Genomic DNA, 72,089 nt, shown 5'->3' with positions numbered 1-72,089 from the left:
CATTTCCTCTTCAGAGAAGTTTCTTTTTAGCTCTTCTGCCCATTTTTTGACTGGATTATTTTCTTTGTTTGTGTTGAGGCTCATCAGCTCTTTGCAGATTTTTGTGATCAGTCCTTTATCATTAGTGTTGTGTGCAAAAATGTTCTCCCAGTTGGTGGGGTTTCTCTTTGTTTTGTCTTATTGCTGTGCAGAAGCTCTTTAATTTGATGTAGTCCCAGCTGTTTATCTTTGCCTTCACTATCACTGCTTTGGGTGATGTGTCTGTAAAGATGTCTTTGATGTGCATATCATGTAGTGTTTCGCCTGTATTTCCTTCTATGTATTTTATGGTTTCAGGTCTTATGTCTAGTTCTTTAATCCATTTTGAGTTGGTTTTTGTGCATGGTGTGAGGTAGTAGTCAAGCTTCATTCTTTTGCATGTAGCAACTCAGTTTTCCCAGCACCATTTATTGAACAAACTTTCTTTGTTCCAATGTATATTCTTTGCTCCTTTGTCAAAGATTAGTTGACCATAAATCTGTGTGTTTATTTCTGGATTTTCTATTCAATTCCGTTGGTCTGTGGAACTACCTTACTTCTTTCTGCTTCCCAATATCTAGCACAATTCTTAGTAGCTGTGAGATAGCCACTAGATAGATAAATAACAATGCTGCTACTCTTACTATTTTTTTTTACATTTGGCACCAAAAAGATTTGAAAAATTTGTAACTTATATAATTTAACTTGAATATTCATGAATTTATTTATTATGCATTAATGATTTATTGTTAATAAATTAACAATTAAATTGTTATTTTCAAGTTGTAGAATCTGTCATGAATATTTACTAATTTGTTAAGAAATAAACTATTAGAACTTAATCTTTATAACTTCACCTCAACATATTCATTTTAATTATTATTTGTATGTTTATGTCAGTAAAATAAAGTAAGTGAATCATACAACCTGTAAGTGTGAACACATGGTAAAATGATGTTCTGTCCCTCAACGTGTTGGTCTAGGGATCAAAAACTTTCTTTTTCCATGTGTCTACATCATGCATTCTTAATAGAGGTGGACAGTCTCACATATATATTTGTAGCATTAGACTCAAGTATGTAGAACATATATTTGTGGCATTAAAATTTCATGATTGGAAGCTATTGGGAAAGAATGTTTAATAATACTTTTTACAGGAACAACAATAAATGTTGAATAATATCGGTTTATATCTGAGTTGTCCCGTAAAACATTCTGTGGTGATGGGTCTGTTCTATTCTGAGCTGTATGTTACAGCAGTCACCAGCTACTGAGCAGTTGAAATATGACTAGTAAGACTGGAGAACGAATTTCAAATTATATTTACTTTTTCTTTTATTAAATTGAGTTATATTTGACATATACCATTACTTAGTTTCAGGTGTAAAACATAGTGATTTGATATTTGTGTACATTGCAAAATGACCCCCACAGTAAATCTTCACTCATAATCAAGTTTAAAGAGCTAATGAACATAATTACTGCAATTTTGGACAGCGAAGCTCTATATCTTAGTGGAAAAAAAATAACTGATTTAAAGAAATGTGTCAATTATGAAAAACTAATAATTTAAGCAGTTATCTAAAAGTTGCTCTCAAAATGATTCTGTTTTTCTTATAATACAACGTTTGATATCAGTTTCTTTATAATCCTAGTACTAGACACAAAAGGTTACTTTGAAACCCACAACAAATGAATCACAAATTTGGTCTAATCATTAGTTGGGAAGACTCTTGTCATCCTTCCCAGGGACACTGAAAATATTCTGGATATGAAAGAGACCAATTTGATTTCTCCTGTCAAGTGGCCTACATCATCTAGGAACCAAACCAGCAATAGAAAAGTAAAGAAGGGAAACTCCCCAAGTCCACTGTTATTATGTATGCTCATATCGTCCTCATTTAGAATCACAAAAAACTCAGAAACCAAAGCCTAGAAAGTACACATTAGTTGTTTTAATTCGTAATGGTTCGTCTGATTGCATATGTTTCAAAATGGGAGACCAATAACCTTTTCTAACCCAATTCACAGATAATAATATTTAATAACATCCTATAATAACATTAAGTGTGATCATTTTCAGCATCATATTAATTAATCTTACTGCATCAGTAGGTAGACATTATGATTGACTTACAGATGAGGCATAGCAAAATTAAGATCCCATATACTAACAAGTAGTAGAGGCAGGATTCATAGTCACACCCACTTGACACCATATCTGTGTTCCTGACTACAATTATGCAGTGTATTACTTTTACAAGTAAAACTAGAAGTACACTTTTTAATATACTATTAATTATATATGCATGTGAGTGCAAAAATAATTACAAACCACATGCTCCTAACTATGATGTACCTAATTCCCTAAGAGAGAAATTATTTTGACTCAATAACTTATTACTAGCAATTTTTAATGACAAGTTTACTTTCACTGTAAATTTTTACTATAAATGAGCATTGCTATATATAGTATATTATAGCCACATTGCACAAAACTTAAACCAATAAGATAATTCTGATATTTTTGCCATACTGAAATTTCTTAAAAATCATGTAACTGATTTGGTCTACAAAAATACATGTAGGATTGGTAATTATCTAATGACTAATGAAATTTATGTATCCAATCTAATTTTTCAAAAAAAGAAATAATGGGTTGTCATTGTATTTATAGTGAATTACTCAAGCAAAAATTAATTCAGTGTGAATTCTTTGGATCAATGCAGCAGAAATAAGGGCTGATCTACAAAGCATAGCAAATGTTTTTAATTGCAAGATGTTAATCATCTAGAATAATGACAGAATTTTCATTATGAAGAAAATATAGACTTGGTAAGATCTAGGAAGGAGGTAATATTAATCCTGGCATCTTAAATTATATGTATGTGTGTATAAATATGTATATATGTGCACATCTATGTACATATATTTATGTCATAGATTTTTCTAAGTTGTTTCTTAATACTGATGTTCTTCAAGAGCAAAATATAATTAACCATGGAGCTGTAGCTCCTCCTAGTCGCTTAGACTTTACATGTGAAATGCAAAGAAGTATATGCTGTGTAGAAAATTGAGACTAGTCCTTGCAAAAATTTAAGAAAAATATTATTAGTAGGGTATAAGGAAACAAAGTCATGAATGTCAGTTCTTTTCCCATATATATTCATAAAAAGTCTGAAGAGGGGGGCCTTCCTAGTGGCACAGGCAGTTGAGCGCCGCGCTGTCCGCAGCCTCTACAGCGCTGGTTTGATCCCGGCCACTGGCAAGGGTCCCACATGGTGCTGCAGACCTCTCCTGTCGCTCCCGCTGCTCCCCTCAGCAGTGTATTTCCTCAGTCTGCTGCTTTTGTTCCTGTCTCTGTCTCTGGTGAATCCTCTCACCCTCCCACGCATCTGGCCTGTACCCTGTTCTTGTATAAAAATAAATAAATCTTTGAAAAAAAAAAAAGAAGAAAGTAAGTCTAAAGAGGGCCTCCTGCTGGTAGTGCAGCAGGTTGAGCTCAGCGTTGTGAGGCTGTCCGCGGCCTCTGCAGCACCTATTCAATTCCTGGCCAGCCAGAAAGCAACCCACATCGCGAAGCAGACCTCTCCTGTCTCGCCCCCTGCTCCCCTCAGCAGTGTATTTTGGGCAATCTGCCTGTTCTCCTCCCCACTCTGTATCTGGTGAATCCTCTCACACTCCTGCACCTCTGGCCTGTACCCCAGCTATTGTATAAATAAAAAATAAATCTTTAAAAAAAAAAGTCTAAAGAAAGATGAAGTATACCTAATCTGATAGCTTTCATTTAATCAACTAAAGACATGTAAGCTGTCAGTTAACTTGTTCTAATACCCTTTAGCAAAAAGATGTGTGTGTGTGTGTGTATAGATAGATAGAGGCATAAATAGCAGTATCACAATCAGAAATCAGTATGTTACTTGAAAACAAATTGGTTTCATTGAACATGAAAATAGTCAACCTATATTTTTAAAACTATTTTGTTATGATTTTTTAAATTGTCATATTTTTATTAAAGTAATGTTGATTTACAACACTGTATATGATCTAGGGGTACAAGTTTACAACTCTTCAGATGTATGTCACAACTCCACACCCACCAACAAAGTACTCATAGTCCTCTACCACCATGTATTGGACACCCTCCCTACATGCAGAATATAAAGAAACAAGGAAACTCAGAAAAATAAACGAAATCAAACAAAATAAGCCAAATCAAACTCCAGAAATCATTCTGTATTTTTTTTAAGATTTATTTATCTATACATACAAGAACTGGGGTAAAGGCCAGAGACGTGGGGGGTGAGAGGATTCACCAGAGACAGAGTGGGGGTCAGAACAGGAAGACTGACTGAAATACACTGCTGAGGGGAGCAGCGGGTGAGTCAGGAGAGGTCTGCTGTGCCATGTGGATTGCTCCCTGACTGGGGATCCAACTCATGTTGCAGTGGCCATGGATAGCTTCATAGGTAGCATCTTAACCCCTTGTGCCAACAGAGAGGCCCATCATTCTGTATTTTTAATTGAGGAATCTAACCCATTGAAATATGATATTTATGATTAAATAGCATATATGAAAGCGAGACAGAGAAATCATAGAAAACTCAATAAAAAAATTACAAATTACCTATTACCAGAAATAAACAACAGTTGCAAATGCTATAACACTATTTGGATAATATATCAGAACTAATTTTATAATTTGTTTTATGCAGTACATAGTAATTGGTCACCTGAATTTTTAATTAACAATTTTAGGTTTTTAAAATTCCCTCATGTCATTAATTTTCCATAGCGCAGTTTTTAATAGCTGTCTAAAGTTTCATCATAAGAATGTAGTGTAATAAATGTGAAACTTAGATACCTATATATTTTTCCATATCTAGTTTTATAAAAAATATGAAATTATCATTCTAGGTGTATTTTGAAATATTTCTGATAGTTTCTTTTGGACAAATGTGTGAAATAGAAATTTGTAGAATGTATATGGGCATTTTTGTGGTTTACTGTATCTGAAGAAGTTTGCAACACATGGCTAAATTGCTTACTAAATTATACTGCTTTAAATGTGACACTTTTTTTAATTTACAGACTGACTGGGAATATAAGAGAGTTCTCATTTCACTGCATATCACCACTGTTGGTTATAGCTATTAAGAAATTTGAAAATAGGGCCTCCCCGGTGGCGTAGCAGTTGAGCGCTGGCTTGTGAAGCTGCCCGCAACCTCTGCAGCAACGGTGTGATCCCCGGCTGCTCCCCGGCCACAGGAGGAGGGTCCCACATGGCGCGCAGACCTCTCCTGCCGCCCGCTGCTCCCCTCAGCAGTGTACTTCGGTCCTTCTGCCTGCTCTGCTCCCCGCTCTGGCTCTGGTGAATTCTCTCACCCTCCTGAGCTTCTGACTGTACCCAGTGCTTGTATAAATAAATAAATAAATAAATCTTTAAAAAAAAATTTAAAAATAGGCATTTGTTTGGTGAAAAATTGTTATGTCTCACAATTTGTAATATGCATGCCAATGATTGTTCATAAGGTAAGCATTTGTGAAGTTAAATATTCATATATTTGGCATAACTTTTCCTAGGAGGGATATTTACCAGTAGAAATCATTGAGAGAAACAGTTTAACCCAAAAGAATCATGCATGTGTGCGCACATGCACACGAGCATGCGCACACATACATGTACATAGAAATCTTCATTAGTTATCTATATTAATAAACCATTGCAACACAATGATCATTATTATGAAAATGGCCAGCTTATAGTATGTATTGTTCATGGAATATTTTTCAATCATTGAATAATATGACTAAAGACCACATAGCAAAATGGACAAAAAATATTACTTGTTATAGTTGTGCAAATAATGTTAATCTTTTGCAGTGTGAAAGTACTAATATATGTAAGAATAGATGCACCTGAACTAACTTAAATAGAAGTAGATGTGAATAAAAGTAAAATGTAAGCAGGCATATACAATAAATATGGAAGGTTATGAGATAATAGTGTTTATTTTTAATTATCACGAGTTAAAAAACAGTAAGATTTGATAGTAAAAAGGAAGTAGAAGGAATATGATGATGAGCCTAAAAATTGTAGAGATGACTTTTATGTGTCACTTATTTTTATCATCACTGTCATCATCATAATTCAGATTTTATTTACTGACACTGTCACCTTTGTCTCCAGTTTTTGGTCCATGGTTTTCAGTGTTTTTTCTTACCTTTACAGGGTGTAGTTAAATTTTCCCTAATTTTTTTATACAAAAATATTTTAATGTTTAGAATGAAGATTCTCATATTTGACTCTCCAGATTTGAATCCCAGCTGTACCAGTTCATAAGCCTGATTTTCAAGAGTTTACATAGCATCTCTGTGGCTAAGTTTTGTTATCTATTAAAAAAGGTTACAAATAATGCCTAAATCAGGTGTTGTGTTGTTATCACAGTGCTTGCCTAGTATATAAGACTTAATATTAATAATAAAAATGATTTTTATTATCTTGGCACTCAATACTGTAAAAACCTGCTCCAAGTTACCTTTTAATTCTCAGCTCCATTATGCTGGTTAATGACTATGTTATCTTATAACTTGTTGAAGAGAACAGTCTTTGCCATACACACATATTACAAATATTTTTCTCACATCATTGCCACACCCAATTCCCACAACTGACCAGTTGAGCAGCTCCTTTACATCCCTGTGATGCACATATTCTGTTTGTCCTGATCAACCTCAAAATAATTGTCAAGGGAGTATCTTCCTTTTCCAGTAATGTGAAGGAGCCAGTTTGTACTGGCTCATGAGTATTGAAAATTAAAATTTTATGAACACTTTTGCTAGTTGATATAATTTTGGTACATTAAAATTGAAAAGGTGGGCAATTTGCACCAGGGGAATTAGAAAGTGCTGTAAGTAGGTCTTTTCCTTCCTACCTTTTCTCTTTCAGGAACCAATTGCTAAACATTTAACAGCACAGTGCTGTATCTTTATAATTTTAAACTTTTCTCTTTTCTACATAATATGCATTGGGCCACTCATTGTAAATCATAAGACAAAACTTTGAAACTTGATCTCAGACTATTTGATAAAGGACAAAATCAGTCAGCAGTATTCCACTCTCAGTGTGTCTTATCCATTTCCTGTAGATAACATCAACTTGACAGCTTGGTTAAAGGATAAATCAAATGAGCACAAGTAAAATTCATTTGTAAATCAAGCCACAATAAAAAGGAAAAGAGCTATAATTATCACTTAACATTTCACATTAAACATTTTAAAATTAAATATCTTAGAGGTTTTTTAATAATCCCTCCAGAAAATATATCTTATCAAAATATGAATTGATGTATAGCTCATAAACCATTGCCTGTACTTTTTCATAAATAAAGTGTTATGCTATTGATTTAAGCATTAAAACAAGAACTTCAAATAAGATATTCTTTTAATGTAATATTAACTCTAAAAGCATAGGTCACTAACTATTTTTAATCATGCATTTTCAGTTCTATGATGAAATTGAGTTAGTTTTGAAGTGTGCTTCTCACTTTAGTAAATTGTAGAATTAGGCATTTAAAGAATGGTATAAAGTGTATTAACTAGAAAAATGTTCATTTTTTCCATGCAGCTATGTAATAAGAAAAAATAATAAAGCTAACTAATTTAAACTTTATGGCATTTCAGTTAGAAGTGGTTCTTCTAAGATATGCCTAATTTTGCATTTGTAATTTTTTTTATTGTTTTTAATTCATAAAAGTTACCAAAATTGTGGAAGCTCTAGGTGGTCCCTTTTCATTCTTATCAAAAATGTTTGTTTTCTATTTTAAGTGTCTTGGCTTAGAGCTTGGGCTGAGTGATAGGTTGGTCTGCCTTGTTTTCTCGAAAGGTTTCTATTTGAAGTGCTTGATCAACTTACTGAACCTAAATCAGTCTTTATGTCAAAATGTGTCCGTATATAACCCTGAGATTGGAGCTAAACAAAATCTTTAAATTTTATCAAGACTCTAGATTTAGAGACTATTCAAATAAAGGATAAAAACACTGAGTTTTCCATTGAAATCTAGGTTCTTGGTGGAGTTGTCAGAAATCACAGAAACATACTTTCAGAAACTTCACACATTTTGTTCACAGCTCCAAGGCTCCCTAAAGTGCCTCCATTTGTCAGCTTCCAGTCACATAATTATAGGTCTTATAATTTTACTTTTTATGAGTTATTAAACAAAGATTTCAAATGCTAAGACATAATTCTCCTATATAGAAGTATAATTTGTACTACTAATGGCAATTAAAGAGCCTGACAGATTCTTTTCTGATTGTTACCAAATACAAAAAGTCATAATCTAATGAGATTTAAAAATAAAACAAATAAATGTGGCCTTATTGATATGAAAAACTTTTTTAAAAATATTGTTGCATAGGCCTCCTTGGTAGCCTTGGGGTTAAGTCTCAGAGCTATCCCCTTTACAGCCTGAGTTTAATCCCCACCAGGGAGCTGACCCACATGGCACAGCAGACCTCTGCTCCCCTCAGCAGTGTATTTCAGTAAATCTCTCTGCTCTGCTACCCACTCTGTCTTTGGTGAATCCTCTAATCCCCTGCCTACACCCAGCTCTATACCAAAAAAAAAAAAAAAAAATTGTTACCTTTATCTTCAGAGGTGACAATAATATTATGTAACTATGTGTTTGATTTAAGCATATCCTAATTTAAGAATATTCCTGTGCCCTGTGTCATCCCTTACTTGCTGGGAATAAAATCTGGAAAGTTGCAAGAGAGAGGATAGGCCAGGAAGAAAAGTTGAGTCATACTCAGTGGCTAGTTACATGAATATTTCAGTAGTTTGACATTACTCATACTGATATATCCAATTGAGTATCAGTCTTCATTATTAGTAAATTGAAATTGTCCTATATTTAAATTTTAAGCAAACCAAAATATTTTTTAAGTTTTATTATATATAAATGCAAGTTACCAAAACCCAACTTTTTACAAAATTACTTTGCTCTCCAAATTTGATTTATATAGCCATTTTATATTTGCTGTTGCCTACAGAAGTGCTTTCTTTGTTGTTTAAAGGTTCGGGCATGCATAGATGAAATAATATGATATTGATGTTGAAGCAGAATAAAATAAGTATGCATAAGAAACAGATGTGTATGCATTTATATTTGTATATAATAATGAAAAAATTAATTACAATCATCTTAGTTCTTAACCTTATGTGTGCAGCATTCTGATTGCTTCTGTTTCTTGGCTATTTTAAATAGTGCTGTAATGAATATAGGTGTCTAGATGTCTTTTCAGAATAGTTTATTTCTATTGACTGAGCTAATTAGCTAACCTTCCTAATCCTACATAACATCATTGTGTTAGATTTGAAAATTGGAAGATATTGGTGTCGAATGCTGGATTGCTGAAGCTTTGTCACCAGTCAGGATGACTGGAGCTCAAGAGCTAGTGATGGTTGGGTGCCCACAAGAACAGCCTGCAGGATTGGGACTGAGGAGGCAGGAAGAGAGGAGATACTGCTGTAAAGTGACAAGGGCTCAAGCTTCCCTGGTGCTGTAGCTACTTGCACTGAGGGAGGTTTCTGCATTTATTATTAGCTCAAGGCCAATTCCACCAGCAGAGCTTTCCAAACCTCAAGCTGAACTGACAACTCATTTGCAGTCTAGCTCTGATCTCATCAGGTTCTGCCAGCAGTTTTTCACCTGTGGCTCATGCATGAGCAGAGTGGCTGGGAGTATTGTGTGTTTGGGAACAAGCAAGAACATTGGTTGGTTGCAGTCTTGGTAGCAGAAAGACTGCCCAGAAGCTTATTAAGCCCTGGTTGGGAAAGAGTTGGTGTTTCATGGAACCTCAGAAAATACAGGCATAATTAATCCTCACAATAAGCCTATGAGAGATGAAACAAATTATTTTTTATATAGAGTTAACAAATGTTTGTTAGTTTGTTTTAGCAATAGCAGTTGAGTAATACTTAAGAGTAAATTAATTTTCTCTGTGACATTAGTAAGGGATCAAATAATCTGTTTGAAATAAATCTAAATTTATTAGTATTAATATGAGTCAATCAGTTATAACACACCGGCATTTTAGATATATGGAAATTATATGTTTTGAAAATATTTTAGCATATGATAGTCAAATCAAAGTTTCTGAGATAAGGGGAATGTCTATGTATTAAAACAGAACTTTGATTCATTTAATTATGAATATAATAGATATGATAGTAGTCTGTTATGGATGTTAATACTTTCTTATGTCTGGTATCTTCCAGTTTTAATGCGTCTTCATATGAGTGTACTTTTCGTATCTTCACCTTGAACAACTCACTTTTCCAATGTTCTCAACATGGTTGACTAAACACATGCCTCATTTCATGTGCCTTTCTTGGCTTGTTCATTTAGTGTGATCTAAAAACAATAAGGGGCAACACATATGAATTGCAGTGTCCTTTTTTGCTTGTCTTAGCAACTTTGTGAAGGGTACTTTGATTCTTCTCTTCAGAAGTACCTTCTAGTGGCATAGTAATTGTTTTTATGACTTTTCCAATGAACTATGAGGCACTCTAGTGTCACGTCACAATCCTATCATGAAGACTAAGAGAAAGAAGGTTTTATTAATCCTGGCCTGATATTGAAGAGTTATTCCCATTCTTTTCGTAAAATAGATATAAACAGATGAGGAGAGAGAAGATTCAAATGAACATCATTATCATTATCATCATTTTTACCATCAAATATTTATTGATACTTGTCCTTTGCCCAAATTGCTAAGGACGTTAGTAATGAATTATAGCCCCAGTCCAATCTTGGAACATGTCTAGACAGGACAATAAAGCATCAATAAATGTTCCTTGAAGAGCTTTTGAAAATGGACAGAACTTAAATGACCATTAGAACTTTTAAACAATGAGCATATTAGAAAAAAATGATTGTTGGGCCTCCTTGGTGGTGCAGCCGGTTGAGCACAGTGTTGTGAGGCTGTCCGCTGCCTCTGCAGCACAGGTTCGATTCCTGGCACATGGTGCTGCAGACCTCTCCTGCCTCACCTGCTGCTCCCCTCAGCAGTGTTTTCGATCTGTCTGCCTGTTCTTCTCCCCTCTCTGTTTCTGGTATATTCTCTCACCCTCCTGCATCTCTGGCCTGTACCCCAGTTCTTGTATAAGTAAATTTAAAAAAAAAAAAAAGATTGTTAATTTAAAACCTTTTCTATACTTATTTAGCTCAGTACTTGATACTTCCAGTACTTACGTACTGTCAATTCAACATTCAGTGTTCTTGGACACCTCTTGAGATCAATGTGTGTGATCTAGTTATGCTTGTTTTATGACATTTGAAATATAAAGTTAAGCTTTAATGCACGTTTTCTTTGTATTAATGATATGTGTTTTGCTAATAGCTACAATTTGCTTTCAACTTTTGTATTGTTTTAAAACCAATGTTAGAAATGATTCCTAAGAAAACTATTTATTTTTTGGAAAAAAAATTTAGAGGTGTGGTTTCCTAAAAAAGAGACTGAGATTTACATGAGGGTGCTAATTGAGAAGTGCTTCCAACAAAGCCTGTAAGCAAAAAAACAGAACTGAGTCTGAGGAGGAAGTTATTAAACTGAGATGTATATATATGACAGCGTCTCAGTTGCTGAAGGCGATCTGAAGAGATTGTTCATTCACAGTTGACCCGAATTGTGTCACACCCTCTAGCAAACACTGAGGGGACCAAACCTTGGGTGAGGCAGTGCCCTTTTAACAAGGATAATTCAATTGTGGGAATGAAATTGTCCTCAAAATGTTGGTGTGCAGCTCATCCGGCAGCAGGAGAAATGAGAGAAATGAGTTCCTCTCTTCTGAATGGAAATCTGGGATGCTCAACACTACCTTTACACAATAAATGCTTCATCCAGCTCAGATCCAATTGTTTTTAAATATAATTATATGTAGTAGAAACTGTTTCCTCTACATTCTTCGTTATCTCTCTGAATAAATATATGAGTGTGATTATTGGGAAGAACTACAACTTGTGTCAGTGAAACTGATCATGACACTGAAGCAATCTATTAAATAACTGTTAGCTTTGGCATACAGATATGCTGGTTATATTGAGTTACATGGTAAAGTAGTATAGAACCTTATTATTGAGAGTTCTAAACCCCATAAAAGCAGTGGCTGCTATGTTTGTGCATGTTCTTACAGTACTGACAAAGGAATACCAACACATGTTCTACAAAATTACCTTGAGACAGCTGTTTTTATCCTTCCCCCCAATTGATAATAGTACCCTACATCATTCTTATAATTAGCATTAGTAACTCCTATAAAGATGATGTGTCCTTTCCTTGCCTTTTTATCTTCTGATGCCATGAGCCTAAAACAACTAGTTAACTGAATCCAGAAAGGATGTTCCTCTTGCAAGAACCCTTCCTCTGGAAATCAAGACCTCTAGATCCAGGAAGCCTATATTTTTAGGAACACGAAGCACATTATGCTGTAGACCACAGAGAGTAGTGTAATGTGGTAGTTTCTTACTTCTACCCTTTGTTAACCTGTTTTCTATATTGCACCTATTTGGAACAAAACATTATATGATGATTATTGACTTAGAGAATATAAGCATTCTTTAAGGTGGTGTCCCAATCCTGAACATCTCATCTCCAAACAGTTGCCTCATTTGTACCTAACAAATATATAATTCTAATCTCACAATATTGAATGTATTTAATTATATTCTACTCTAATAAAAGCAGTGACCCACACAACTACCTGTGATATAGAATCATCGGAGAGACATTTTCTTTAATATAACTTGCACAAGTGATTCTATTATTAAATCAAGTTTGTAAACTAGGGTACTAGAGTAATTGATAATATGAGTACAATACTCAGCAAGGCAAGATTGGCCAAAAAGATTTAGTTTTCAGCTAAGAAGATGAAACTTTTCAGGTAACAATAAAGAGTTCATAAATTATTTTGTTAAGATGTCACATGTAAAATGAAAAATATTAGGAATCAAGAAAATACGATTTTTGAAAACCTTTTTCAGGATGTAAGACTACTACAGAGAGATCAGGTCAAGAAAACTTTGAGCAAATGTAACAAAGGAACACATGTTGGAGAAACTTTAGATTATAGATGGAGATTTATATTATTATGCCTGTAATGTTTATATATTGACACATAATATTTTACTGATCATGCTACTCAATTTATATACTTTAATGACTGGTTTCTGAAAATAATTCTTTAACTTCTAATGTGAAAATTTTCAACACAGAGGCAGATGTTGAAGCAATTTGATAAAGAGGGCTTTGAACAGGAAGAAGTAGGAGAAGTAAAAAAAAAAGGAATTGTCTATGTGATAAATAAATAAATAATTGTATTCTTAGAATAACAACTGAAAATTATTCCAAATATAAACTGTGCTGTGGCACCAAAGCAGGTGACAGGATAGCAGGAATGCATGATATGTTAGACATAACAAAAGGTAAGTATTTTGTCATGTTTCTTCTCAAATGAAATTCAGAATTCTCATTAAGGGGAATATCTGTTAAACTGTGATGAAGATGTGCTGTGATGGTATATCACAGAACTATGCAGGAGTCTAGAACTATGACTGACATATAATTAGGTGCTGAGTAAGCTGGATAAATAAGTGGTAGGAAGTATGTAACATATAAGATAGATCAGATATGAACTGTGATAGATTTTGACCAAGCCTTTGATAATGTACAAAAATATTAAATATCATTTCTTTTAGATTTGCTTGCATTCATGACAACATTGCATTTTGACCAACATCACAGCATTCTTATTTTAATCATATGTAGAAGAAAAATGATCATGGTGTTATATTAATATTATCGAGTTTGTATACTTTAACCAAACTCTCCCTACTTCCTCCACTTTACCAGGCCCTAATTACTTATCTGTTTCCATGAGTTTGACTTCTTTAAAGAGTCTATATATAAAAATCTCATGTCTCTCTCTGCCTTATCTCTCTTAGTTTAATCCCTTCAGAGTCCACCCATGTTGTTGCAAAGGACAGGATTTCCTGTTTCTTCAAGGTTGGTGATTATGTATGGGAGATCATTTTGAACCAAAGTACACAACTTTCCACACTTTTATTTATTTTTAAGTTGTCATGAAGTGCTCTGTTTGAAGGTGGGAAAAAGTGGAGGTTCCATTAAATAGTTTCCCTTGACTGCACAGACAAGACAAATCTCCCAGGCAAACACTTTAGAAGTATCTTCTCATTCCACACTCTGATTCTCACAGTTGAAGGACTGACAGTTTCATCAGATTCTCAAGATGGTTTTGCTGTTCTCTTTTTTTTTTTTTTAATTGAACTACCATTATTTCTTGGAAAGAAGCAGTGACTTATGAGGAAAAAAAAGAAAAAATATATATATATAAACATGCACACACACACACACACACACACATTTATTACTACAAAGATTTGAATGACTACAACATTGAATTATATAGACAAACCCCAGGCCTTCATATTGCTAAGCTTTAATCAGGAGTATAGACAAAAATAAGATGATAAATGAGTTAATGTTATAGGATGATAAATGATAACTTGCATGGGGGAAAATATAAAACAGGTTATATTTAACTGTTAAAGGAAAAACCCACTTTGCACATTATAAGAGTATGGCCATCCACACTCACAAAGGCAAATAAAGCAGGCTGTTAGGGAGCTCAAAAACATCTTTAATTGGTTTGAAAGTCCATTGGGCACAGAGGGAGGGAAGAGAAGAAAGGATTTCAAATAATAGACTCCTGATCAAACTACCTGATCAAATTACCCCTGCCCTTGTGGGCAAATCCACACAAACAGACTTGGTCCAAAGGAGGGCAGCTGAGACCCAAAAGCTTGCCATAGGCCTAAGGCACATTCCATTGGGATACAACAAGAAAGGGATTAGGCAGGTCCCAGAAAACTGGCATAGAATGAGATACCCAAGATTCAAATGTACCGTTTATAATCCACTTTGAGGTCAACTGTCTTCATTATCTCTGCCAAAACACTAAAGCCACCAGGACCACTGACCAGAAACAGCCTCCCCTTGTGTCTCATCCATGCATCTCTTCTACAAGTAACTCTCTTCCTCCTCCCTTCCACCTCCAAATATATATATCCCCTTTAGACCACCTTCTACCCAGCTGCCATGATTAAGAAAGTCCTGTTTGTGGCATGGTAAGAATATAGTCCAAGTTGGCTACATCTAAGTATGGATGGGAAAAATGGTGCCCCTGCACGAAGATGCAGTGCTCCTTCTGCTTTCGTGGAGATTCATTCTGTCACATAGTACATCAGAGTAAACAAGAATGAGGGTACAATAAGATACATTTTTAAAGGTAAAGAAGGAGATTTTAAAGGTAAAAAAGGAGTGGTGTCAAAAATAAAAAATATATATATAAAGGTTTGAAGGAACTAGATTATTCAAGTCAGCTATCATTATATTTGTATCCTCTCTGGAGGCTACTTAGGAAGTCAAATTATAATCACAGTTTAATTCATGAATAAAGCATTAAGGAAAAAAGAAAACTGAAGGTAACAATGATGTTTTCTCCAGCAAAACTGAGGCATAATTGTCCTTTATGAAGAGAACATTTCAGCAATATAGTATCTCTGTCAAATCTCCTGTCTATAACTAGTAGTGTATACATCCCATTCAATTCTCCAACATTTGCTTATTTGCTCCCACACTTTTATGGTAAATTGACCATCTCATTTTAACAGAAATTTTCATCACCATTTCCGCTAACATTCTATAGAGTTCTACAATTTTCATTCATCTTCTTAATTGGAATAATTAAGAAAAAACTAAATCATTAATGTAGTGGTGATATTTTTATAAGAAAAACTTTGATAATCAACTGATCAAATATATACCAACCCCTAAATTACTTTTTTTTAAAGATATTTATGCATACAAGAACTGGGGTATAGGCCAGAGGTGTCGGGGTGTGGTGAGAGGATTCACCAGAGAGAGTGGGGAACAGAACAGGCAGATTGACTGAAATACACTGCTGAGGGGAGTAGTGGGAGAGTCAGGAGAGATCTGTTGCACCATGTGGGTTGCCCCCGGGCCAGGGATTGAACTGGTGCTACTGTGGCTGCGGATAACTTCATAGGTTGCGTCTTAACCCCTTGCGCCACCAGGGAGGCCCCTAAATTCGTTGTTTTAAATAAATGGTTTTATTTTCTTGTCCCAGTAAACCTAGGATATACGAATACTCCTAATTTATAAATGAGAAGCTTGAATAATCACTGTACCTGCATTAAATATTGTAATTGTCACAAATATTGATCCTTCCCTGGTAGAGGATTATTCATTCCCATCTTACTTATGCTGTCCTTGATCATGTGACTTGGATTGGCAAGTAAGATATATGTGGAAGATTTAAAAACCATAACATATTTGTAAAATTTCCACTTCCCTTTTCATCAATGATACAATGTCCCATATAAAGGAGGTTCTAATAATCTGGATCCCAAAATGAAGCTAATATATATAGTCCCTGTAGCTTACCTTGGTCATGAAGTATGAGTGACAAATGTGGCATAAGTGACTGTGATTTAGGGAACAGGGTCCCTTTATTATTAATTATGACTACAGCCTAATATTAACTATTATGCTCACTTAATCCACCTTCTGAAAACTACATCTTGGTAGAAACTTTTAAATATTGCTGTAGATTTGACTGATTTATGGAAATTACTTTTTTTTTTTTTTACTATCATTAGTATATTAAGTCTACGGAAATACCAGTGTGTCCAGACATATTGACTATTATGAAATTTCTAAGAAGAATTTTCAAAATCATTTTTTATATTAGAAACTTCATTTACAAAAAAAAAATCATGGGCTGTCCTGGAATAATCAATTAAAAGAATTTACTTGGATAGTTCTGCTAAGATATGTAAATTAGTGAAGTTATGAGACCACTTTGTGAAATAGCTATTTATCTACCAAGAGCATTGCCCCCAGCCCTTTTCCTCATGTCTGGAAAAATGCTGATGTATCTAAATCACATACAATGACATTGTAATCAATCTTTCAAACTATTTGAAATATTTCAAATTCCTTTCATTGTAATAATCAATATCACATAGGGCATGGGTCCTGCCATTTACTAGCTGTTGAGTTGTTGTGTTTCCTCTATAAAGTGTCAAGAGTAATTCCATGTGAAAGAATTAATGTGAAGTTTAATTGATCCATAAAAAATTCTAAACAGCACCTGGCACATAGTCACATCTCCAAGTATCATTTATTTATATTACTATTATTATTGGTACTACTTTTTTATTGTAACATTTATTTGTTCATAAGCTCATCTCTAATACCAATTAAACATTATGTTCTTGACTACATGGGTTATGTTTTCCAATAGATATCTGCTGTATTACTTAGCAAGACAGCTTACACATATATCATAGTAGTTGCAGAAGTGTATGTTTAATATTTATTTTTTTTTAAGATTTATTTCTTTATGCATACAAGAACTGGGTACTGGCCAGAGGTACAGGTGGGTGAGAGGATTCATCAGAGACAAAGTGGGGAACAGAACAGGCAGATCTACTGAAATACACTACTGAGGGGAACAATGAGCTAGGCAGGAGAGGTCTGCTGTGCCATGTAGGTTAGCTTCCTGGCCGGCCGGGGGTCAAACTTGTGCCACACTGCAATGGTTATGGATAGCTTCATAGTGCTAGAACTTAACCCCTTGCCCCACCATGGAGGCTCGTATGTTTAATATTTAGAAGCATGTTTTGAATCCTGACTGCTGCTCTGGTCTATGTGATCTGAAAGTATTACTTAAACTCTACGAACTCTTGTTTGCTCACCAGTGGGTTGGAATTAATGATGTCTGCCTCTGGATTAGGTGGGCATTAACTAAGATAATGTATGTAAAGTTTTTCACATGGGGTGTGACACACCATAAGTGCTCAAATTAGTGGTAGATTTTGTTAGTAGATTCTCAATACAAATGGACACAATGGACTAAATGATCTTTTTAAACATTTTATACTTATTTCCAACTTCTCCCTAATATCTCCACCATGTAATCTAAAATTCAATCTAGCTTTCTGTTAAGCTTTGATTTGGTTGTTCTTTATGTATGTTTGATAAGTAAATAATGTTTCCTTGACATATTTCTGGATTATCAGGTTCACTTTTTTGATACCCCAGTTGCGCACAAAGGTAAACTTGGTAGGTGCCTCATAAATATTCAGAATTTGGCCTTTGAAAACACCAGTTATTTTGACAAAGTAATATTATACTTAGACTTCTCAGACAGCCCTTTAATAGATTCACCAAGAGCAAATGTAGAAAAATTCATACTTTCTTAATTCCTATCATTAAGAAATTATGACTAAACAAATATAGACAGAAATTTTGACTATCAAGGATCGTTAACAACACAAAACAAAAAAAAAACTATGAATTAGTATTCACAGTGATAACTTGATATAATTCATTACTTCTCTAATATTCTCAATAAACAACCCTACACACTAAAACCAAATCTCTTAAGTAGATTAAGTTTGTGCTGGGCGTTGTTCATTCTCAATAAATTAGTAGTCTGAGTTCACAGACCTAAACATGTTTAACCTTGAAAAATGTTTTCATTTACCACAGATGTCAAATTATCATTATAGGGATGGAGTCTTGCTTTCTTGTTGACATTGACCATAATTAAACTTCTGAGTTATGCATTTAAGTAATATATTTTTTGTCTTGTCTTGTCTATCCTAGGCATTGACTGTGAAATTTATATAGATGGATGTCTGTCAAATCCCTGTCTCCATGATGGAGTTGTATTGATAGTATTAATCATTATACATGTGACTGCACAAGTGGCTTTTTTGGAATACACTTTGAAACAAATGCAAATGATTGCCTTTCAAATCCTTGCTTAAATGGAAGGTAGCTCTTTTTATTTTTCTATTATTAAATCTAAGAAAGTATATTTAATTCACTATATTTAAGACTTAATGTCAAGGGAAAGTTGATAAAGATCATTTCAATTATGTTCTTTCATAAAACAAAAGCTAAGTGTGGTTAAGATGACAGATGCTGCCTGTTTAAGTTAATATAATGTACTGATACATTATCTTTGTCCCTCTTTTATTTCTGTTCATTAGCATAAAGTAATTTTCAATAAATGTGGATTAATTGGGCATTAATATACTGTTCAAGGTAGTACAACTAGCAGGCAGGATGATGAGACATATTGTTATTTGCTTTTTGAAGGGCTAATACCATACATTTAGTATTAAAAAATGTTCTTATGTCGACTGGTTCTTTTTTTCCTATGTGTATGTAAAATATTGTGTGGCTCTCTTTATGGAATTGTGCAATAACATTCCTGCTTATGAATAGAATATGTGTTTATGAAATTGAGAACCCAGGTATTTTTAGGAGATGCAGGTGGCAGTGAAGAATGGCTTGCAGATGTACCCTGCTGCTTTGTGCAGTGTCATTTTTCTCTTCCATTTCTGCCACTCTTACTACAAGCCAGAAAAGGAGGCTGACCATGTGGAGCTCTTTGCAATGCAGTTTGACTGACTACAGCTGACTTAAGTTCCTACATAAGCCCTAGACTTACTTTTTCTCTTTTGTAACAATTCTTTCTTTCCATAGCAATGGGGAAGATTGTAAAAATGAAAATTGATCCTTTTTTTCCAGTCAATTCACCTTGGAGGATAGAAATCAGAAACATACGCTGCTTTCTATTGCTCATGTGAATATGTATTTTTTACCTGGATTGAACACAAGATATTTTTATGGTGAAATTCTATTGAAATTATGCTTTGTATCTTATTTAAAATTTTAATTCTGTGTTTCAGATGTAGATAGCTCATTCATGAGTATCAATGTTCATCTGAAACAGAATGGACTGGCTCAAGATGTGAAATCAGGATTAATGTAAGTTTTTATCATTTTTATTACTTCTAAGTAATTTAAAAGAAAACCCAAACTATTTCAGAGTCATTATCTATATTTATTGGTAATTTAGCAGTTCTGTTATTTTCCCTTTTGAACTTTTTCAGTTGCTCCAAAAAAACTTAAAGTCATGGCTTCTTTTCACCTTTTCCCCCTCTTTCACTTGTTATCATAAACTTCTACAATCTGGAGCCCTCATTAAACTAAATCCTGGAAATGGCCATTGTCAACAGGAGGCCAGAAGGCTTATGATTTTCCCATCTGCCTCACTGTCTCTGGTCGTAGGACACACAGGTGCATGTGGATGTGTAGGAAGAGAGATTAAATTGATCCAGACACAGCAAGTTGAAAATTATTTCTAGATGAGTGTGCCAAGAAGTTGGTACATGTGGAGAATTCCAATACCTATAATACTCTTGGATGTGTCTTCTAATCTGCAATAGTCTGACATGTTGCGATTGGCATATGGTATTTTGTGTGGTCTGCTTCATCCATAGAGAAATTTTGGTTACCTAATGTTTGAGATCACTCTTGTTGGATGAGAACCTCTTGATCCTTCCTGGATAATGAGGAATTCTTCCAAATCCTTCCTGGCCTCCTGGCTGACAGTAACATAGTAAAGGAAGGAAACATATGAACTAAAAACAGCTTTTGGAACTATGAGACTTTGTGTCTTTCTGTCTCATCAGTAAAATAATAGCTTTAATAATTTCTAGGTCCTAGAATCGCTATGTGGTCATACACATAAGACATAGTAGATACTTAGTAAATGGCCCTTTGAAGAGGCATAGTTAGTAATGGCCCTTTGAAGAATATAGGAATTAAAGGATCTTATGTTAAACTGGTTACTCTGTGAATATGTGAGAGCTTATTAGATAGTTAAGTGAGGATCTGAACCCAGCCAGGAAGCAGCCCAATACAATTTCCTCTGTGAGAGCAGTTAAATAAAAGTTTAAATTATAGTGTTATGGAAATAGGTAGTGTTTATTAGATAGAGTGAGGATCTATACAATTTCCTCTGTGAGAGCAGTTCCAATAAACACAAGTTTAAATTTAGTTTATATAGGTAGTGTTGTAGAAATAAATTCTAGCCTTTTTCCCAGGCAGAGGAAGAACAAGCAGAATCTCAGGAATGGTGAGGTCAGGAGAAGCTTTATTACTCATGCATGAGGTCCCAGACCTGGGTAGCCCCATAAGGTCTGAGCACCGGTTTAAAGACCAAGGGTTCCTTTTATACACAACTGTCTCCATATCTGTTACATTGATAGCATCATTTTTCAGCAGACACAACCATTTGTGGCAAAGTCCCCAGACAAGGGGGGGAAGGCAAGGGAGGAAAAATGCAGGAATTCAGGGATGGCCTTGGAGAGAGACCAGCTGGTTGGCTGCCTAACCTTGTAGATAAGAGTGTTGAGGCCTGGGCCATGAATCTTCAAAGGGAAGGAGCTGTAAGCAAGCAAACTTGTTGATTATGCCTGCATTGGAATGTTCATTGCACCTGGGCTGAAAGTTCTGCTGGAATCTTTTTTATATTCATTTGCTCAATAATATATTTTCACTTCAGTAGGAATGGTGAATATTGGCATTAAGTATGTAATTATTCTTTTTTAAAAAGATTTATTTATTTATGCATACAAGAGTGGGGGTGCAGACCAGAAATGCGGGAGGTGAGAGGATTCACCAGAGACAGTGGGGAATAGAACTGGCAGATTGACTGACGTACACTGCTGAGGGGAGTAGCGGGCGAGCCAGGAGAGGTTTGCTGTGCCATGTGGGTTGCTCCCTGGCCTGCTGAGGATCAAACTCATGCTGCAGTGGCTGCAGATTGCTTCATAGTGTGGTGCTTGACCCCTTGCGCCACCAAGGAGGCCCCCAGTATGTAATTATTCTTGACGAGAGAGAGTAGCTTCTATTTCTATGTTGACCAGACCTGACGATATGATTTTAGAGGAAGGCAGTTCAGGAGTTAATTTCATTTCTAACGAATGTTGCTACAAGAGAAACCAAAGCTGAATAACTATTTTTAAATTTTCTTTATCTGGCACCTTGGTCATCAGTGGGTGTGAAAAGACTGACTTACTTACCTTCAGGCAACAGAATTCCTGATTAGGCTATAGGATGGAGTCTGTTCACACTTTAAGTTTATAAATACAGTTTGGCTCTCTTGCCTGCTAGACCAGGGTGATCAGGAGGCAGGTGTTCCCCAGAAATTTTTAGGATGTGTTCACACTTGCCTATTGTGTTCTTGGGCAAATTACTTCTATTCTGAAACCATGCTTTAGTTATTCAATTGTAACAGCAGTTACCCAGCATCCTCTAATCATTAGGAGGTACACATTTTTAAAAGGGATCAGACATCCGTGCACACAAAGGGAAAGAAAGCAGTGTGAGAGACTTTTAATTGGTATTCATAGAGAGAAAGAAGAAGAAAGGATTTTTAAATAACAGATTTCCAATAAATCAAAAAATTACCCATCCTCTCATGGTTAAATACCCAACTAAGCAGGCTTAGCCCATAACAGGCAGCTTAGGCCTGAAATCCTTAAAATCTAAGGTACCTTCGGGCAGAGAACCCCAGAAATGTGTCAGGCAGGTCCCAGAGAGCTGGGACAAAAGGAGACACTTGAAATTCAACAAGTACCATATCATGTATTGTTACAGGGCAGGGCAGGGAGAGGGGCAGCCCAAACCCCGCAAACCTGCCTATTCTAAATGGGTTCTGCCATCCACTGCATCAACACAAAACATATGAGACTTTAATGGGAAGGAACTTTAATACAATTAGGAAACAATACAGGAAAGGCAAAGAATCTAGTTTCTAAATCAAGCACCCAAAGTTACCCATCCCCTTGTGGGTAAAAGTCCACCCAAGCAGGATTGGCCCAGGGCAAGGCCCCAAAGCCTGCCACAAGTCTAAAGCATCTTCTAGTGCGGACCCACAGAAAAGGGTCAGAAACAACCAGACAAGCCTGGAAGGAAAAGAGCAAAATCAAAATCAAGATAAAAGCTGCCATTGTCACCTCCCCACGGGTCTCACCCACATCTGTGTCACCCAGTCCACGACCAAAAGACAAGCGCACTTTCTTCATGTGTCTCTAGGCTCCATGTGCCTCCTCCAGGTCTCCTTCTGGTTCCATCCTGCTTCCTTCCTCAGTCTCCTCTTCAGCTTCTTCTCTCCCTGCTCAGCTCCACCCTCCATTTGGGTGGGGCAGGAAACCTGGAACTTCCCCCTTTCCTGGAAACCACCCTGTTACAGTATGACAAGGTGAAAATAACTGCTGCCAGAGTGTCCCAAGTACCAGGAGCAGCCTCCCTATACGCCTGTCACCCATGTGTCTGCTGGTCTTACCCTCCTTCCACCTCAATTTATATATTCACCTCACTCCTTCCCCACTGTCCCCCCACTGAGGAATTCATGTTCATAACATGCTGAGAGTTGCAGTTCAAGGCAGCTGCATGGGGGTGGGGCCGGAAAAATAACTACCATTCTCTGAGCCACAGTGCTTCTCCCCTTTTCACAGAGATGCATTCTGTAGCACAGTGAGGTGAAACATGGTAACTACCTCTGAGGTTGTTTTGAGAATTAAGTTAGATAATCCCTGTAAATCAATTAGCACATTTTCTGAAACACATTATTTTAAAATTCATCTATGTATTTAAACTTTGTTAACTTGGTTCTTATGGAAGATAAGGATAGAAAAACTGAAAAGGAGCTGCCACAGATCAGAAACCTGGCTCACACAATGCCAAGAGCTGGAGGTGGGGGTCGAAGGGATTAACATAGCCATTAACCCAGCTTTAGGAACTAAGATCCTTAGGCGCCAATGCCAAGATCACAAAACATAGACCCAAGCAGGTATCAGATTGCTGTAGGGCATGTCAGGAGTTCAGACCTGAAGGGGAAGACATGGAGATTGAGCCATTGTAGAAATCTGGCCCCTTTCAAATTCTACATAGTTTTAAAAATCAACAGCAAACAAACCACTCCACAAAGGAATGAGCCCCAAGAGAAGATGACTGTATCTGGGCAATCTCTGCAGGCACTGGGTAGCAAGCCTTCTGCTCACCTGTGACTATGCAGGTGCATCTTTTCACCATCTTTCTATCCCTCTGCAGGGCAGCAGCCTCCTGCTTGCCCATGGCCTGCACCATGCTGGGGCTTCACCTCACTGACCTCCCTCAGCAGAGGCAGCTCCTCAAGGCTGCCCACCTGTGACCATGCAGGCTCTCTCTTAGCAAACCTGCCCCTTTCTTGGCAGCCCTTTCTGTCTGTTTGTGTCTGCGCAGGTGTCTTTTAGTCTCTCCCTTTTATCATAAACTTGCCCTTTTGGATATAACTAACATCATGGAGAAACTTGCTTGGGAACAATCAGGGAACAAACAATGAAAGGGGAGCTGTGGTGAAACTGTAACAGGGTGGGGGCTCAGGAAAAGGGGAAGTTCCAGGTTCCCTACCCCACCCAGAGGAGAGTAAAGCTGAGGGGGGAGGAGAAGAAGCTAGAGAGGAGACTAGAGAAGGTAGGAAGCTGGATGAAGAGCCAGAAGGAGACCTGGAAGAGGCACATGGAGCAGAGAGACAGGTGAAGAAACTGTACTTGCCTTCTTGGTGTTGTAGAGTCCCCCTCTAGACACAGACCAGAGCCTGAGTCAAATTTAAAAGAGATTTTATTAGCTGTCTGGTTACTCTCCCTCTCATAGGGAGCAGTCCTGAGCAGGGGGTGATAAGGGTTTTTAAAGCCAAAAACTGTACCTGGGAGTTGACAATTGCCACAGCAAGCAGAAGTACAAAAGCCAAACTGTACTATTATAAGCAGTGGAGCGTTTCACCACATCCCATGTTTCAGGTACAAAGGGTACATATATCTTTTTTTTTTAAGATTTATTTATGCATGCAAGAGCTGGGGTACAGGCCAGAGGTGTGTGGGGGGAGGATGAGAGGATTCACCAGAGACAGAGTGGGGAACAGAACAGGTAGATTGACTGAAGTACACTGCTGAGGGTGTAACAGGGTGGTCCCCAGGAAAGGGGGAGGTTCCAGGTTCCCTGCCCCACCCAAGGAAGGGTGGAGCTGAGCAGGAAGAGGAGAAGCTGCAGAAGAGACTGAGGAAGGAAGCAGGATGGAGCCAGGAGACCCGGAGGAGGCGCATGGAGCCTAGAGACACGTGAAGAAACTGCGCTTGTCTTTTGGTCGTAGACTGGGTGACACAGATGTGGGTGAGACCCATGGGGAGGTGACAATGGCAGTTTTTATCTTGATGTTGATTTTGCTCTTTTCCTTCCGGGCTTGTCTGGTAGTTTCTGATCCTTTGCTGTGGGTCCCCACTGGAAGATGCTTTAGACTTGTGGCAGGCTTTGGGGCTTTGCTCTGGGCCAATCCCATTTGGATGGACTTTTACCCACGAGGGGACGGGTAACTCTGGATGCTTCATTTAGAAACTAGACTCTTTGCCTTACCTGTATTGTTTCCTAGTTATATTAAAGTTCCTTCCCATTAAAGTCTCCTATGTTTTGTGTTGATGCGGCGGATGGCAGAACCCATGTAGAACAGGCAGGTTTGCGGGGTTTGGGCTGCCCCTCTCCCTGTCCTATAACAAGGGGAGCAGAGGGCAAGTCAGGAGAGGTCTGCTGCACCATGTGGGCTTCTCCCTGGCTGGGAATTAAACTTGTGCTGCAGTGGCTGCGGATAGCTTCATAGATTGCATCTTAACCCTTGCACCACCAGGGGTGCCCATTACATCTTATTTTTTACGGGAACCCAGTCTCTATTGTGTTGGCGTGAAATTTTCCCTAAATTATCCTCCTGAGATGGCTCAAGCTTAGGCCTTGCATGGTGTGCTACATTTCACATTGCCCCCATTTCATATTGGTCCTGGACTGGTTGAAACAGATGTGGGTGAGAGACCCGTGGGTAGGTTAACAATGGCAGCTTTTATCTTGGTTTTGATTTTGCTCTTGTCTTCCCAAACTTGTCTGGCTGTTTCTGACCCTTTTTTGTGGGTGCCCCTGCCTCACCTCCTGCTGGAGGGTGCTTTAGACTTGTGGCAGGCTTTCAGGTCTTGCTCTGGACCAATTACGTTTGGGTGGACCTTTACCCAGGAGGGGATGGGTAACTTTAGGTGCTTCATCTAGAAACTATATTCTTTGACTTTTCTGTATTGTTTACTAATTGTATTAGAGTTCCTTTCCTTTAAAGGTCTTATATGTTTTGTCTTGATGCAATGGATGGTGTTGTGCCCAAGATCAGCAGACTTGGTGAGCATAGCCTCCAAGAACCCAAAGACAGCCAGTGCAAACACAAAAGGGAGTTTATTACAGACTCGAGTCTGGGCTCACAGCACCTACCAACGCAGCAGCAGATATCGAGATCCCTGAACAAAGGAAGCAGGTTTTTTTTTTTTATAGGGTTAAATCATGCTGGCAGTTACTCATTGGCTACAAGGATGTGTTCTCCAGCTTTGCCCGGCTATAATTCTAAGCTGACTGGCTCGGCTGAGATGCAGCCTTTGCATCTCTAGCCTGTAGCTCCAATTACAGCAAGTTCAACCTTATTGGTTACAGCAAGGCGAGGGTAGAGTGAGGGTTGAAACTGTTGAAACTATCTCTGGAATGAAGTCATCATTCCCGGGACAGCAAAACCTAAAATTCTAAAATGGCAGTTATACACAAAATGACAAAGCAATGACTAAGAATACTTATGCTTGGTTCCACAGATGGCAGAACCTATTTAGAGCAGGCAGGTTTAGGGGCTCTGGGGTGCCCCTCTCCCTGACATGTAAGAGATTCTTTCCCAAAGTGAACATAAGGACCCTACTCTCCAACCCAACAACTCCAAAAACAACATAAGTTCTACATAGTGAAAGATACTTGTGGAAAAGGCAATGTTCTAATTAATAAATTCCCTGGTAGAAAAAGGATGTAACAATCAATGTCTTTTGTTGATCTGTTGCATCTCTCTCTGTAAAACCATATCTCTTGCTGATATAAACATGGCATTCTTCTTGACAATAAGATAAATATGTCCTTTTATATATGGGCTTATACACACATATCCAATATTTATGAAAACGACTGGCATAATTCTAGTAGCTTACTCGTCTATATGTTTTTTTCTAATATTTTTATTTTAAAATAAAACTTGTAAACATAACCTATAATTTTCTGGGGACCCCACCCTTTGTCTGGCAGGCTAATAAACAGGCCAACTTCAAAGGCTCCATCTTGTACACAGGAATCTGCTGCCTGAAGCTATGTCAGTCTTTTCAGATAAGAAGATTTTACACTGAGCCCCCAGCCTTTGCATCTCTGCAGGGCATTCTTCTAGAAAGGAAGATATTAAATCCTGCATTACCTTCCTTTAGCATTAGAATATCTTTAGATCAGGACAATTTAGAACCGGAATCCTCTCCTATCAAAAATGATTACATTCTTAAAGTCAATTGCTCACCATTTCTAGCTGTATAACTAACTCAAACTTTAGTTTGGAGGAACAGCTCTCACAGAGTAAGATCGGTTGGACTGCTTCCTAGGTTTGAATTCTCATTTTGATCATCTATAAACTGTATCTTCCTATTCTTGAGACTTTTTTTTTAAATTATTGTTCTCTTTATGCATACAAGAATGGGGGTACAGGCCACAGGTGTGGAGGGTGAGAAGTTCACCAGAGACAGAGCGGGGGTCAGAACAGGAAGACTGACTGAAACACACTACTGAGGGGAGCAGTGGGCAAGACAGGAGAGGTCTGCTGTGCCATATGGGTGGCTCCCTGGCTGGCCAGGGATCAAAACTCTTGCTGCAGAAGCTGCAGACTGCCTCACAGTGCTGTGCTTAACCCTTTGCACCACTAGGGAGGCCATAAGGCCATTTTTAAAGGCAAGTAGAAGAGGACAAGAGAGGGGTTAGATTAAGATCTCATATTTGCAATTCATTGGCTCTCTTAAGAAACCTGAGGTTTGGAATTAGTTTTCAAAAAGCTGTGTTTCCTCTTCATTGTTCGCTTTTACCAAATTTTTAATAAGAAACTTAGATTTGAATAATATCTAAAATTTTTGGCACAATAAGCAATTTAGAAGTTTTTCTAGCCAACCAATAAGAATCCTCCATCGCTTACTAGTTAATACAAAGTAGTTTGACAATTTTTTAACCTTAAACAATCTAAACTTTCCAGGACTGGGAAGACACAAGGGAAATGAAATTTTCTACCCATGGAACAGACTAGAATAGTATATTTTAAATTTTCAATTCCAAATTAAGGGAAGATTTCTATTACAATTTATTTTTTATTTTTTTTAAGATTTATTTATTCATTTACACAAGCACTGGGTACAGTCAGAAGCGCAGGAGGGTGAGAGAATTCACCAGAGCCAGAGCAGGAAGCAGAACAGGCAGAAGGACCGAAGTACACTGCTGAGAGGAGCAGCGGGTGCGCAGGAGAGGTCTGCATGCCATGTGGGACCCTTGCTTGTGGCCGGGGATCGAACCAATGCTGCAGAGGCTGCTGGCAGCTTTGCAGCCCAGCACTCAACCGCTGCGCCACCAGGGGAGGCCCTACAATTTATTTTTTAAAAAAGATTTATATTTATTTATTATGCACACAAGAATTTGGGGTGTAGTCCCGAGATGCCAAGGGTGAGAAGATTTACCTGAGACAGAATGGAGAGCAAAACAGGCAGATCTGCTAAAATAAATACACTGCTGAGGGGAGCAGCGGTTGAGACAGGAGAAGTCTGCTGTGCCATGTGGTTTAGCTGCTTGACAAGGATCTAACTCATGCCACAGTGGCTAGTGATAGCTTGGTAGTGCTGAGACTTTAACCCCTGGGTCACAAGTGAGACCCTATCACGTTTATTCAAGCATGAACCCAAATCTTGACGAAAGAGAAAAACAGTTGGAGGGGAAGTAACCTATGTATGAATAAGGATAACACTGAGGACTCCTGGAGGCCGGGAGAAGGATTTAGGCTAGTACCATAGCCTAAGAAGTTTTAGAAACTTATATAGCAACACATAACTGAAGAAGAGGCAAGAAAAAAGAAACCGCTAGAGAAGAAAAAGAATAATGCCCCCAAAACTGAAAACAAAGAGACTAGCAGAAGCTTTTGCAGACCTCAGTAAGCTCCGTATAAAGTTTTAAAACATGGCCCCCAACAACAGAAGTTTTTTTTATCAATATGGGTGAATGCACTTGGTACATTTATTGCTATCAGCCTATCTATGATGAACAAAAGAAACAAAACAAGAAAACAATATTTTTGAAATGTAATTTTGAAAATAGTGATACTTGCTGCAGAAAAGCCTCAGGCAGGTCCTTTGGGAAATATTCCAGAATATGTAGCTATCATAAATAATAACAGTTCCATCCAAGTTACTGGCCTTTGACAAGAGGTAGAAGTGAAAGACAGTGCTTTTGATGATGCTGACCCATGTAAACCCAGGATAATGTGTGTGTGTCTTTGTTTTAACAAAAAAGTTTATAAAATTGGGCCTCCCCCTGTGGCACAGGCAGTTGACCACAGCGCTGTGAAGGTGTCTGCAGCCTCTGCAGCGCGGGTTTGATGCTGGTGGGCCAGGGTGATTCCCACATGTTGCTGCAGACCTCTCCTGTCTCACCCGCTGCTCCCCTCAGCAGTGTATTTCAGTCCATCTGCCTGTTCTGTTCCCCACTTTGTCTCTGATGAATCCTCTCACCCTCCCACGCATATGGCCTATACCCTGGTTCTTGTATGCATGAATAAATAAATCTTTAAGAATAAATGTTAATAGAAAAGAGTCAAAAAGTTTTTAAAAAGTTTATAAAATAAAAATTTCCATAAGTTATTCTAAAAAGGATTTTTTTTAACATTTATTTATTTATTTATACAAGCACTGGGTACAGTCAGAAGCACGGGAGGGTGAGAGAACTCACCAGAGCCAGAGTGGGGAGCAGAACAGACAGACTGATGAAGTACACTGCTGAGGCGAGCAGTGTGTGACAGGAGAGGTCTGCGCACCATGTGAGACCCTCACCCAGTGGCCAGGGATCAAACCAGAGCTGCAGAGGCTGCGGGTAGCTTTGCAACCCAGCGCTCAGCCACTGTGCCACCGGGGAGGCTCAAAAGGAAAAAAAATTTAAATAAATTTCATGTAACCTAATTGCACAGTTTTATAAAATGTACAGCAGTGTACACTGATGTACTCGGTCTTCACATTCTCCACTCACTGAGCAACTTCCCCTATTTTAAGCTCTACTCATGTTAAGTGCCGTATACATGTGTATAATTTTTTAATCTTTTATACTGTATTATGCTACACCTTTCTTTATGTAGATATGTTAGACACCTTGTACTGGAATTGCCTGCAGTATACAGCCGAGTAGGGTGCTGTGCAGGTTTGTACCCTAGGAACAGTAGCTTAGTCCCAGGGCCTCGGGGTATAGTATGCTTTCCCTGCTAGGTTTATTTAAATACACTCCTTGACATTAGCACAAAGACAAATTGCCTACCAATGCATTTTTCAGAGCATAGTAAGTTGTTAAATGATGAATGGCTGTAGTAGATTTTATTCAGAGCTAGACAAAAGTCAAATTCTTTGATGCTTAATAGGTCTTTACAGTGGGTAAGACAGGGCTCTAATGGGTACTATCTCATTTCTACACTTCAGTGATTATCTGTTTAATATATTCCGTTTCTTCAAGATTTTTTTTAAGATTTATCAATTTATGCATACAAGAACCAGGGTACAGGCCAGAGGCAAGGGGGTTGAGAGGACCCACCAGAGACAGAGTGGGGAACAGAACAGTCAGACCGACTGAAATGGGCTGCTAAGGGGAGCCCCAGGCGAGACAGGAGAGGTCTGCTGAGCCTTGTGGATCACCTCCCTGGGGAGGAAGGGGGCGGACAGGGATTGAACTTGAGCTGCATTGGGGCTGTGGATAACTCCACAGCACTGCATCTTAACCCCTTGTTGCCACCAGGGGGGCCCATCTTCAAGATGTTTATAAACAACTAATGCTAAAAAGAAAACATAATGCTATGAGAGAAATGCTAGGATAAAGGTGGTCTCAGATAACTTTCTGGGATCTTTGGCACAACTATGATATCAACCATAATCTTCATGTAGAACAAAACTGTGAAGGTGATTGCTGGCACAGCTGGTGGTTTGTCTAGCTAAGCAGTCCAGTGTGTTCATCTTTTACTTTACATGACTGCATGCTTCCTGGATTACCAGGTGATTGAATGGAATTCTGGGGTCTAGCTTAGTTGTCTAGAATATCCTGCCCTGCAGTGTTATTCCCAGCCTCCATCTTACTCTCTAAACATACTAGTCTCCTTCTTTCATTTTATGAAATTAAATTAGTGAATTCTTCTAGGGAAGCACTTTGTTATATTAAATAGAGTATAGCACAGTAATATAAATGATGATGAACAAACATCAAACATAAAGGCATCCCTCTTAATTTTTGAATCAGGGAAGATCAAGAACTTTAAATGACAATTGGATTTTTTTTTCCCTAAAAATAAATTGCTTTTGTATTTCCCATTAAGCTTTCTAATTAATTTAGTAAAAGATTGTTACAAACCCTAGAGACAGAACTTTTTGGCAGTCTAAAAACTATCCCTTTCTTCCTATGGGAGATATAATTCAATTAGTTTATGTAATGCTTTCTAATAAGTCATTCTATATATACTCAGCCATAGGGCTAAGAGGGTAACATGCTTCCATGCCGTTCCCTGTGGAAATTTGCATTTACATTCCATAAAAATAATTGCAGTACCTGTGTGAAAGGTACTAAGTTCCCTTGGTTATTCTTAAGGAATACACATTTTCAGTAAAAGTAGAACAAATACTAGAATTTGTCTCTATCATTTGGGTGAGTGTAAAAGATCACCCTCTGGGTTTCAGATATACTTGAGTTTCATACTCAAGGACATAATCCATTCATTATTGAAAAAGACAGTAATTAAATTCTCTAGTGATTCTGACAAACCTTTAATTTTCCATTTGATACATGATATGAATGCAATGGCTTCCAAATTAGCCTTGTCAGTGTGAGTTTTTATTGTTACATTAACACTTTTTATTTATTTTTTTTTTTATTTTTTTTTTTTTAAAACTTTTTTTTTTTTTTTTTAAGATTTATTTATTTATTTATACACGCTCTGGGTACAGTCAGAAGCGTGGGAGGGTGAGAGAATTCACCAGAGCCAGAGCGGGGAGCAGAGCAGGCAGAAGGACCGAAGTACGTTGCTGAGGGGAGCAGCGGGCGGCAGGAGAGGTCTGCGCGCCATGTGGGACCCTCCTCCGGTGGCCGGGGAGCAGCCGGGGATTGAACTGGCGCCCCAGAGGCTGTGGGCAGCTTCGCAACCCAGCGCTCAACCGCTGCGCCACCGGGGAGGCCCTACATTAACACTTTTTAAAAGTCACTAAGTGTATGTGTGACAACTAATGGCAATTCTAGAAAATTATCACTTTTCAGGCTAAAATGCTAAATAATTTTTCATATTTGTGTATGTGAGTTTCCTTGAAGATGTTATAAATTACTTGATATCTCAGAATGCAAAAGAATCATATTTGTAGATATTAATTAAATTCTGAGTAAACAAAATGTGAATAGATGAAAAAGTTTTGCTAATGACATCATAAAATTCCATACAGTGTTTCTCAGTTATAGTTGTAAATCTTTTCAGAGTTAACATTACAATGAAAAATGTGATACCATATTTAAGGTACCCTACTTTGTGCTTTTCAGAATATAAGTAATATATGGTATCTAAAATGTAAACTTAAGCACATGGTATGCTATAGTAGGCACTAAATATATTGACAAACTAATTTTTATTCAAGTCAAGTGCTAAATGCAAAAATAAAGCTTGACAAGGTATAAAGAGAAAGAGGGCCTCCCTTGGTGGCACAGCGGTTGAATGCTGGGCTGCGAAGCTGCCCACAGCCTCTGCAGCGCTGGTTCGATCCCTGGCTGCTCCCCGGCCACCGAAGGAGGGTCCCACATGGTGCGACAGACCTCTCCTGCTGCCTGCTGCTCCCCTCATCAGTATATTTCATCAGTCTGCCTGTTCTGTTCCCTGCTCTGGCTCTGGTGAATTCTCTCACCTTCCTGCACTTCTGACTGTACTTGTATAAATAAATAAATAATTAAAAAAAAAAAAAGAGAGAGGGAAAGAAGATAACCATTTAGTGAATAGCTATTATGTCCCAGGAACAGGGCAAAGTTTTTTATTCATTGTTTTACTTAATTATCATAGCAATGCATATAAGCCTGTTGAAATCATTGCCATTTTACACACAATTTTAACAATTAAAAATATGCTATTTGTTGACTAAGTAATGTACACATTTAAACAATATTTTAAAACTTGAAAAAATAAAGACAGATATTATCCAGATTTCTCTGACTCCACAGAACCATTATACTTCAGGAATTACAGGTATCAGAAATTTCAGACATAGAAAGAGTAGTACATTAAAAGATAATGATTAGCTACACATTAAAATTCTAGAACAAAATTGTAGTAGTTAGACTCCTGCATTTTTCACCAGATGTGAATGCCTTAAATGTGCATTCACTCAAGAAAAATCCAGAAACTGAGTTACTATTACACATCAGACAACTGAGAAATGCTACAATGAAACAGATAGGAAAGACTGAGACAATCTCTTGCCACAAAACCTAATCTCAAAAGATCATCATATAATAAGGAGAACCCAACTCCTACATTCTCCTTCAAGAATAAAGGGTGTGGCCCCCACTTCTAGCACCCCACATTTTATAAATGTAAGCATGTAGAATTTTTGTGTTCAATGTTGATTTTTATCAACTTGAAAGACAAAGTGTGGAAAATCAACTGCGTTTCTTTCTATATAATGATATTGCATGTTTAGAAAGAGAATTTAAGAAGACAAGTTTAATAACAGTATCATCAAAATAATTAAATAATTGGGAATATTAACCAAAAAGGGGAAAGATGTATATATACACTGAAAAAACAAAAACATTAATGAAATAAATTAAAGAAGACCCAAATAGTTATTTCAAATTCATGAATTCAAACAATATTTTTTAAGCAATGTTTAAGCAATGTTGTTTAAATGGCCATGCTATCCAAAGCCAGCTACAGATCGAATGCAATATTTATCAACATCTCAAGTATTTTTCACAGCAAGAGGAAACAAATCACAAAAGCTCACGAATAGCCAAAGCACCTTTCAGAAAAAAGAACAAAAGTGAAGCATCATGTTTCCTCATCTTGTTATATTTAAAAACTATGTTATTCAAAACATTATAGAATTTGGTATAAAAAATAGAAATACAGACCAAAGGAGCAGAGTATGGGGAGTCCAGAAATAAAACTATGCATATCTGGTCAATTAATTTTTGACAAAGAATCAAAGCTGTGTGTTGGGGGATGAAAAGACTTTTCAGTAAATGGTATTGGAAATTGGATAGCCACATGAAAATACCCTTTCCCCTATCTTACATTATCACAGATAATGTGATAAGTCAACTCGATCTGAGACCATAAAACTTATAGAAAAAGACAGAATGACTAAGTCCATTAACATTGATTTCAGCAAAGACTCTTTGGGTTATACACCAAAAACAAAGACAACAAAAGCAAAATTTAAAAAGTTGGATTACATCATCAAACAAAAGGGTTTCTACACAGCAAAGGAAACCATCAGCAAAAAGAGATGGCAAGATATGGATTAGGAGAAAATAACTTACAAACCACATATCCAATAAGGATATTTTAACCCCAAGATGGGGTTAATATCCAAAGTATATGAGGAACTCATACATCTCAAGAGAAAAAAAAAACAAACAAACATCCATTGGTGCCTAATGAAGAAATACAGGAAGACACAGAGGAAGCAGTCAACAAATAGGTAGAAAGTGCCCTAATCATGAATATCAGGAAATGCAAGTCCAAACCAGGATGAGATAGCAAATCACACATGGTAGGATGTCTGTTTTCAAAAGTAATAGACTACTGGGTCAGAAAATTTAAACAGGCACTGTACTGGGCAAACAGTTATCTATGGTAGAAACTTAGGTTCCTGGATTTATATACTTAGGAAATTTGCTTTAGCACCGTTACTGGGGGTGGGCAGGAGAAAAGGATTCTCTGATGTGACACATGTTTTAAAAAAGTTTAATAGATTTTTTCCCCCTGAAAAAAATAAGCAATGTAATATTTAACAGTTTTTTCTGGTAATAAAAGGTAAAAATTATTAGTATAAAATATATTTCAGATACTAGAGAAAAGATAACAAAACAGTTTGCATATTGGTTTCTTAAAATATGTTTAAATAAAAAGATAATTTTAATAAAATACTCTTGCCAATTATAATCAAATTTGATTGTCTATTCTTAATTTAGGCCTGGACTTAATTCCTTTGTACAAATGAAGGCTTCCATCAGGAGTCGGTCCATGGATTTACTTGCATTTGCCCAAGTGGATTCAATAATACATATTGTGAAATAGATATTGATAGTTGTGCTGAGACTGAACTGAATTTGGTCCACTCTCTTAATGGAGGAATCTGTGTTGACAGACCTGGACACCCATTTTACTGCAGGTCAGTATACATTTATCCATAAGTAAGTAAATATATATTTGGGAAAGCTTATAAGCATTCCACTAGTAATGCATTATTTGTAGATACTAAGTTTTTAATTAAGTTTTTTTCTTAAAACATAATCACAAACATGAAAACAGTAATTCCAAAAAGTAGTTTTAATTTTTTTTTTCCAAATGCCACTGATTTACATCAATTTCATGTAGGATTGCCAACTTAAATCATTATTCATTATAAAATTGGTTTATATCAGGTCTCTTTCATAGAACTCAGTTCATGTTCCTTTTCTTAGTATTATATCATATAGCTGATTTACAAATAGCTCATATTTATAGTGTACTTTTTGGCCAGATATTCATTTTTCTTACTCCTATACTTTATCTGATAAAAAAATTGTTAAGATTCATAAAAACAAGGTAACCTTTCATTGTACTTTTAAAACAATCTTTAAGGAATCTTAAAAATTTTTAGGAGGTGAATTTTCATTTTATTTGTTTTTTATGTGTGTGTATATATATATATATATATATATATATATTTCATTGGTCACTTGAGAATTTAAGCAGTATCTCACCTACTTATGAAAAGTTAATTTAAGGTATTAAAAAAAAAAACTTTGCCTTTTATTTTCTATTTCAGCCTGATTTATGTGAGGCTGCTAAGTTTAAATCTTTGAATCACCATGTTTCTGTCAAAATATCTTAAATTACTGAAAGAGTGACTATATATTATTTAACACTGAAGTCTATTATGTCTACATTTATCAATTATTTATCTTTAAGATAAATATATTCTGCATTACAATCTATGCTGCCCCACGATATTTTCTTTGTTCAGTATCTAGGGCATCTTTTTTGTACTTTGACTTATTTGATCCCTGCTATTTTTCTTTTATTTGGGGCATATCTCTAGTAAGGCACAAAGAGATGCTAATTTCTAATAAACCCCGAATTAATATCTTTTCATTTAGTATATACACATATTCATTATTTATTACATATGTAATAGCATGCTATTTTCATTTATGATGTGTGTGTGTATTATTTATCTTGCACTTTCTATTTTTGAATAAAAGTTTCTTTGTTTAATACAGTATAGAAAAGTAAACATGTTTCTCATAGGAATGGCCATTAGGTAAAATAAAATGATAAAAATGACCACTTGAGCACTGCAGTGACACTTAGGTTATAATGTAATCAGTGCCTGAAGTCAATGATAGTAAATTGAACATTTATTCCCAATGCATGAATGTTATAAATCAAGGTTCTGATTAGAAATAAGTGAAACCAAAGGTGAAATGTATGCTTTTACAGTCTGATAGTAGTTGTTAAATCAAGCACTATGAAAGCTACTCAGTAAATGTTATTTTCAGGGGATGTTATCAATGGGTTAGTTAGGTTGACCTTTTATTAAAAGATTTATTTATTTATTTATTTATTTGTTTATTTATTTATATAAGCACTGGGTACAGTCAGAAGCGCAGGAGGGTGAGAGAATTCACCAATGCCAGAGGGGAGGGCAGAGCAGGCAGAAGGACCAAAGTTCACTGCTGAGGGGAGCAGTGAGCTGCAGGAGAGGTCTGCGCACCATGTGGTACCCTCCCAGATGGCCAGAGGTTGAACCGGCTGCGCCATCGGGGAGGCCCTAGGTTAAGCAATTCATAGGGAAGAATCCCCTTCTTTTCCTGGCTTATCTCCAAGGGGTAAGCTTAGGCATTCATTACTGCTACAAGGTTATTCAAATTGCATTTAAAGAAGTGTCAGCTATCTTCAACATTTTCATTGCTGATTCAGGGTACCTGAAATCCCCTGAAAGTCTGAATGGTAAATGTGTTATGTGCAGTTACTAGGGCACTTACACAGTGTCAAGTCATGAGATTTAATGCCAAGTCAGCACAGTCTTTATTTACAAAGGAAAATTCATATTATGGGAAAGAGAGTTTTGTAAGTTAGATCATCAGATCTATGTGTAGGTTAAGGATTTACCTGTGATATGTTTCCTTAAACATTAATAGAATATTCATTTTTCTTTATGTAAAAAAGGATGGCAAACTTACAGTTTTGCTCCCTGGTTTGCATTCTTCGAATTTAATCAGAAAACTCTTAACTCTTAAAATCAACTTTTTTCAATTTTGTTTGACTTTATTTGGGTAAGTAAATATACAAACCTATAAATTTCTCTCTTACGTATCCTGATGTCTTTGTTTAAAATGAAAACTTCTGGGCCTCCCTGGTGGCTCAAGGGGTTAAGCACTGTACTATGAAACAATCCGCAGCGTCTGGAGTTCAATCCCCAGCAGGCCAGGGACAAACCCACAAGGCAAGGCAGACCTCTCTTGCCTTGCCCGCTGCTCCCCTCAGCAGTGTATTTCAGTCAGTCTGCCTGTTCTGTTCCCCGCTCTGTCTCTGGTAGATCCTCTCACCCCCTGTATCTCTGACCTGTACCCCAGCTCTTGTGTACATAAATAAATAAATCTTTAAAAATAATTACATACATAAATAAATAAATAAATAAATAAAATGAAAACTTCTTTAAAAGTTTTCAGCCCTCCGTAATCTGTGGAATACATTATACTATTGAGTTTCTAACGATATTATTAGGAAAACTAGTTTTCCTTGAATTGAGAAGTCATGACATATCTCATTAAAAAAGATTGAATTTAATCAAAAAGAAAACTCTTAACTCTTAAAATCAACTTTATTTTTTTAAATTGCTGGAATTTTGAACTACCATTATACATATTTAGTTGTGTTTTGGCTTTACATATTAATTATTACTTGGGGAGGTAAAAATTTCTTTTTTCATTGACTGAAAATTATGCAATAAATGCTGGGGTTTTTTGTTTTTGATTTGTTTCTTTGCTTTATCTCCATCATTGCTAAAAATAAGGCAAAGACTGGCCTATTTTCATGAAGATTATATTTTATAAATGCAGTTGGTTCACTTCCATTTTGGGGTTGATAAAGTTTTTAACTTGTTTAGAACAGTTAAAAAATATGTAGAATATGTGTATCATGTTATATTTCATTACAAATCTAATGCCAATTTAACAAACCATGTTCTTTCCTGTGTTCAAACTAATTTATTTCAAGAATTCAGTATTTCTCAAAGTCTGTATATTTTAAATTATCTTCTTTTTGTTACAGATTATTTAAGTTAACTCTGAGTCTCAGATGCTTATATACTCATGTTTGTTTTATTGATCTTTATTGGTGTTACTGAGAAGTCTTATGAAACTACTTTTAGTTGTTGAATATATACTCAGTGGGATATTACTTAGATATTTAAAAAGAGGAAATAGTGTCATTTGGGACAAAAATGAATGATCTTGAGTTCCTATTGATACCGGAATTGTCAGGCCTAGTCTCCCAGCCAGGAACGGATCCCAGGCTGCAGGGCAGCGCTGAGCCCCAGCCGCTAGACCCCCACGGGTTGGTGTCTCACGAAGCCGCAGCAGGAACTTCGCAGACGCTCAGGCAAGCAAGCGAGAAGAGGCAGGTTTGTTTAGAAAAAGAAAAAGTTTATTGAGGAGAAAAAGAGCAGAAATAAAGTGGGACTCCCAGGCCAGGGAACCAGGCCTGGGAGGGGCAAGGAAGCCAAAGTAGAGTCGTGTCTTAGGGAATATATACCTTTTTTCCCTCATTATTCTAAAGCTGCCCCAGTCTCTCTGTGATTGGTCAGTTCTCGGCTGTCTCACTCAATTTGTTACTGAGTGCGGGATCTTTACATTCCTTATCTAACAGCTTTCTCTTTTCCCATTTGTTGCATCTTTACATTTATGGCCCAGTCTTCTGGATGGGCATCCCTGCATTGAAGTTAAACAGCTGCCCTTCTAATGTGACCATAAATTAAACCACTCTCCATTTCTCCAATCTCCGCCTCCCTTTACCACCTGAAGGAAACCAGGACCAGCATTAACAATGTTGTCCTTGGTCCTGGCATGTTTGTTTTTCCTAATGGAATTGGTTATATTTCTTTGGTTGTCCTTATCTCTGAAGCCTCCCTAAATTCTTCAGAGGTCCCCTCCTGCACTGTCCCTAAAACTGCCTAATAACCCTAGCTTGCCCTGTCTCACTATGTGAAGTAAAATAAATTAGAAAGTGAAAGACAATTGCCAGATGGTTTCACTCAATTCTATACTATCAAAATTCGAAAGGAGACACACTGGCAAAGCACCGAAAAAACAATTCTTAGACACTATGGAAAATATACTGGCTACCATAAAGAATGGGAGGGCAAGGAGAAGGGTGGTAGTTGGGGGAAAGCAGGGTATAGGCACTAGAGTTTTGGTGGAGGGTGAGTGAAGTGTGAGCGCATATGGAGTTATGAATTTGTACCCTTAAGATTATGTAGTTAGGTAAGCTACTGACAAATAAATTTTTAAAAGATGACTTTATATCCCAGTTCAATTCACCAGACTCATCTTGATTGAATTCTTTCTATGTCCTGTAAACAGTTTTAAATAACAGGCCTGGTCAGTTAAAAGTCTAAGGACAGAGGCAGCAATTAATGAGAGATACCTGAGAAAGCCTGTTTTCTCTACATGTGCCAGGATCACTAAGATCTTGGGAGAAATTTTTGAGACTATATGAATTAATTTGAATATCTCTGCTATCATATTTATATTTTGAATATTAAGCTTCTTTTGGTCTGTAGTGTGTCATATTTATAGTTTGTTCATTGCTGATTTTTCTTATGAAAAATCATGATTGCTTTAGATTATTTTATGACTATAACAATGATATATATAATTATTCATCTCTTTGAAGAAGTAGCTAAATTTTGAAAGTCATGAGCAAAGTTTTAAGCAGACAAAAATAAAATAATGAGTTTACCTAAACCTAACTCTTTAGAATGTGATCCTTGAAGATGTTAAGATGAATAAAGAAGTGATATATAGTAAGTTCCCTGGTCCCCGTGGACAGATATAAAGGTAATACTACTTTGATGTGGAAATATATTGAAAAAGTTAAGTATTTCAAGCAAAATAAATTAGCATTAGTTTTACATAGGTTTATAGTAACATATAATGTTCAACTAAGTCTATAACTTTACTTTAGAACCATAATTGAACCGATATTTCAAAGACTTTGGCATTAGGACTATACTTGTAATTGAAAAGTGAAAATATATTTTATTTCAGAAAATACAATAACTATATATTGTATAAGTCACAATGTTAGTTCTGAAGAAGATTATGGGGATTACCTCTGGCATGTAGTTGTTGAGGTGTTGAAAAAGCAAACAGCCCAAGGAGGTTTGCACTCTCTCAGTAGCCTACAGAGTCATATCAGTGAGGAAGTCAACACTAAAAAGTCAATCCCTTTTTATTTTTAAAATTTTTATTACTATATTTTTATTTAAAATGCAAAGTAAAGGAACTATATGATGGAGGAGAAGAAGCATATAGTCAGATACCATGACTCTTCTCTAGATACAGTTAAATATCTATTTGTACTTTATATTCTGGTGCAAAGTTTAGAGACATTAATGACTTTGTTGAGTTTAATAATAGTAGCTTTCAGAAGTCCATAAGTATTATTAACCATGTGTAACAGTTTAATAGCATTTTAATGTGTGCAAGTTTTATTAAACCATAAAAACTGTGTAGAAATTACACTAAAATCCAAATTATATTCACATAGCAGTAGACTATAGAAATAAGTAAAAACATTATACATAACTTTTTCCTCTGGCACTATGTAGATTATAAGGAATATAGCAAATAATTTATAAAACAAAGCACTGAGACACAAACATATTTGTTTTTGTTTTTAATAATTGAAATCCTGTCCCAGGAATATTTTCTTTGGTGTGTTTTTTTTTTTTTTTAAGATTTAGTTATTTATTTATTCATTTATTCATTCATTTATTCATTCATTCAAGCACTGGGTATAGTCAGAAGTGCGGGAGAGTGAGAGAATTCACCAGAGCCAAAGCGGAGAACAAAATAGGCAGAGTGACCAAATACACTGCTGAGGGGAGCAGCGGGCACGGCAGGAGAGGTCTTTCGTGCCATGTGGGACCCTCGCTGGAGGCCAGGGATCGAACTGGCGCTGCAGAGGGTGCGGACAGCTTTGCAGCCCAGGGTTTAACCGCTGCGCCACCAGGAAAGGCCCTCTTTGGTGTGTTTTCCTTTGACTTTGCAGAGTCCCTTTTCATCCCCCACAGCTTTCGACCCTCCAGGTGTTAATGTCCCAAAACTCTCATAATTCCTTTCATATACAATTCTCCTTATCCACTGCTGTCACATTTTTTTTTTTTTAAAGATTTATTTATTTATGCATACAGGAGCTGGGGCATAGGCCAGAGGTATGGCAGATGAGAGGATTCACCAGAGACAGAGTGGGGAACAGAACAGGCAGACTGAATGAAATACACTGCTGAGGGGAACAGTGGGTGAGAGAAGAGGGGTCTTCTGCCCCTTATGTGGGTTAGCTCCCTGGCGGGGGATCGAACTCATGCTGTAGTAGCTGTGGACTGCTTCACATTGCTGACACTTAACCCTTGCGCTACGAGGGAGGCCCCTGCCTCCACATTCTTGAGGTATTTCACATCTTTTGCCTTCTTCTCCCAAGCTTCATGACACTTTCTTCTATGAATTGAGCACAATTAATTCATATTACTAAAAATGTACTATGCTAAAAGATAGGTAACCGTGATATTTGAGTGTTCCTAGTGGTATTCTGCTTTTAAAATATCAGTAAAAGTTAATGAATTTTTAATCATAGATCTCCACAATCATAATATAATGTTAAGTGAAGCATCTGAGAAAAGTGGGCCTTAAATGAATCCCTTTGTGTCATACCTGAGAAAAGAGATACATAGAACTCTCTCTCTTGGTCTACCTTTCTCTCTCTCTTTCTACACACATAAACACACACACAGAGAGAGAAATATCAGGAATGAAAGAATGAAAGCTCAGGGAAGGTAGGTAACTTATGTATGTTTTGTTTTGTTTTGTTTTTTTAAAGATTTATTTATTTATGCATACAAGAACTGGGGCACAGGCCAAAGGAGTAGGGGCGGGGGTGAGAGAATTTACCAGAGACAGAGTGGGGAACAGAACAGGCAGATTCACTGAAGTACATTGCTGAGTGGAGCAGCAGGCGGGCGAGACAGGAGAGGTCTGCTGCGCCACATGGGCACCCCCCCACCCCTGTCTGCACTGTAGTGGCTGCGGACAGCCTCTTAGGTTGTGACTCAACCCCTTGTGCCACCGGGGAGGCCCAACTTATGTATGTTTTAAAGTAAGTTTATCAGGGCTAAAATAACCAATTTTTAGCTGTCATCAATCACCATTGCTTCAAGTTAACTGGTTTTTTATCTTGGAATGTAACATCTGTATTTAGGAAGTAGAATTAGGTGACTTTCCATTACTTTGAGATTATGTTTACAAAAATGTCTGGTCTACTAATACTCTATTTGTTTTCACCCTATCCAAAAAAGTAAACCCTTTTTTATTTTTGGAAAACTATTGTGGCAACCTGAAGGAGAGTGCAAGGGGGGTAGTGTGACCAAAGAGTAGAAGGGTTAGTCTGATACTGAGAAAGGCCTTAGAAATTTGGTGGTAGGTGAGGTGACGCTTGTACACAGAGAGCTATAAAACTATACTCCTGCAATTTCTGTAGTACTGTACATCAAAAACACTTTGTTTAAAACTAAAATAAACCTTTGATCAGAAATCAAATAATAAGTTAATAATGTTCAACTAAATTTATAAGAAAAACAATGGTGATTTGGGGGACAGAGGGGAAAAGAGGCCCAGTGAACTGTGTTAGAGAATTATGAGTTCTCTGGTGGTAGCTGTGATGTGGTAACATACATCTGAAGAGTTGGGGACCTACACTTCTGTATCATATACTGAGTTGTAAACCAAAATTGCCTCAATAAAAAATGATACATGAAATAAGAAAGTAAAGCATGAAAAAAATATTGATAACCAATTTGCTACCTACAAAAGTAACTGTCATACCATTTTACTAATCCTTATAAGGATTATAAAAGTTATTCTTTAGTAACACTGAATGAGTTATTACTAAAGTGATATCCCTCTTCTAGGGGAAGAGGATAGATTTTTTTATTTCTATATCTATTTATTTTTTGTATTATTTTATATTAATTTGAGGTAACATTGATATACAACACTGTATATGATTCAGAGCTGTATAGGGTCATACCTCTTCAGATGTATGTTACCACACCACCCCCACCATCAAAGAACCCATAGTCTTTCATCATAGGCCATTGGGTCCCCTCCCACCTTTGCTCCTCTTGTTCACTGTAGCCCTTGTTCGGGTGAAAAAATCTGATATTTGTCTTTCTCCTTCTGATTTATTCTGGTTAGCATATTCCTCTCCAGTGCCATCCATGTAGTCACAAATGGCAAGAGGTTAAAATATTTTAAAATATCACATGGCTATCTCAATATAAAATATTTCCATTATTTGTTAACTTTAATAATTAATAAGAAAGATAAGATAAATTGATATACCTGGATACTTTAGTCAAATTGTTTTAGTGAATGATTTTGGTGAATCAGCCTAATCTCAGCAGCCCTTCACTATTAGACTGTATTTCAATGATTTTAGATAGATGATAGATACATAGATAGGTAGGTAGATAGGTAGATAGATAGATAGATAGATAGATAGATAGATAGATAGATACCATCTATCCACATATAACAAATTGGAACATAACTGAATCATACCAGGAAGCTCACTAAGGTAATGTTAAAAAAAAATACCTTCATATTTCAATTTTTAAGTAATAGCTTATATCATTAGTAGTATGAAAATAATAAAATATGAATAAGAAATAGCAATTCAAATAATTTTTTTCCAAGTGATTTATGAGTTTAATAAAAAAAAATCCCTTAAAATTTTTGTCAGTAGACTTCTGAAACATATTTTTTCTTTTTTTTTAAATAATAAATTTTATTTTTATATTCTCCATACAATTGCAACCCCCCCATTCTGACACCAATCCCTCCCCTCCTGCCCCCCACCCCCCAAAAAGTGTCTCTGGTTCATAGTTTTTTGTTGATTTTGATTTTCACTTTCTTATAGTTATTCATTTTCCTGGTCCCTTATTAAAGTTCTCTAGATTCCTGCTATGAGTGAGACCATCCAGTATTTTTCTTTTTCTTTCTGGCTTATTTCTCTGACCATGATTCCTTCCAGCGCCATCCATGTTGCTGCAAATTACATGTGTTTATCTTTTTTGAATGCTGAGTAATATTCCATGGTATATATGTACCACATCTTCTTGAGCCAGTCATCTATTTTTGGGCATTTGGGCTGTTTCCAAAGCTTAGCTATTGTAAATAGAGCTGCTATAAACATAGGGGTGCAGGTGCTCTTTGGAATTGATGTTTCTGTGTCCTTTGGGTAAATACCTAGGAGTGGAATTGCTGGATCATATGGAAGCTCTATGTTTAGTAGGTCCAGAAATCTCCACACAGCTCTCCATAGTGGTTGGACCAGTTTGCACTCCCACCAACAGTGCAGAAGAGTTCCTTTTTCTCCACAACCTCACCAACATTTGTTATTGCTAGTTTTTTTAATATGTGCCATTCTCACTGGTGTAAGATGGTATCTCATGGTAGTTTTGATTTGCATTTCCCTGATTACAAGTGATGTTGAACATTTTTTCATATGCCTGTTGGCCATTTGCATTTCCTCTTCAGAGAAGTTTCTTTTTAGCTCTTCTGCCCAGCAATTCAAAATAATTTTATGAATTAAGATAATAGAAAATTAGGTTTCTCTTCTTGTTTTTATTATTGTGGCTAGGTAATTGCTATCTCACAATATTTATATAGGATTTGCTGCATCTGATAAGAATATTATCTAAGGAAAGGCCAAGGGCTATAAGAAGAAAAAGAATTTCACTTGAAGTGTTTATTACTTTACTTCACTGTCTAGGTAACTTGGAACTTGTCAGTTAATCACTCTGAAATAGATTTCGCATTTATTAAATCATAATACGAAGTGATTCAGAGTACATGGCATGGACTTCATGGATAAAGATAATTTATATGGAAAACCTCTGCTCTCCTTCTCAGTCTGCATTATAAAATAATTAGAAATGGTGCAGTTATAAATTAATTATAATACAAATATTCTAATTATTATATCATGCTGTCTACTCTTTTGTGGGTTCTTTTCAATCTTTGATGTAAGTCTCCATAAATTTAAACTAGCAGCCTTATTTCAAACAAAAACAATTGTAATAGCACATATAAACACAGAATTGAAATGAAGAATGTACTAATGGCTACATTGATGTAGAATGTTCAACTAATCAAGAAAGGAAGACATTAATAGCTGTAACCCAGATGCATAGCCATTTCAACAGCCTGGTCTTTCTTTTTAAAATGACATATTTGTAGAAGAATATATTAAAATATGTGTAAGTAATTTTGAGTTTGAGGCATTCAACTCCTTCCATTATTTATTTAGGATATATTATGAGTGAATTGATAAAAAGGCATTCAATACATATAATGTAACAATTTCTCTTAGAATGATAGAATTTTAATATATATTTGAGCTATCATGAGCGTGACTTAAATAATTTAATACTCTTTCTTTAAAATATGTCTTTGTTAAGTTAATTTCAATGCTTCATGCTTTTCCCATACGACAATTTACTGTATGGAAATTTACCAAATAAAAATTTTAAGAATGTATGCACTTATTCAATACTTTCAAATAATGACTGGTTGAATAAAATCTTGATTTTAAAAAATATTCTGATGATTTCTGAAAGTAATGTCCAAAAAATAAGGTTGTATTTCTCAAAACTTTAAAGTCATAGTAAATGAGATAGATTAAAAAAAAAAAGTATACGGTGCCATTATATAAGGCAGATGGTTTATTCAGATGATATGGTATTAAAGAAAGTGTTTTTGAACACTAGTGAAAAGCTTATTGTGTTCTGTATCGACTATAGGAGGCTAATCTGACTTTTGCAATTGTAGGAGACAAAAGTTTACTTTTAGATTATTTACTTTGCTCTTTCAAAAATATAATCCATGTCTCCAACTTGATATTCAAACTTTAATTACAATTTATTGATTAAACTGTGCACATTGAAAAAGTTCCATAAATATTAATTTTATTGTATTAGTTAAGTGGACAAGATAAAAGAACTTTTAATGAATGGAATTACATGATGTATTATTTTTCTGTAAATGATGCACTAAATTTATATAATCACCTAATTATATAAGTTGTTTTGTAACATTATATAAAAGACTGGCCATGCATCTAAAGGATTACTAAGGAGGAAAGGTTATCTTTGTAGTAAAAGAAGGCGGCAATATTTGCTCTGAATAAAATGCAAAATAAACTATCCAATTAGACTTTACAGTATACTTACAGATATTTGAATAAGGAAGAAACAGTTAAAGCTGAAAACATCATCTTTTGGCTCTTAGAATATTTTTGATTTCCTTGAGATTTAAAAGAGTTTTCAGAAAGTTACCACTCTTTCATAATAAAAGCCAATATCAGAATTTCATCTCTGCCTATGTGATTGGAGAAAATTAAACTTTAATGCCACATTCTGAGGTCTGAGTTGATAGTACTTTTTCATCAAAGACATTGGGCAGTAAGGAAAGAAAAAAAAATGCTCATGATTCTTATTGTCAGTGGAATTATACTATCCCCGCAGGTCAGGGCAATAGTACATTTACAGCATATTTTAGTTCTTTATCGGTTCCTTTGTAGACCAATTTATATAGCGGAAAACTCTTCTTGCCTTCCGATGTTAAAAGAATGCATTTCATTTTTCTTTATCCATAAAAGTTTTCTAAGCTTTTCCCAAAAACTTTAGGTCTGAAAGAACTGTACATCTGATATTTTTGAATATTATGATGTAAGTATTTTAAAATAAAATATCACCTTATGTAGGAGTGTGTGTGTGTATGTGTGGTTGTGCACATGCACATGTGTGTTCATGCTCACTTCATGTGTTCATGCTCACTTCATGTATGTCTCTATATCTACGACATATATTCAGTATAGTATAGGTACACATTGCTTCATCTATGACCTACTCGTACTACATAAATATTCTTTTAAAATTGGTTATACTATCTATAAGCATGTATAAGGTGCATTGGGCCCCGCATATATTAGATGCAAAGAAAAAATTATATAGGGCCTTCTTGTTGGCGCAGATGATTGAACACCGCGCTGTGCTGTTGTCCACAGCCTTTGCAGTGCTGGTCAATCCTGTCATGCCTGCCACTCCCCTCAGCAGTGTATTTCATCAGTCTGCCTGTTCTGTTCCCTGCTCTGTCTCTGGTGAATCCTCTCACTCTCCTGTGCATCTGGCCTGTACCCCAGCTCTTGTATAAATAAAATAAATCTTTAAAAAATTATATAAATTTTTTAATGAATAAGTGTGCTCTTTAATAAGGAAATCTGTAAACAAATGCTGTGTAGTTTGTATGGAGAAATCAAGTAGAAAGTTAACTACTCTATTTTAATGGGTCTTCTAAGACTTTGTTGAAAGGAGCGTCCATTTATCCTCAGACATAAAGGATGAGCTCATCAAGAGATATATTTAATTAAAAAAGTGAAGCAAGGAAGTGAAACATCATGCAAACTTTGGTGGATGTCAAGAATATTGTGTTAATTTAAATTAAAAACATAATGAAAGTTAATGAAATTACATTGTTAAAATGCTTGGAAGCCAGACCCTCAAGAGATTTGTAAAAGATACATATAGGACTGTTGAACTTAATCCTGTACACTATGAGATAAATTAATTCAAACATTTGTAAGCTGAGGAGTTTTAAATGGTCAAGTTTCTATTTTAGAAAAAATAATTTTGGGAGCAATCTGGTGTTGGTGGTAAGGTCTCAAGTACTGCACTGAAGTAGATAAGGGAATAGTCATCCAAGACATTTTAAAAAGGAGATGATTAGGGCTGAGAGATTAGGGAAGTAAAAATTAAAATTTTTGATATTGATTTAATGTGGGATTAAAGCTTTAAGGAAAAAGAGTTAAGGTTGATCTGCTTTTTTGAAAATTTTGATTATGTAGAATTCAAATGAAAAAATGTCCTGACCAGTTATTCAATAATCATTGTATCCATGCCAAGTGGGAACAGATCCTACATCTTCTGCCTTTTAGTTACTCTATTGCTTAGTCAGAATGAATCATAAAGCCTTTTAACTTAAATGAGGCAAAAAAGCTAGATAGACTGAATCTTCAAACCAATTCTATTGATTTAAAGATGGTAGTATTAAAATTGAGATGCAAAGGTATATATAGAAAACAGAGCTTTAATCACATAATTTATTTTTGTCTCTATATTAAATTAGAATAATCCAATAATTTTCAAGTAATAAAAATTCATGTAATGTAAAACATGGAAAGGACGCTGATATATAAGTAGTTTATTTCCAAATGTTCTTTGGTATGACACAACCTTCTCAATCCCTATGGATTGAAATTATTCATCATGCCATTAATTATGTTTTAACATCTTTATGAACAAGAACATGAGGGCCCTTAAAGATCCTTGGGGAAGTGTAAGTATGTAATTTCAGAATTCATAAAATTAATGAAGTAATTGATAGTTAGAGACTTTTGTAATACTCCTAGTAAAATATTTGCTGCATATTTCTATGAAGGCATATATGTATGACAAGATTTCTCTTCTAAAAGAAGTTGTCTACTTTTTAATTTATGAATTTCTGATAGTGACTATATGTTATTTCATATGAATAATGAGTACATAGTGAATGAGGTAATTGTTTTTACATGTATGTATCACTGATTTTTTGTATAAAATGTGTAATGTATAAAATAAAAACATTCATCCTTTGTCTCTCTTTTAGGTTTCTAATAATTGAAGTCAGCAGGTGTTATATGGGGATTGTAAAGCTCTTTTTCTTAAATAGTTTTTAATGCCATCTGGTGTGTTGGCAACATGAATAGACATCCCTTTTGTGGATTTAAAGTTCTTGTGGGTCTATTGCTTGTTTGGGATTTATTAAGAGTATTAAGAAATACAGGCACTTACATGTAGACATTGTACTTTTAACCATTTAAAATGTCTTTCCAGAATTATTTATAGAAAGTAAAAACATTTTCATAGTCACCTTTAATTTATGAATGCAAACCTATGTTCAGAGTAATATGTAGATAATTTTATTTTGTATAATTGGTCATCCAGGTGAGGTGTTACTATACAAGCTATCCCATTTTTATCATTGTTTTAGAACCACAATATTAGCCTGGCTTGGGAAAACAGCAATATCTGTGGATGTCACCAGCTATTATGATTTTCTTTTCCTGTTCTAGCTAAGATTTGTCTAAAAATACTTTATTTAATTCCAAAACCACAGTTCCATGAAAAAGTATTAGATAAACTTTTGAGGCACAAATTACTTCTCAAAATTGATTGAAGTTGTTTGAACTGGGAACCATTTGTGGAGGTTAACTTTTTTGGGGTCAGTTCTGACTATAGATAGCTTTAATGTCCTATTCCTTAACACAACTCATTCTACTACCTGAGCTCTTAAAGATTAGGGTTATTCTTATTATCATTTTCACTTTGCTTTATTTTCTGATATCTGATCCCAGTGCTTTTCTTTTGGCCAACTGCTTGCTCCCAGACCCTGCAGAGCATATTATATAGCACTTGGTATTTGGAAAGTAGAACTGCCTGATATTGATTGACCTAATTAGGATTTTCTAGGCAGAAGCTGCTCTATCAGATTTTTCTTCTTGTTTGAAATCCTACAATGCTTTGGGAAAGTAGCTATGAATGTGAATATCATGAAGAGTAGAGACAATGAAATGTGATTGGTATGAATTTTCTTTCACTATACCCCAGAACAAACAAATAAAAAAGATCACATTAATTTAAATTTTTTAAAGCAAAATAAATGAACCCAAAGTCCCAAATCACAAGCATGATGTAAGATTAAATCTCATGAATGTGTTTGGCAACTTCCATAAAGGCTTGGGTCACACAAAATAACTTGGGTTTAAATGATATCTAAGATATATAGATAAAGGACTCTTTTCAGTGATACTGTTTAAAGTCAAGTCTACATCATTAATATGAGAAGACACAATTTGCTCTCTGACTCAATTTGACTGTTCAACACCTGACCAGAATTGAAAACTTGGACACCTTAGTCTTTACCATCTGTATAAATCAGGCTGCTATTTACTGCCATGGTTCTGCCATTTCTTTATTTTTTTAAAGATTTATTTTATTTATACAAGAGCCAGGGTACAGGCTAGATGTGCAGGAGAGTGAGAGGATTCACCAGAGACAGAGCAGGGAACAGAACAGGCAGACTGATGAAATACACTGCTGAGGGGAGCAGTGGGCAAGACAGGCAAATGAAAAAACAAATTCAACACCCCTTAGAATCAGGGAAATGCAAATCTAAACCACAATGAGATACCACCTTACACCAGTGAGAATGGCACATATGAACAAAACTAGCAACAACAAATGTTGGCGAGGATGTGGTGAAAAATGAACTCTCCTACATTGCTGGTGGGAGTGCAAACTGGTCCAGCTACTATGGAAAACTGTGTGGAGGTTACTCTGGCTACTAAAAATGGAGCTACCATATGACCCAGCAATTTCACTCCTGGGTATCTACCCAAAGAAGACAGAAACATTGATTCAAAAAATATCTGCACCCCTATTTTTATTTTTTATTTATTTTTTAAATATTTATTTATTGATTGATTGATTGATTGATTTATACAAGCACTGGGTAGAGTCAGAAGCACAGGACGGTGAGAGAATTCACCAGAGCCAGAGCGGAGAGCAGAACAGGCAGACGGACGAGATACACTGCTGAGGGGAGCAGCGGGCAGCAGGAGCAGCGGGCAGCAGGAGAGGTCAGTGCGCCATGTGGGACCCTCCCCCAGGCGGCAGGGGATGAACTGGCGCTGCAGAGCCTGCAGGCAGCTTCTCGAAACCCAGCGCTCAACCGCTGTGCCACCAGGGGAGGCCCATCCCTGTGTTTATTGTAGCACTTTTTACAATAGGCAAAACCTGGGAACAACCCAAATGCCCAAAATTAGATGACTGGGTCAAGAAGATATGATACATATGCACCATGCAATACTATTTACCAATCAAAAAAGGTAAATTAATGCCACTTTATGCTCGGTGAAATAAGTCAGAAGTAAAAAGAAATATATCGATGGTTTCACTTGTCAGAGGAATATAGGAGAACCAAATAAGACATCAAGGGAAAAAATAACAACATATAAAACACAACAAAAGAAAAACAAACACAATTATAAATCAGAGACATCCTGCAGGGGAGGGAGAGGGATCAGAAAGAGGAGGGAAGAGCACAGGGGACTGTGCTGATGATGCATGGGTGAATTGATGGAGAAAATTCTATGGGGACTAAACCTAAGGGGGGAAAAAAGAAATATTGTTTAAAAAATGAACAATGATGTAAAATATAAATAATATCCATGTACAATAGGATAACATTCTAGTAATTAACAACCATAAACATGACCCACACACATCAAATACTGTGCTTCTTCTACTTGGGGTATTTACTTCATGTTTTCAACGTTCTCCTTCGTCTCACTTTTCCTTGAAGATATTTGCCTACTTTATATTTCTCTAGGAAACAAAAATATCATACTTTGTACATTTTAAAAATAAAAGTCAACTTATATTTCTGTTCCTAAAATACATAGAGAGGCAGAAGAAAATATATGGGGGGGGGTGTTTGTGTTCGTGTAGGGGAAAAGAATGCAAGACTTTATCTCAATTATTTATACTGTAATATCAAAATATCATAGTGATGGGGATTGATGGTTTGAGTTGCCTCATTCAAGGGGGGAAAAAGAATTGCAACTTAAATAATAAAACAGGGAGGAAGAGGAAATTTATTTAGTGATTGGACCTGACAGTAAGCAAAGACATTCACCGGAATATTTACTCCTGAAACTCAAGCCATTGAACTTGAGACCATAAATAAAATGAAAAGTAGCTATCAAATTTAATGTATTTTTAATCAGGTATAGGACAGGATTTAGTTACATCTGCAACAGTTAATTTATGGCCCTCTATTAAAATCACATTTAGGCAAAATTGTCAAATATGCCTTTGAACTTTTTTTTTCAGCTACTAACATGACCCAATGCTTCATACTGCTCACTCATTATTTAAGGTCCTAGATATTAGGACATTCTCCAAACTGTACAGTGTTCTTTTTCTCATGTCATATTTGATTATTGCAATTTTATGAGAATGTATCAATCAACTCCTTGTATTTTTAACTTGCAAATAGTCTTATTCAATTTCCTCAAACAAGTAATGAAACAATTTCCTCAAAAAAGTAATAAAATATAGCTAAAAATTAGAATTAACTTCTTTACACTGATAATTACGAGGGTCAAAATACTTACAATAGTTATTTTCCAGTAAAGAACTATTTCTTTCTTGGGTTATCCATGTCCCATTTATTCTCATAAATAGAACAAGGGAGTGAGTTTCTGTTTAAGGTTATGAAGTGATAGGAACTAATGTAAATGTAGGAAGATCAGACTACTTATTAGATAATTGACTTCCATATAGCAGTTATGAGATGTGCATGAAATAATTTCTTGCTTCAGCACAATTATAGATCTCTACATATCATGGATATTTAAATCACAAATATTAAAGATCTTCCCTTAATATGTAATAACATGCTGTATTATATGCTAATGGGTTATTTACAGAGAAGTCCTTTGGGAACGCCTTATTCTAACATTCTATACTTAGTAACTTACTATGCCAAAGAAATCCTTTGCTCAAGAGTACATGATTTTGCTTAGTTGTAAAAAGATTTGATTGTTTAAAAGATTTGAATTTCCATGTGCTTTAGGTATTTATTCTTACTGTTATTATTTATTAATTTTTCAAAGATAATAGTTCTCATTTAAGAACTTGATATTAATGTAAATCCCCAAATTATCACACTTTGGTAAGAAATATTCCTAGTAGCATGCATTTCTTTAGTACTGTTTCAAAGTAGGGTCACGGACACATTTTTCTTGTCAAAAAATTCTCCACTTCAAGAATCATAATTTTTATTTTAATACTTATCAGTATCTCAAAAATAGTTCTTAATTATTTGCATTATTAGTGGCTAATTAAGTACTGATACAGAATATCATGACTTACATATGAATCTGTTTCCCATCTTACCCAATGGTATTTTATTTCATCTTCAAAGGTTAACCAGAAATAATTTGGTCAGGGTTAAAATATATATTTGGATCTGGAACCAAGTGGTACCAGAATGAATGAAAGATCTGCAATAATTTTAATAGAAACAGTGTGAGAAATCAACACATCGTAAGACGAAGGGGCGTGTAGATGGACTAAGCAGAAAGATGTTGAGTATCATCACATTGCGAGCAGTCAGTTCAAGTCAGCAAACAATGTCAACCACATAAAATTAACATTCAACTTCCCTTTGTAATTTGTGAACACTATATTAATTTTTGCCCTATAATCTTATAAAAACTATATATAGAATTTTTGACATGTTTATGTCTATTTAAATGACATGCTAAAATTGATTCAGTACATCATAATAGAATATGAGAACAGTGTTGTCTTTAAACTAGGTCTTCAGTTTGAAAACCACCGAATTTAGTATTTGAAGCAAATTACTATGTTACTTGTTTACATTATTAGACAGCTTTAAGACAACCTTAAGCATAAAATAAGATAAACTGGCTGTAGTGTCTGTTTGCAATTAATTCATCACTTATTTAGAGCTGCAGATTGTTTTTTGTTTTTCTAAGTTTCTTCTAATTACTATTATTTACTCTGCAGTTTTCCTCTCTAAATAATTACTTAAGGTGTCGGTCCATTTTATTTATTTTTATTTATTTTATTTATTTTTATTTTTTTTATTTTTCAGTTCTTCAGCATGTTTTTATTTATTGAAACATCCTTGTTTATTTTTTCACAATATAATATTTCTCCCCTCAGGTGCAGTCACCATAGTTTTTCCACCATCTAAGTGCCCACAGTTCTCCACCACATTTTAAATAATAACAAAGCTATTGCTTTATGTAGTAGATTCTTATTCTGTCATCATGTTTTCCTTAAAAATTTTAAGCTAGTTTTTGTCAATTAGCAAGAAGTAGAAAATCTTTATGGTACATAATACTTGATGTCCTTTCTTCAGGAATAATGTAGCACATAAAGAGTAAATTTTAAGCCCCAATGTAATTTTTTATGATTATTATTTCAATAACATTTATTTTCCAATTTAAAATCCATTAAGCAGTATGTATTTTATTTTTTGGAAGGTGACATTTGTAAGTTTTTACAGAACTTACAAAGTTAATATACTCTGGTATTAGACTAAAAAAGACAGGGTACATTTTATTTATTTTTTGCACATTATGCAAAACAATGAACTGTGATAAAAGGAGAATGGAAAAAGCTATAATCCATGAAAACTCTCCTTAGTTTTTTTTATTTATAGGGAAGAAGAGAGAAAAAGCATAAAAAGAATAAGTAAAAACTGACACTTCCAGCACAAGAGAGAACGCATATAAAATATTGGTCATACATTTGCAAATGAAATCTAAAAATATAACTTAGAGGATATTTTTAAATTGTGTCAATGTATCATTTTTCCCTTTCATTTTCGTTCTTATTTTATAGAAATGGCAAAAATAAATAAATAGAAAAAGACAATAGTAAAGAAAAAATGCTTCTGAACAGTGTGCCTTTATATGTGCCCTTTGCCATTTAAAAAGATACCAGCAATTCAGAGGCACAGGAGGGTGAGAGAATTCACCACAGCCAGATCAGGGAGCAGAACAGGCAGTAGGACCAAAGTACACTGCTGAGGGGAGCAGCGGGCGGCAGGAGAGGTCTGCGCGCCATGTGGGACCCTCGCCTGGCGGCCGGGGATCGAACCGGAGCTGCAGAGGCTGCGGGCAGCTTAGCAATCCAGCGCTCAACCGCTGCGCCACCAGGGAGACCCTGTAAGTTAAATCTTACATAGCAGTTAGAAACAGTTGAGAGTAAGATGTGATCATCTTACTATTTCCTTTAGCTACATTTTGCCTTCATGATACTAAAATTGGATGATTTTCTGTTATTTAAAATCTTCAGGGAAGGGTCTGTTGCAATTTGTCTTGGTTTTACTGTCACAATTCTAAATATATGCCTTTCCAGTACACTTGTCTGATACGAGTAATAGCGATAAGAAAATGTTTATTATGTTCATTCTAGTAGCCTACCAAGAGATTGCTAATTGATAATATGATATAGCCATACTTTTTTCTTCATGTCTTATGATCAAACTATAATTTATAATTCACATTTAATTTAGGTCTCCATTTAAATGCAATATATAGCTAATATACTTTCAAATGCTTGAAGTTGAAAATATGTTCTACTGTTCTGTGGTTCTGTCATTTTTTCATAGTCCTTTTGGTGATTATAACACATCCTATTATTATAACACATCCTATTTTCTCTCATTTGCTTTTATTAACAAAAACTTTAAAAAAAAAGTGAAAAGATCCCCTTTAGTCTCTTCCAAAAGAGGCTAAATGTTTTCTTAAAAAAAATCTAAATGAGAAAATCAATATGATGATAAATGATCCATTGAATGTTTTATTTTAGGATTAGTTAGCTGCAGCTTCCTTATGAAAAACAGAACAAATAAAATGACAAGTTGCTTCCCCCCACAAACTTTGTAACATAGGTTTTTCACTTCCTTGCTATTTGGTACTTATAATAGGCTTTGTTTATTTATTTATTAAATACTGAGCATGCCTAATGTGACTAGAATTAAAGTTGAATAAAGAAAAAGACACAGTCAGCCATAAAGAACTTATAAGTCTTGACAGTAGAGCACAGCAAAAGGGACAGGAGAAAACAGTATTATGTACAATGTGGTAAATAACACTGTACTGAAAAAGGAGTAACAGGAAAGCATATCTATTAATACAGAATCAGCAAAAATGTTCTGGTGTGGGCTACAGTTTGCAATGATAAAAGGAATATGAAGACAACGTAATTTTGGTGGAGGAGTTGTGGGTAGGTAGTGTAGTATAAATCTGTGAGCATGTTTAGAACTGCGTGTGTGTGTTTATGAGCTTGTGCATGGCCCCATATTCATATTGTTCTGCTTGGGTGAAAAAAAAGATGGCATGTGAGTGGAATTAAATGCATAAAAAAGTGACTGAAGTGAGATTATAAAGTCTTTTTGTGTGTCACTAAGATCATTAGAGATTATTCTTTGGAATTAGAGAAATATTTGATGTTTTTTAAGGAAGAGGATGACATAATTGTATTTTACAAAGATAAATGCATTTGTTGCAGTTGAAGGATAGGACAATGTTGGAAATGCAACTCAGGTCAAATGTAGTCTCTTGAAATTTGATAGTAACATAGGCAACAGGTATTTGTGAGCTGTTTGGAGATACATTCTTCTATCTGAATTGAAGACGCTGTTGAATAACTGGATATGAGTGCTTAATGAGAGATTGAATATTTCCATTTTCAAGATGACTTATGACTTTTGATTATATATGGTAGGCTGTACACATTTTTACTACAACAATCTCAACAAACATCATTAGAATAACTATAAGGGTTAAAAAAGACACAACCTTATAAAGCAAAGAAACAGAGAGAAAATATCTCAAGAGAAAAGATGCTAATTGAATGACAGAAATGTCACATTTGTGGTTAACCTTACAGAAATAGAAAATAAGTGTTTAAAGGGGAGAAACTGGGAAGCAGTCAAATTGCTTTAAAGGAGTCTACTAGAATCTATGTACGATGAGTTGAGTAGCCGTAAGTTTTGGAGATAAAATATACGTTTGAAGGCTATTAAATAGTTTTCTAAGAAGAGAAGATCTGAACATTAACCAAGGAAAGGAGTTCTGCAGTAGTGGATATGTAAGAAAGATAATTGAAGCAGGAAGTATGTATATAAGTGTCTGTATATAAGTTGGAGTTTCCAGGACCAGACCCTAAGCAGGGAGGGCTTCATAGGTTCATTACTAGTCTTAGCGAAGACTAGGAAGGAAATGAAAAAAGCAGGATATGAATAGAAAGGCCAGCAAGTGTATGATCTCAGACTTGATTTAATTTAACAGCTACTTGAATAGAAGTATAAAATATGAGACTGTGGAGTTATGAAAAATAGATCTAGAAATAAAAGTATATAGAATACAAATACATACACAACAAATGAGTAAAATAAACTTTAGATCATTATGTAAATTCTGTAAAAAAAATGTTTTGTATTGTTGGTCTATACCTCAAAATTTGGAAATAAATTTACCAAACTGTTTCAATTGTTGTCTCTAGGTAATGTGATGGGACAATCTATTTTATTTTATAGATATTTGAATTAACTATTTATAAGCATGCAATCACACTTTGCCTAAAATTAATAGTATAATGAATACAATATTGCAAAATATTTCACAGCTTTAGGTAAAATTTTAAGTTTAAAGCAAAGAAGAAAATAATGCTACTCATTTGGTATTTATTCTGATTATCATAGTAAAAGATAAATGGATATCTGGAATTGTTACCCACATGAAGATTATGAAAGTTATAAAAAAAAACTTATTACCCTGTTCCAAATTTTTAAATGATTAAACAGAGGAATTGAAGTGTTTTTATTTCCTTTCACCAATGTTTATAGCTTTTTTCTAAAGATGAATTCATGGGCAAAGAAATGAACATATATTTACTATTCAATAGTGTGAGTTTTTAAATCAAGGAAGAAAAAAATACAAAATGTTTGTCAGTTTGTATTTTTTAGACCATAGTTGATTTGTAAAATTAATATGCTTTCTATTCATCTGACTTATTTATCTTAGGATGCAAGTGGTACTTAAGTTTCAATGGGTTAGAATGCTTGTCACATAATAAGTTCTTACAGGAAGAGAATAGAATGAGTAATTCCAAGATAGAATTGCTAGATTTAGCAAACAAAAATACAGGATGACCAGTTAAAATAGAATTACAAGTATATAATTAATAAATACAAGTTTAGGTATTTCTCAAATACTGCATATACTTTTCATGATATCTTAGACCTTTTAGTTTCTGCTGGTTAAGCACTGTCATCTGTTTTTGGCTTTGTCCTGGTCTCCACTCAGTTTTCCTTTTTCTAATTTTGGAGAGCAAGCTATAAGCCCCACCATTCCAGTAATTTCCTCATGTTAAGGTCATCCAGTAATGTATGCAAAAATAAAAATAGCAGTTGTTATAAAACTGTTTAACCAATGTTTGTGAAAAATTGACTTTCCAACACAATGAGTGTTGTGCTTCATCTCATAAAACACAGAAGATAGTTAAGGTTGCCATATGTCAGAGTAGATAGGAAATAGTTTAATAGGAATGTTATAGAAATAGTTATTATAGATATTTATGTTCCATACTTATTTGAGAGAATGCATACATAGAGTTGGGTGTAGATTAGAAAGGTACTTTCTAAATAACTTTTAGAATCACAAAACTCAGTCTTTTAGAATAATGAAATCAATTTCTGAGGAAATAAATGCATCTTGCTTCCAGTATAGACACAGAAAAATAATTCATGGCCTATTTAGGGCCACGAAGTAGGAATAAAATATCTGATGTTTCACCTTTGTTAGTCTTGACAACTAGCATCACGTTACAACCTGCTAATTACCTGTTTGGCCAAAGTCAAGATCCTTTAATAGCACATCTCTTCAACAAATATTTGTTGTGCTTTTACTTTTTGTCAAACACAATTTGTTATTATGTGCTATGCTAGTTGTTGGAGATACAATGCTAAGACAAAATCCTTGCCATATGGATCTTATTTTCTAATAAGAGAGACCATCAAAAAGGGTAAAACCTGGTTAACCCAAACACAACTCAGTCATTCAAAATGTCAACAAATGCTTCAAGAGTTCTTTCTCTGTTTCAATACTGTAGTAGTTAATACAGTAAAACTCGCTGCTGCATAATTCTTAAGTCAAGTAGGAAAGAAAGACATTAACACCTGAAAAGCATTCAGTGTATACACTAAGTATGGAATGTACAGACTGCTAGAAATTCTAGCAGAAAATAATACGAATTTTATAATCAGCACATCTTATTACTTTCAAAGTTCTAGGTTGGCAAGACTGAGCTTTTATCTTATGAATCTGATATTTTTTTTTCTTTCTCCTATTTTTTCATATGTCATTTATTCTATCCCGGTAGTTGATATGGGGATCCACACTGGATCATCTTGACTGACTGTTATTGTTTCTGTTTCTGATCTTCAGACATATTCTGGCCTTACTGCTCAAAACATTTGGTCCATGTCTTACCTGTAAATCTAGAACCCTCTTTAAAAGTTCCAAATGTTTTCCTCAACATATATATTTTTTTTTATTCTCCCTTCCGTAGGGCTCTGATTTTGGCACAGGATATGGTGCCTTGGTTGATAGCTCAGACTTCTTTCAATCTGGGTTACTCCATTGATAAATTCTGGGACTTGTTCCCAGGTTTCTTTACCCTCCATCTGAGAATATGAGGTCCATTTTGTATGCTGCCAAGGTTTGCCAACTTTCACTCTTGACCTAAAATTACTTGTTAATCACATTCAGTATTTTGTTATCCTTTTTCTAGAGGTCATGAGAGTTTGGCAATGACACACAACCCAATTGCTCTTGACAGTACTATTTGCCTCATGCTTTTTCAACATTGAAGTAGTTAGTGGATTCCAATTTCATTTGTATGCTACTATAATTCACTACCAATGAAATGGAAATAATTTGATCACTGCCTCATACCAGAACTATCTATGGTCTCTCTTACTAGTGGTGGGGTCATTCTTGCCAGTTTGTTAGTGAGGGATGTTTTCTCAGAAAACTATCTATCTTAATGCAAACTATCTCAGTTTGAGTCCTTTAATTTCATTGTTACCGATAGCTAAGTGTTACAAAATTTGAAAATCGTTTTTCCTAAGTTTTCAGTCATTGTTCTTTTGATTTATGACTTCCAATAATATGCTTTAGAATTTTTAATGATTATTTGTATATGCTAAAAAATTTTTTTAAGTTTTTTTTTCTCCATTTTGGAATATTTAGAGTAATATTTTCTGTTTTCTTCGTATCTCTTATGTTCTGATAAGTCAAATAAAGTTTCTTTCAATCAAGTTTTCCAGGGCCTTATCGAGCCCTTTCCAAACTGAAAATGCATGGACTTCAGTTCCTTTTCACTGTTATCACTTTCTGAAAGTACTAAGAATCAAATGTTAACCATCTGAATCTGTTATTTTCTCATCTTACATCTATGTGTGTTTTTTTACATCCATGTTTGATTTTTTTGGGGGGTGGGATGCCTTCTGGGATAATTCTTAATCTTACTATACATATATTCTTTTTAATTTTTAATTTTTTAATTATTATTTTCATTTCTCAAAGCTCTTTTTCTGTTCTTTGAATTTGCGATATATAGCTTGCTGTTTTATGGTTATTGTTTTAAATGAATAAATATTTTTTGCCTTTACAAATGTATTAATTATATTTTGGAAGCTTATTTTCTACTTCCTGCACTGCCTCTAATTCCTCTAAGTACCTCTTTAATGTTTCTTTGACCCCTTTTATGCTAGATTTTTCAGGACATGTAGTGATCCCTGTCTGTCTGGTCCTATTCAAGAGTGAGGCACAAAGTATCATATTGGAAGTGTGTTGTGCATTTTGCAGAATTTTAAATGTCAGGAACCGATGAAGGTGACTAATGAGGTACATGGCTTTTTCATAAGTATCTCTAACAGTTATTATCACCTTCCCCAGGGAGGAGTATTGAGCCTATTTGTAGGTTGGATATTATGAATCTTGGTGTCTGTGATCTGCAGCTTAGTAGGAGCCTAAGTTTGGACACTCAAAAATCAGTGTGTTATTCATTATTATCTTGTTTCATGATAGAACTTCAGATTAGTAGAAATTACTATTCATAGTTTCAAATTCCTTCTTTTTAAGTCTTCAGAGTAAGTCTTAAATATTCTGCATGTGTGTGCATGTGTATGTATGTTGTATGAAACCTGGATATAGGATTAAATGAACACTTGAAAAGGGAAGTTTATCCAGGTATTTAAATGCTCTTAATAGTGACACATAAGAACTTTCCTTTTTTTTTAGTTCCATCTTCAACCTTGCCTCCACAGATCCCTCCAATTCTTCATCTTTTTTAGTGTTCTTTTTTGTCTTTTGCACAGATATCATAGATTGCCAAACTATGATTTTATCATTGTTAGCTTGACTAGAAAGAGCCTAAAGAGTACAATATGTGTTGTGTTTATGTTGATTACTTACATTAAAATAGCACTTTAATTACATGAATAGTGAGCTCCAGATTTATTCTGTGTTTATAGTCCCAAACTAGACTATTGAGAATAAGCTTGAATGAGCATGACTTATAAAACTAACTGTACCTTAATTTGAATCAAATTAATTTTTGATTAAGGTGTTTGACAATTTAGTTCTGCTCCCCCACCCCAAGACTCCAACAATCTCTCATTATGTAGGACTACAAATTGTTCTATCTATGCAGATAAGATTAAAATAAGGTTTACATTTCATTTTTTTGGAAATAAACTGGAAATTATATGACACTCAGATCATGACGCCCTTTCTGCAAAATTTTTAATAAATGTGACTTTATGAAGGTGTGATTTCTGACCTATATTATTTAGTTGATATGAATGTTAAATATCCTCACTGGGGCTCCTAACCAAGAGACTTAAATTAGCATAAATCCCCTACCAGGCATTATATTGCATTGAAAGCACAGTTTCATAGAACCTGTTCTATAAAATAGGACCTAGCAGAGCAAACAAATGGGAAAGCAGAGGAAAATAATGAAATACATTGGAAAGGTCAAACATGTAATCTATTTTAATTTGTTGATAGTGTATGATTTAGAATTCTAGTTGGGAAAAATATAAAATATTCAAGGCTGCAGGGTTCAGTGTTGTTCTGATTTTGTTTAAAAATAAAAAATGAGGAAATTAATTAAACATTAAAAGAATACCTTTTATTTTTGATAAAAGAATCTGTTGACTGAACTGTGGGAGAAGGTTAAAAGGTTGTTAGTAGCATCTACAAGTTCTCCAAGTGCTATCTTATCATTGTGCCTGTACAATTATTTAATGTTAATGGAGCAAGTTCTCATGCTTTTATAATTTTTTGTCTGGAAAGGACAGTATACTAAATTAATCCTCATTTAAGACTGTGGCTCCTCACCAAAATATATCAGACAACTATTGGCATCTCTGAAAACAGACATCAGAGAAAACATATACGTAGTGGGAGACTTCAACACACCACTATCAACAATGGATAGATCAACAAGACAAAAAATTAGTAAAGACACTAAAGCTCTAAATAAGGATCTAGAGTGCTTGGGCTTAACAGACATATATAGAACACTAAACCCCAAAAAATCTGAGTATACATTTTTCTCAAGTGCACACGGATCATTCTCTAGGATCGATCATATACTGGGGCACAAGACAAACATCAACAGATACACCAAGATTGAAATCATACCAACCATCTTTTCAGACCATGAAGGCATCAAACTAGAAATAAACCATAAAAAGAAGGCAAGGTACTCTCCTACCTCGTGGAGATTGAAACCCACACTACTGGAAGTCCACTGGACTAACGAGGAGATAAAAAAGAAATTAAAAATTTCTTTGAATTGAATGACAAGGAGGACACCAATTTCCTAAATGTATGGGATGCAGCAAAAGCAGTAATAAGAGGAAAATATATAGCAATAGATGCTCACATCAAGAAACAAGAAAGAACTCAAAGAAACAACCTAATCTCGAAGCTCAAAGATCTAGAAAAAGAACAACAAAAAAACCCCAAAACCAGCAGAAGAAAAGAAATAATAAAAACCAAAGCAGAAATAAATGAAATCAAAACTAAAAAAACAATCCAAAAGATCAATGAAACCAAGAGCTGGTTCTTCAAAAAAATAAATAAAATAGATAAACCCCTAGCCAGGCTCACAAGGGCAAAAAGGGAGAAAGCACAAATAAATAGGATAATAAATGAAAGAGGAGAAATCACAACGGACACAGCAGAAATCAAAAGAATAATTAATAACTACTATGAACATTTATATGGAAACAAGTTCAACAATCTAGAGGAGATGGACAAATTCCTACAACTCTACAATCACCCAAAGCTAGATAAAGAAGAAATAGAACACCTAAACAGACCAATTACAATTAGCGAAATTGAAATGGTAATCAAAAACCTCCCCAAAAACAAAAGCCCAGGACCTGATGGATTTACAAATGAATTCTACCAAACATTCAGAGATGAATTGGTGCCTATCCTTCACAAACTCTTTCAAAAAATTGAGAAGGAAGGTATAATACCTAACATGTTCTATGAAGCCAACATTACACTAATACCAAAACCGAACAAGGACAACACAAAAAAAGAAAACTATAGGCCAATCTCCCTAATGAACACTGATGCAAAAATCCTCAATAAAATTTTAGCTATCAGAATCCAACAGTGTATCCATAAGGTAATTCACCACGACCAAGTAGGATTCATTCCAGGGACACACGGATGGTTCAACATCCAAAAATCAATCAACGTTATCCAACACATCAATAAAAAGAAATATAAAAACCATATGATAATATCAACAGATGCTGAGAAAGCTTTTGACAAAGTGCAACACCCATTGATGATTAAAGTCCTTGAAATTCTTGGGATACAAGGAACATACCTCAACATAATAAAGGCCATATACGACAAGCCAACAGCCAGTATCATTCTCAACGGTGAAAAGCTGAAAGCATTTCCATTAAGATCTGGAACAAGACAAGGATGTCCACTCTCACCACTGCTTTTCAATATAATACTGGAAGACCTAGCCAGAGCAATAAGACAAGAGAAAGACATACAAGGAATCCAAATAGGAAAAGAATAAGTCAAACTATCACTATTTGCAGATGATATGATAATATACATAGAGAACCCCAAAAACTCCATAGAAAAACTAATTGAACTCATCAATCAGTTCAGCAAAGTGGCAGGCTACAAAATCAACATGCAAAAGTCAGAAGCCTTCCTATACACTAACAATAAATCTGAAGAAGAAGAAATGAAAAAAACCATCCCCTTTATTATCGAAACAAAAAAAATCAAATACTTGGGAATAAATCTAACAAAAGAGGTAAAGGACCTTTACAAAGAAAACTATAAAACGCTGTTAAAAGAAATAGAAGAAGACACAAAGAAATGGAAAGACATCCCCTGCTCATGGATTGGAAGAATAAACATTATTAAAATGGCCATCCTACCAAAAGTAATATACTGATTCAATGCTATTCCAATCAAAATTTCAATGTCATTCTTCAAAGAAATAGAACAATTATTGATGAAATTCATATGGAATCACAAAAAACCCCGAATAGCCAAAGCTCTGCTGAAAAAAAATGAAGGGAATGGAGGCATCACACTCCCAGATTTCAGGCTATACTACAAAGCCATAATCATCAAAACTGCATGGTATTGGAACAAGAACAGACACACAGACCAATGGAATCGAATAGAAAATCCAGAAATAAACCCACAGATTTATGGTCAACTAATATTTGACAAAGGAGCAAAGACTATGCATTGGAGCAAAGAAAGTCTGTTCAATAAATGGTGCTGGGAAAACTGGGCCGCTACATGCAAAAGAATGAAGCTTGACTACTACCTCACACCATACACAAAAACCAACTCAAAATGGATTAAAGAACTAGACATAAAACCTGAAACCATAAAATACATAGAAGGAAATATAGGCAAAACACTACGTGATTTGCACATCAAAGACATCTTTACAGACACATCACCCAAAGCAGTGATAGTGAAGGCAAAGATAAACAGCTGGGACTACATCAAATTAAAGAGCTTCTGCACAGCAAAAGAGACAATAACCAAAACAAAGAGAAACCCCACCAACTGGGAGAACATTTTTGCACACAACACTAATGATAAAGGACTGATCACAAAAATCTGCAAAGAGCTGATGAGACTCAACAACAACAAAGAAAATAATCCAGTCAAATAATGGGCAGAAGAGCTAAAAAGAAACTTCTCTGAAGAGGAAATGCAAATGGCCAACAGGCATATGAAAAAATGTTCAACATCACTTGTCATCAGGGAAATGCAAATCAAAACTACCATGAGATACCATCTTACACCAGTGAGAATGGCACATACTAAAAAAACTAGCAACAACAAATGTTGGCGAGGGTGTGGAGAAAAAGGAACTCTTCTGCTCTGTTGGTGGGAGTGCAAACTGGTCCAACCACTATGGAGAGCTGTGTGGAGATTTCTGGACCTACGAAACATAGAGCTTCCATATGATCCAGCAATTCCACTCCTAGGTATTTACCCAAAGGACACAGAAACATCAATTCCAAAGAACACCTGCACCCCTATGTTTATAGCAGCACTATTTACAATAGCTAAGCTTTGGAAACAGCCCAAATGCCCAAAAATAGATGACTGGATCAAGAAGATGTGGTACATATATTCCATGGAATATTATTCAGCATTCAAAAAAGATAAACACATGCAATTTGCAGCAACATGGATGGCGCTGGAAGGGATCATGCTCAGCGAAATAAGCCAAAAAGAAAAAGAAAAATACCGGATGGTCTCACTCATAGCAGGAATCTAGAAAACTTAAATAAGGGATCAGGAAAATGAATAACTATAAGAAAGTGAAAATCAAAATCAACAAAAATCTATGAACCAGAGACACTTTTGGGGGGTGGGTGGCGGGAGGGGAGGGATTGGGGTCAAAATGGGGGGGTTGAAATTGTATGGGGAATATAAAAATAAAATTTATTAAAAAAAAAACACTGTGGCTCCAATAAACATTTATTTACCAAAATTAGAATAAATTTTGAATGCACAAGGTTAATATATGAACCATAAAATTACTGTAGTAATTTTTATTATTTTTTTTTACTTTTTAAGAACATTTTTGAATCTTGATGACAAGGTAGACAAAACCTGTTTTTCTATAAATTCTATAAATTATAATGTTCTTACTGGTTCATTCCTAATTTATATATAATTGCTTATTTCAGTGTCATATATGTACATATAGAGTATATATAACTTAATATGTACTAATGAAGGATTTTAGTACAATGCAATAGCTATATATATAGTATATATGTGTGTGTGTGTATATATATATATATACTGAAAAATGCTGTACTATTATAACATTATATAAAGTGGTCTTATAATGTACTACAGTATTATATAATATGGACATGCAGAAGCAATCTAGAATAACAGTCATTTCTTTGATGAGGACTACCAAACCTATTGAATTTTGAGAGTATGAAATTCACAAAAATGACAACAGAACACAACCAATATACAGAATTCCTTATTCATAGTTCATGGTGGCAGCTGTGTTGGAGTTTATTTATATATTTATCATGAGAATAGGGCACAATCTAAATAGAATCAGTACATTCCTCAGACTGAACATGGAACTCATGAATTATTTCTTTATTCATGCTTTCTTCAGCAATCATGATGTTTAAAAATTCAAGTTGATGAGCCAACATTGACATTATTATTGTAAAATCCATAGCTTGCTACAGGTTAACATTCTGTGGGTTTAAGAAACGTATATGGTACATTCCCACCATTAAATTATCATATAAAATATTTTAACTCTCAGAAAATATCATTACCTGTATTTCCCTCCTCATATCTTCAACTCCTTATAACTATTGATCTTCTTACTGTATTCAATTTTGTCTTTTCCAGGTTATCATATAGTTAAAATATTTTTTGAATTAGTTCCTTAACAATGTGCATTTAAGAGCCTTCATGTATTTTAGTGGTATGATAATTCATTTCTTATTAACACTGAAACAATGTCCCATTATTTGTGGCAAAATTTATTTACTTGTTCATCTACTGAAGAGCATCTTGACTGCTTTAGGTTGGTAATTATGACTAAACCCGCTATGAATATTTGTATCTAGTTTATTCTTGTTTTGTTTTTCACAGATGTAATTTTTAAGACTCTTGGGGTAAATTCTAAGGAGTGTGTATAGTTCATTGCATGCAAAGAATAAATTTATTTTTTAAGAAAGTGCTAAAATGTCTCCAAAATGACTGTACCATTTTGCATTTCAACTAGTAAGGAAATAAATTTCCCTTGCTCCAGTTTTGCCAGCATTTAATTTTGTCAGTGTTTTGTGTTGTAGGCATTTTAGAAGGTGTGTAGTAATAACTCATTATTTTATTTTGCATTTCTGTAATGATGGATGATGTTGAACATCTTTGATGTTTATTTGTCATCTGTTTGTCTTATTTGGCGAGGTTTCTGTTAAAATATTTTGTCCTTCTTTTGTTTGGATTTTCTTACTGAGTCTTAAGAGGCTTTTTTGTATATTTTAGGTACCATTCTTTAATGAGATACATGCTTTGGAAATATTTTCTCTCAGTCATTGCCTTGTCTCCTCATTTTTTTGATTGACTAGATTTTTAGTAAGGGTTTGATATTTAAATATTAAGAGAGAAGCAACTACAAACTAATATTCTCCTGATTGCAATAAATACGTCATAACTGAGAAGATCTAAGTAGAAAGGATGAAAAAAGATGCATAGGTACACCTATGCATTTATATAGCCCTGGAAATTTATATAACCCTGGAAATATTTATATAGCCCTGGAAATATTTGACTACTTTCATTTTACTCCACCAACCCTTGGAGTGTAATCTTTCATAGACTTCTTTGAACATGAAACAATATCTTACTGTATCTTAACAATTCAAATGTGATTAATTTCTTCTTTGTGATTATTAGCATTCTCAACTTCATCCCAAGGAAACAACTACTAGAATTTACAGACAAGATAAATTCTTCACTGCCTATATTGGTCAGGCCCCTTCTGACATCTGAGATATGTGTGTGAAAACATATCAGCTTCTCAATAAGAGCACTTTTACCAATCCCTTCCCCAAAGCTAGCTCAATCAGTTAATACCAAATATAATCATATATTCAGTTATTCAATTGGATTGAGTCTCATTGAAATAAACATTATCTATAAATATTCATATCATGTATTAATTTCCCTGTATTGTCTACTGACATTGAATAAATGTGGGATTTGTTTTCTAATAAATCATTTTAAGTTCTTGAGATTATTTTCAAATTAATTTCAATTCTTCAGATTCAGATAGTACTTGTTAGAATTTAAGGATTATTGAAAAAGGATGTAGTAATTTAGTGTATGATGATTGTTTATTTCCCCCAGAAAAAAATTACATATGACCCAAGGAGGAATTTTTCCTATTTAAAACAAAGAAGACACTTCAAGCATTTTATTACTTATAGTTTATGATGTTCATTACTTGCAACCTGTGCCAAAGCTATTATTTAGAACTAACAACTTTGCTGTGATCTCATTAGGAAAACTAATCAATATATTAGCACTAAAGTCAGCACAAAATACATTTAAGGAAAGCTCAGGACTTGTTCATTAGGTCTTGGTCAGAATGTGATAGTTAAATCACTATAAACAAAGCAAAATAACAAGTGCAAAGACGTCAGTCCCTTTGTTTCTTCATCCTTTAGATGCTATTTATTTCTTTGGTTATTTAACTTTACAGGATTCCACATTCCAATAGCATGTCCAATACCAAATTAGGGCCATTGGTTGTCAAGTTCTTTGAGAATCTAAAGTGCAAAAAATAATAACTAAAATCATGTCATTATGTGGAAACCAGAGTTCCACTTAATATGACAGTCTGCCTTGCCTATTTTATATCACAATCTGCTATATAATTAGATAACCTCTGAAATCTATCAGGGATCCTAATGACAGGAATGTTACCATCTGACTTCTTAGACGAGTTAATGAAGCGTGGCCTGAAATTTTCAGCAAGTATCAACCATTTTAACTTATGATATTAACTTGACAGTGTGGCAACTGTTACTCATTTGCTAAATACAAAAAGAAAATATTATCACTTATATATTTATGTTTTTATTTGGAAAACAAAATAAAGGCTAATTAAGAAATGTGTGATGATATCTTAGAACAGTCCCATTTTAAATATAAACAATTTTAGCATTTCTGTTGATTTAATATAATTACACAGAAACAGCAATTGTTGGCAAATAACTGGATAGAATATCTTCTTTAAAGAATAACCTGCCAGAGTGCTATATATATATATATATACATGATTATTTTTCATATATATATATTCAAAAAATGGTTTGTGTAATATTACAATTTGGCATACACCCTCTGGTTTAGTCAGAATATCTTTTATGATGTAAATAGTATACCCTATAGCTATATCTGGAGTAATTTAAAACTCATCGGGTGACACTTCTTAAGCCAAGAAATAGGAAAAGCATATGTGGCCAGAAAACAGGTTTGCTAGATCTGCTAAAGCAATGCATTTTTAAAAGGTTTTCTTAAAACAACAGAGTATGTCAAATGGCAATACCAGTCTACATATGAGCTTTCAAATGCTTTCTTTCAAAACCTAGGCAGCTGGGTGATTTGTATGATATTTGATTTTTAGTTTTTCAGCAGTCCATTTTGATTGAGTGCCATTTGCATTTTTATAGACAACAGAAACCTGCAGCAGGCTCTGTTTTGCTGATACATTTTTCAGGATGGTAATGGTTAAGGTCATGTAGAACTTGAAACTTCTATTAACATATTGTTTTAAAATATCAGGATCACTAAGAGATAAGTCTCAAGGGAAAATAAACTAGCAGTTATGTTTTATAATTTTGATTTTTTTTTTCAAATTTGGATCGGCTGCTTTTTTTGTTTATAGCCTGTCTCTTTTTTTACATGCTTTAGATTTTAAGAAAAAACTCATGAAGATGCTTCCATATAAAAACACTAATGCAATTGTTATGTAATTTAACAATAAGTAATAATATTTCCCTACAATAAATACTCTGACCCTGAATTCCAACTATAAAAGCAAGATTGTTCTTAGGAAGGTTTTTGACCTTCTGTTTTTGACAGAAAAATATCCAATAATATGGAGTGAATGTATGAGGATGAGGAGGGCAATAACATCAAGAATATATAATTTATATGTAAATATTATGTATAGCTGGGAGATATATATATCTAATTTTATAAAAAGGAACACTGAAGCTCAAAGAAATTGAAAATTTGCCTAAGGTAATTCAGCTCCTGACTAAATTTTAGCTAAGGTCTATCTTAACTTCCTGTAGCCTCACGATAATTTTATTGAGGTAAAAAAAAGTATGTTAAAAAAGAAGAATGTGAGGGCCTCCCCTGTGGTGCAGCGGTTGAGTGCTCAGTTGGGAAGCTGCCCGCACAGCCTCTGCAGCACTGGTTCGATCCCTGGCCACCGGGCGAGGCTCCCACATGGCACACAGACCTCTCCTGCCGCCCGCTGCTCCCCTCAGCATTGTACTTCGGTCCTTCTGCCTGTTCTGCTCCCTGCTCTGGCTCTGGTGAATTCTCTCACCCTCCTGCACATCTGACTGTACCCAGTGCTTGTATAAATAAATAAATCAATCTTTAAAAAAAAAAAAGAAGAATGTGAGGGCCTCCTTGGTGGTGCAACGGGTTAGGCACAGCACTGTGAAGCTATCCACAGCCTCTGCAGCATGAGTTCGATCCCCGGTCAGGGAGGTGACCCACATGGTGTAGCAGACCTCTCCTGTCTCGCTGGCTGCTCCCCTCAGCAGTGTACTTCAGTCAATCTGCCTGTTCTGCTTCCCACTCTGTCTCTGGTGAATCCTCTCACCCCCTGCACCTCTGACCTGTACCCCAGTTCTTGTATGCATAAATAGATAAATAAATCTTTTTTAAAAAAAGAATGTGAACAGTCCTAATGGACAGAAAATAAGGAATCACAGAATGATTGACTACAACCTTGGCTGCAGAAATATATTTTGACTAGGCCCTCCTTGGTTGCCTAGGGGTTAAGTCTCAGTTCTTTCACTGTGGTGGCCTGAGTTCAATCCCCTGCCAGGTAGGTAAGACTTCTTCTGTCCTGCCTGTTGCTCCCCACAGTGGTGTATTTCACTAAGTCTGCCTGCTCTGCTCCCCAGACTGTCTGTAGTGAATCCTCTCTTCCCCCATCCCCCTGTACCTCAGGCCAACACCCCAGCTCCTCTATGCAAAAATAAGATAAAATCTTATTTATGAAATATAAATATATTTGAAATAGAAGAGACTGTGTTAGTAACAGTACAAAATTTTGCAGTGATCTTAAATTGACTGTTCAAGGTTACAGTGCAACCTGGTTTTATTTTTTTTAAATGCTTTTTTACTTGAACTTTACAGAATTTTACAAATAATTTGAACTTGAATGTCTTTAAAAGTATTTACCGGGCCTCCCCTGTGGCACAGCGGTTGAGCGCTGGGTTGCAAAGCTGCCCACAACCTCTGCAGTGCCAGTTCGATCCCTGGCTGCTCCCCGGCCATCGGAGGA

This window comes from Talpa occidentalis, unplaced genomic scaffold (genome assembly GCF_014898055.3).
Source record: "Talpa occidentalis isolate TD23 unplaced genomic scaffold, MPIMG_talOcc4v2.1 talOcc4.2, whole genome shotgun sequence".
In the NCBI taxonomy this organism is placed as follows: domain Eukaryota; kingdom Metazoa; phylum Chordata; class Mammalia; order Eulipotyphla; family Talpidae; genus Talpa; species Talpa occidentalis.
Note: the sequence above shows the minus strand (reverse complement) of the source record.